Here is a 72089-nt window from a genome sequence, read left to right as displayed (position 1 = left end):
GGAGAAGGATATGAACAGACATTTTTCAAAAGAAGACATATATGAGACCAGCAAACATATGAAAAAATGCTCATCATCACTGACTATTAGAGAAATGCAAATCAAAACTACATGGAGATACCACCTCATGCCAGTTAGAATGGAGATCATTAAAAAATCTAGAGACAACAGATGCTGGAGAGGATGTGGAGAATTAGGAGCACTTTTACACTGTTGGTGGGAATGTAAATTAGTTCAACCATTGTGGAAGATAGTGTGGCGATTCCTCAAGGATCTAGAGATAGAAATTCCATTTGACCCAGCAATCCCATTAGTGGGTATATACCCAAAGGATTATAAATCATTCTATTATAAAGACACATGCACACATATGTTCATTGCGGCACTGTTTACAATAGCAAAGACCTGGAACCAACCCAAATGCCCATCAACGATAGACTGGACAAGGAAAATGTGGCACATTATACACCATGGAATATGATGCAGCCATAAAAACCAATGAGTTCCTGTCCTTTGTAGGGACGTGGATGAATCTGGAAACCATCATTGTCAGCAAACTGACACAAGAACAGAAAATCAAACACCACACGTTCTCTCTCATAGGGGGGTGTTGAACAATGAGAACACATGGACACAGAGAGGGGAGCATCACATACTGGGGTCTGTTGGGGGGAAATAGGGGAGGGACAGCGGGGGTTAGTTGGGGAGGTCAGGGAGAGACAACATGGGGAGAAATGCCAGATATAAGTGACGGGGGGATGGAGGCAGCAAACCACATTGCCATGTATGTACCCATGCAACAATCCTGCATGATCTGCACATGTACCTCAGAACCTAAAGTACAATTTAAAAAATAATAATAAAAATAATAATTTTAAGGCCAGGAATGGTGGCTCACACTTTTGGAGACCAAGGAGGGTGGATCACCGGAGGTCAGGAGTTCGAGACCACCTTGGCAACATGGCAAGATCCCATCTCTACTAAAAATACAAAAAAATTATCTGGGCATAGTGGCGTATGCCTGTACTCCCGGTTACTTGGGAGGCTGAGGCAAGAGAATCACTTGAATCTGGGAGGTTGGGTTTGCAGTTAGCCAGGGTTATGACGCTGCACTCCAGCCTGGGTGACAGAGCAGGACTCCATCTTAAAAAAAGAAAAAAAAAAGTGGCTGGGTGCAGTGGCTCATGTCTGTAATCTCAGCACTTTGGGAGGCTAAGGCAGGTGGATCACTAAATCAGGAGATGGAGACCATCCTGGTCAACATGGTAAAACTCCATCTCTACTCAAAATACAGAAAGTAGCTGGGCATGATAGCACATGCCTGTAGTCTCAGCTACTCAAGAGACTGAGGCAGGAGACTTGCTTGAATCAGAGAGTCTGAGGTTGCAGTGAGGTGAGATCTCACCCCGTTACACTCCGGCCTGATGACGGAGTGAGACTCCATCTCAAAAAAAGAAGAAAAGCAAAGAAAAATAATTTTAAAATAACAAATGCAAATTTCTAGGACCCTCCTAGAATCTTGAAAAAGGCTTGTGCAAGTAAAGAAACCTGAAGCTTAAGCTTCATCAGCTTCCTGGTGAATCCTCATTTACATAGCCCATAAGATAATGAGTTTGAGTTTCTTGCAAGACACCAAAGGAGAAGGTCATGTGGAGAGTTGCTGTGAGTCTGTGGGTTGTGAAAGATAGTCCTGGGAATCATTGGTCATGGTTGCAACCTTGAGAGAAGGTGAAATCTCCAAGTGAGAAAATATAAAGAAAGGAGAAAAGAGGGTCCCACGGGGAGCTCCGGGGTGACACAATAGTTTAGGATAGAACTGTTAAAGGTACAGTATGTTAGTTTCCTAGTGTTGCTGTTACAAATTACACAAATTAAGTGGCTAAAAATAAGTATCAACCAGGTATGGTGGCTCACACCTGTAATCCCAGCACTTTGGGAGGACAAAGTGGGTAGATTATCTGAGGTCAGGAGTTCAAGACCAACCTGGCCAACACAGTGAAACCCCATCTCTTCTGAAAATGCAAAAATTAGCCAGGGATGGTAGTGCACAACTGTAATCCCAGCTACTTACGAGGCTGAGGAAGGAGAATCACTTGAACCTGTGAGGCAGAGGTTACAGTGAGCCGAGATCACATCACTGCACTGCAGCCTGAGCAGAAGAGTAAGGCTTCATCTGAAAAATAAATAAATAATAATAAATAACAATAATAAATATTTATTATCTTACTGTTCTGTAGGTCAGAAGTCCAAAATGAGCATTAGTGGGCTAAAATCAAGGTACGGAAAGAGCCTGCTCCTTCTGGAGGTTTTGAAGAGATAGTCATTTCTTTGTCCTTTCCAGCTTCTAGTGGCTATACCTATATTCCTTAGTTTGAAGCCTCACCTTCAACTTCAAAACACCCACTCCAGTGTCTGCGTTTGCTGTCACATTGCCTTCTCCCGCTCCAACTCTGATTACTGCTGCAGCCTCCTTATAAAGACCACTGTGATTGCAACTTGTCTAATGGTTAATCCAAAATAATCCCCCTTCTGAAGATGGTTAATCTTATCTGCAAAGTTTCTTTTGTCATAGAAAGTAACATTCACAGGTTCTGGGGATTAGGACGTGAGTAAACCTGAGGGTCATTATCAGCTCACCACACAGAGCAACAAAGGAAACTGAAGTGGAGGGTAATAAATGAGAATCAGAGAAAAATGATAGACGCTATGGAAGGAAAAAGCTCAAGGATGTCTTACTCCACTATGTCAGATAAGTGAGTTAAAAAGAGATATAAGTGGAAAAGCCAGAAAAAGCCATTGTATTTGTTTATAAGAGAGCTTTGCCAGGTTGATTTCGAACAGAAATGATATTGCAGGAAATTGAAGAGCAAACAGGAGAGAAGGACCTAAAGCTGGCAAGGGCTGACTTAATTATTTTAAGAAGAAAAGGTAAAAGATTTGTTGAAGGAGGAAACAGAATCTAGAGAAGATTTTTGCTAGGGTTTTTTTGTTTGGTTGGTTTCAGTTTTATTAAGGGAAAAAAGACTTCAGCATACATCTATAATCTTAAGTTTAGTTATTTATGTATTTATATATGAGACAGAGTCTTGCTCTGTTGCCCAGGCTGGAGTGCCACCGTAAAATCACAAGTCACTGCAACCTCCACCTCCTGGGATCAAACAATTCTCCTGCCTCAGCCTCCTGAGTAATTAGGATTACAGTCATGTGCCACCACATCCAGCTATTCTTTGTATTTTTAGTAGAGTTGGGGTTTCGCCATGTTGCCCAGGCTGGTCTCAAACTCCTGGCCTGAAATGATCCACCTGCTTCAGCCTCCCAAAGTGCTGGGATTACAGGCATGAGCCACCACATCTGGCCTATTTTAAACTTTGTATCATAAAAATTTACAAATACAGAAAAGTTTAAAGAAAAGTACGTGGAGCACACACTTACCGAACAATTATATTTAACCATATTTTAACAATTTATCTTATTTCCTTTATCTCTGTATTTTTGGCTGGAACTTTTCAAAATAAGTTTTAGACATCATGGCATTCAACATGCATCTCCTGAGGATCAAAACATTCTCATACATATCTACAAAATCATCACCTGGCCAAATACCATCTACACCAAACGAGAAGTTTTTAATTGTCTCAATAAAAACTTTGTACCATCTAAAGCATTTAGATGGGCAAAAACATACAGCTAGATAGAAGAAATATGTTCTAATATTTGATAGCAGAATAGAGTGACTAAAATTAACAACAATTTAGTAGAAGTAAGAAGCAAGAACTTGCAATGTTCTCAACACATAGAAATGATACATGCTCATGGTGATAGATAGGCTGAGTGCCCTGACTTGATCTTGACACGTTCTATGTATGTAATAAAAGTTTTACATGTACCTCACAAATATGTACAAATATTATGTACCAATAAAAAAATTAAAATAAAGTAAATAAGTCCGTTAGTATCCCAAATCAAAGAAGACAGCTTTCAGTGACTCAGCTCTTCCTTTAAATTTTCTAGCAAGCCTGTTACAATACAAATCATTTTTTTAAAAAATTACTTTTGCGACTGGCAGTCTTATTCTCTCACTTCACAACACAGCTGCAGTGAAGAACAGTAGAACCAGGGAATTCTCCCTAGGTGGTGAGAAGCCCCACTCACCCTTGATCATCCTGTCTCTCTCTGTTCTAAATATTCCTCATAAAGTAATTCAAATGAACCCACAGCTAAACAGGAGGCACCTGGGAACAACTGCCTAAAAGGCTGTGGTGGAAGTTGTTAGCCTCATATAAACATGAGTAAACAGACCAAATAACAGCTTGAAATATTTAGTTTTACCCTCCATGAATCTACCGGATGTGCGAGTCATTTGTCTTGTAATTACCTCCCATCTCCTAGGCACAAATGTATCTACTTCAAACATTTCCCAGCAGAGCAGCTTTCCTTTTGATATATCTTCGTGTGGTACAAACAGAAAAAAAAAAAGAAAAAAAATGGTGTTCTCAGAACTTCTGTGCAACCAAATGTGTAATACAGACAAATCTGTCGTTTTTTCCAACCTTTTATCTCCACGCATTATTCCATCAGAAGAGAATTTTGTCTTTCAAATCCAAACCAAATGATGCAAAATAGAGGTTGCAAAATGTGTGCTCATCTAAACTCTTTCACTAGTGTGACTACTGAAATTTGGGGGAACCTCAAATATTTTATTTTTAAGTGTGACTTAGCACAGACTAGACTGGAAAACATTAAAAACTCTGCAGAGCTCAGCACCTGTTCAGTAATATTTAATGAAAAGCAGAAAGTTCTCCCTTGGGGCATGAATTTAAACAATTTAAAGTTATTACCAGTAATGGGACTGAACCCCATTATAAAAAGTGTGGGGTTTTGTGCCCTGGAATTTATATCATCAGCAAGTTGTTGGAACCAGGAGGTTTGGTTTTATCAGCAGAGAGAGAGGCAGGAGTCCACAATTGCCTTGCATTCAATGAGGCATTCATGACAGCCTAATACAGCCAGCCAGGAATGTTAAAGTACAATAGGAGGTGTAGGTGAGTGTATTCTCTTACATTCAACCACACTCTTTCCTTGCATTAAGACTTCTCCACATCTTACTGATTCATCAAAAAAGTAGGCTGGGTGCAGTGGCTTATGCCTCTAATCCCAGCCTTTTGGGAGGCTGAGGCAGGTGGAGGCCAGGAGTTCATAGACAAGCCTGGGCAACATAGCAAGACTCCATCTGTACAAAAAAAGTAAAACTTAGATGGATGTGGTGGCATGCAGCTGTAATCCTAGCTACTCAAGAGACTGAAGTGGGAGGATCGCTTGAGCCCAGGAGCTCAAGGCAACAGTAAGCTATGATGGTGTCATTGCACTCTAGTCTGGGTGATAGACTAGAGTTTCCAAAATATAATTTTTTAAGTTAAAAAAATAAAAAGATAAATGTAGGAACTAAGATGCTGCTTGCCGTTGCAAAGTCAAATCCCTGCTAAATGGTGAAGATAGACATTAAAAGCCATGACAGGGAAAATGTGGCACATATACACCATGGAATACTATGCAGCCATAAAAACAGATGGGTTCGTGTCCTTTGGACATGTTCCAGGGACGTGGATGAACCGGGAAACCATCATTCTCAGCAAACTGACACAAGAGCAGAAAATCAAACACCGCATGTTCTCACTCATAGGTGGGTGTTGAACAATGAGAACACATGGACACAGGGAGGGGAGCATCACACGCTGGGGTCTGTCGGGGGAAATAGAGGAGGGACAGCGGGGAGTGGGGAGTTGGGGAGAGATAGCATGGGGAGAAATGCCAGATACAGGTGATGGGGAGGAAGGCAGCAAATCACACTGCCATGTGTGTACCTATGCAACAATCTTGCATGTTCTTCACATGTACCCCAAAACCTAAAATGCAATTTAAAAAAAAGCCATCACTATGGGAAGCAGCAAGAGAACCTGAGTGTTTGTGATAACAAGATTGAGGAAACAGAAGTCACACTACTGAGTTTCAGAGAGGTTTCACTATTCTCTAACACACTGCATTTTTGGCACAGGACTAAAGTCAGGTCTCTCAAAGGTAATCATCAATACATAGAGTCAAAGTGCTAAGACTGTTAAGGACCCCACAAATCATGGAATGCTTAAAGGTACCCAATTCGATGTGTGATGCCATGCCTCTGTAACTTCTGCCACCAAATGAAATTCCCGTGTTTTGTTCCCTTTTCTTATAGTCAAATGTGTTCTTCCCTACACACCCTACTCCAGGACAGGTGAAGCAGGCAGCAGGAAATGAGATTAATGAGCCACGTTACCAATAATAAAGAAACTGGATATGCTGCAAGATTGCACTCCACTGAGTATGTCATTCACCAGCTATTGTTGTCTCAACCTGAATGCCACTCTAAGTGCAATCGGGCTGCCATTGATAATCAAAGCCATGTTGAGCTCACAGGCCCAGCGCCGAGTGCTTTACAAGCATTCTCATTCATTCCTCGCCCTTCTCCAATCAGACTTCATTCTCAGTTTCTGAGAAGAAATTAAAGGATGCAGTCAATAGGTAGTAGAGCTAAAATTTGCACTCAGATCTTTCTGATTCCAGAATATAGCGCTCTTAACTACTACATTATACTGTCTTTATTGAAATAAAATGAGAGGCCTAAAAATTAAAATAAATGAAAAGAGAGGGAAATCAAGAAGGAAAGAAATGCAAGAGGCGATGTTCTCCAAATTCCTTCAAACAGGCAAATTCCATTCCCATGTGAAACATGCGGATGATGATTCCTGTGACACACTCGAAATGTCACTGTAAATAACTCTAATAAAGCATTTTCTATACTGCATGCATGCCACGCAGTTGGCTAAATGGGGTGTCCGCCTGGGACCAGCTACCACAGATAGTTTGGAGAGGATAGTCTTTAGTGCTCTCCTCTGACCTGATATCCATGGTAAAATAAATATCCATCATGTCACTGCAAATTTCAGTGTTTTAATTCTTCTTGATTTAGTGGCAGGAGTTAAAATATGTAATGTACATAGAAGGAATAAAGAGGTTCAGGCTTCGCCCTCTTGGGAGAAAAGCAGTATATATTATTAGCCACATTCCAGAGTTGAAAAGTACTACTCTTTGAAGAATATTTATGGGGCATAAGAATCTTCCTTGGCAAAAATAATTTGATTCCATGGCAGAGAGAGAAAGAGAAGGTCATATTGTCTGCAAAAGCAAAAGTGGTTTTACGTCTAATCTTTAGTTTGACCACTACTATTGTGTAATTGGCTACTTCTAGATTCATTGATTGTCCATTTAATCAAATGGAAAAGTTTTGGAAATAAAATCACAGATGGATGGCTAAATCTGTTTGGATTATTCCGAGTCATGAAATGCTAATGCTTTTAGAAGAGTTGAGCTTCTTGAAAGCATCTGATGCCAAAACAGTGTTGGTGGCCTTAATAAGCATTTTTGTAATTAAGAGATGTATAAAGTGATTTGTTGGATTATTTTTAAAGTCAGGATGTTTGTTGGCTACTTTGTGACAATAGCTAAGTCTATTTCAAATGCTTTACTCAGTTTAACTAAAAGAGCCTTTTAAAAGAGACATTAGCTCAGGTGTGGTGGCTCATGCCTATAATCCCAGCACTTTGGGAGGCCGAGGTGGGTGGAAGGCTTGAGGTCAGGAGTTTGAGACCAGCCTCATCAACATGGCAAAACCCTGTCTCTACTAAAAATATAAAAGTTACCTGGGTGTGGTGGTGTGCATCTATAATCCCAGCTACTTGGAAGGCCGAAGCAGGAGAATTGCTTGAACCCAGGAGGCAGACATTGCAATGAGCCAAAATCACATCACTGCACTCCAGCCTGGCAGACAGAGTAAGACTCTGTCTCAAAAAAAAAAGAGAAAGAGAAAAATTATAAGTCTGTAAGTTTAAGTACAACCCATGAAAACACTGAAAAAGTCATAAGAGCATCAATATGAAAACACTTTTAAAAACAGATCTTTGCTTGATATGTAATTTTAACATTCTCTTGGGTGAATGACAAGGGGAATAAACTTCTCTTCTCCAATAAAGGTCTTGACTACTTCTCCTTCCCCACAGCAATCCAAGTGGTGATGGTGGAACCATTTCATTTCATTGTCATTTCCTTGTTCCTTAAATTACAGAAATGATACTGGTTCTTCTTCTTACATCTCTAGAAATCTATATTAGTCCTAAAAATAAGTACCTTATAATTTTTAAATTATCTAAATTATCAATTAACTCAATATTTCATATGTGAATTACATAGAGGGAAATGGCTTAAGGACGTGATGGTCAAAGAAAGAGGCCTACAATTCAAAGAAGTCTGAATTTTCCCCCTCCCATGCCGATTTACAGCACACAGACACACAATTCACACACACACACTCTCACATGCACACTCACACAAACTTACTCGTACGTACACACTCACACACACATCCATGCACACACACACACACTGCCTAAGCCCTCTTGATGTCCATTCTCACTGGGTACTCAACATATTCTGATAAGATCAGGGTCAAAATTTTTCTTTTAATAGGAATGAAACTAACACCAACAACACTGAAAGGCACTTACATTTATCTTAGGATATGATAGGACAAATAAAAATAGCAACGGCTTTGCAATTGAGCAAGACATGGAGCTAAATAAGGCAAATCTTGTAGACTCTTGTTTCACAATTTAAAATTTTATTCACAACTTCTGTTTTTATTTTTATTTTTTGATATGGAGTCTTGCTCTGTCGCCCAAGCTGGAGTGCAGTGGTGCAATCTCAGCTCACTACAACCTCCGCCTCCTGGGTTCCAGCAATTCTCTTGTCTCAGCCTCCAGAGTAGCTGGGATTACAGGCTCATACCACTATGCCAGGATAATTTTTCCATTTTTAGTAGAGAAAGGTTTTACCATGTTGGCCAGGATGGTCTCAAACTCTTGACTTCAGGTGATCCGCCCACTTCAGCCTCCCAAAATGCTGCGATTACAGGCATGAGCCACCGCACCCAACTGCAGCTTCCATTTTTACACACAAGTGAAAATTGGAAAAAATTTAACAAGGCAGGGTGTCGTGGCTCACGCCTATAATCCCAGCACTTTGGGAGGCCAAGGCAGGCGGATTACCTAAATCAGGAGTTCAAGACCAGCCTGGCCAACATGGTGAAACTCTGCCTCTACTAAAAATGCGAAAAAAAAAAAAAAAAAAAAATGCTGGACGTGGTGGCATGGGCCTGTAATTCCAGCTACTCAGGAGGCTGAGGCAGGGGAATTACTTAAAGCAGGGAGTTGGAGGTTGCAGTGAGCTGAGAATGTCCCTTCCCACTGCACTCCAGCCTGGGAGAACGAGTAAGATGCCATCTCAAAAAAAAAAAAGGAAGTTGAACACTGGTCCTCTATAATAAGTCTAAGTGCCACTTTTGATTAGCTGGAAACCATTAAATGTCTTTTCCTAATTCCTTTATCATGTAGTGTGCACAAAACCTGGATTACTTCCCAAAGCAAGTCCATTAATTAGGGGGAATATTTTTACCTTTCCCAAGTTTTTGTGTCTCTCTCTAGAGAGAAACATGACATGTTGCCCTAACATGGAGTACAAAATTTCATAGAAGAATATTTACTTTATAAATTACTTCTGACTGATAATTTAAAACAAGAGAAGCATCCAAAAACTAGGCACAATTTTTGAAGGCTGTTTATTATAGGACAAAAGTTAACCATACTAGCATTCTCATACCTGATACCATTCTAATGTATAAAATGATAGATTAACACATCAAGCATAAAGTATGTAGACAGGTATTTTATTAGAAAAGAAAGAGCAACATGAGGAGGAGAAGAATAGGAGAAATTTTTTTTTTTTTTTTGAGGCGGAGTTTCACTCTTGTTACCCAGGCTGGAGTGCAATGGCGCGATCTCAGCTCACCGCAACCTCCGCCTCCTGGGTTCAGGCAATTCTCCTGCCTCAGCCTCCTTAGTAGCTGGGATTACAGGCACATGCCACCATGCCCAGCTAATTTTTTGTATTTTTAGTAGAGACGGGGTTTCACCATGTTGACCAGGATGATCTCGATCTCTTGACCTTGTGATCCACCCGCCTCAGCCTCCCAAAGTGCTGGGATTACAGGCTTGAGCCACCGTGCCCAGCCAGGAGAAAATATTTTTAAAGAAGAGAAGGGATAGTCAAAAAATATAGTGGCTGTCTGTAAGTGGTGGGATTATGAGTCACTTTTTCTTCTTCCTCATACTTCTACCTTCTATGGGACTTAAATTTGGAGTAGGTGCAGAAAGATCTATGACTGGCTGGGTGTGGTGACTCACACCTGTAATCCCAGCACTTTAGAAAGCCAAGGCAGGCGAATCACTTGAGGCCAGGAGTTCAGGACCAACCTGGGAAACATAATGAAACCCCATATCTATAAAAATAAAAATAAAAGTTGTTGGACATGGTGTGCACACCTGTAGTTCCAGCTATTTTGGAGGCTCAGGTGGGAGGATCACTTGAGCCTGGGAGACAGAAGTTGCAGTGAGCCAAGATAGCATCACTGCACCCCAGCCTGGGCAACAGAGTGAGACCCTATCTTCAAAAAACAGAACGGAGGAAGGAAGGAAGGAAGGAAGGAAGGAAGGAAGGAAGGAAGGAAGGAAGGAAAGAAGGAGGAAAGGAAGGAGGGAGGGAGGGAGGGAATGAAGGGAAGGAAGGAAGAAAAGAAGGAAGGAAGAAAGGAAGGATCAATCTATGGTTTAAAATTTCCAAATCTAAAAGAATACTCAAATGATCTCGGTTGAGGGTGGTAGTGCCAAACTATTGAGGTAAATAAGTGTCATACATCACATATTTGACTATTCCTTTGGTTCTGGCAACTTATATGGAAGATAATATAGGCAGTTTTGCCAACATGACAAAACTATACAGTTGTCCCTTGGTCTCCATGGGGAATCAGTTCCAGGACCCCCATGGATACCAAAATCTGTGGATCCTCAAGTTTCCTATATAACATGAGGTAGTAAACTGGGCATGGTGGGTGAGGCTTATAGTTCCAGCTATTTGGACGGCTGGGAAGCCTGAAAAGAGAGGATTGCTGAGCCCGGGAGTTCAAGTCCAACCTGGGCAATATAGAAAAAAATGACGTAGTATTTTTATATAAACTATGCACATTCCCCTGAATGCTTTACATTATCTCTAGATTATTTATAATGCCTAATACAATGTAAATTCTATGTAAATTATTGTTACATTGTAGTTTTATTAGTATTATTTTTACTGTTATTTTGTAATTTTTTTTCAAATATTTCATTGGTTGAACTGGGGATTAAAACCCAGGGATTCTAAGGGCCACCCATAGTTGAATTAAACGACTTCCTCCTATTTAAGACTTCAAAGAAAATAAAAATAATGTGTAAGAGCTGGCCTTTTCAATATCCCTTCTATGAGTCTACTATCTTGAAAACCTAGATACAGTTTTCAAGTCAAAGTAATAATTGAAGTCTTCAGACCGATGTGTTTTAATATCTCAGGGTTTACAAAATCTCCAAAATAGATACTATTAATCTAATTTGTAAAGCACATAGATTGAAGCTTACACATTTGCATAAATTAAATCTATCAGTTATTAATCCAGAGGTGATCTTTGCCAGTTGGTGGTTGTTTTCTGATTCTCTGGACACAAAGCGAGCAGACAAGGCATTTGAATGTCTCCCTCCATGTGGCATTTTGTGATCCACCAGACAGGTCTGACCTGCCAGTCAGCCCTGGGTTGCATTTTCTGTTCTTTGTGAACGGTGACAGTACACTCGTGGAATGTAACTCTTAACTTTGTCTGGAGGCCGTGCAAATTAGATGATTTCATAAAATAAGAAAAATAACTTCCCAACTGCATTACAATATAAACACCCTTGAACTTAATGTAGTTGAGCCATAAAAATGGTTTGTAGCAGCTGGGCACAGTGGCTCATGCCTCTAATCCCAGCACTTTGGGAGGCCGAGGTGGATGGGTCACAAGGTCAGGAGATCAAGACCACCTGGCCATGGTGAAACTCTGTCTCTACTAAAATACAAACAATTAGCCAGGTATGGTGGCATGCATCTGTAGTTCCAGCTACTCAGGAGGCTGAGACAGGGGAATCGTTTGAACCTGGGAGATGAAGGTTGCCGTGAGCTGAGATTGTGCCACTGCCACTGCACTACAGCCTGGCAACACAAGACTCCATCTCAAAAAAAAAAAAATTGTTTATAGCATGGGTGGTCAAAATATAGAAGCATGTACATGTCAGATTGAAGTTATTCTGGAAAACATCATTTTCTAGTTTGGTAAAGGCTTCCAAACATTAGTTGTTTTTGCAGAAATGTTAAATTATCTTCCATTTGTTCTTTGTCCTTCATTTCTTTGCCTTATCACTACTAAAAGTTAGTGCCTTCACATGCATCTATAACTTCTTTATATTTTTTTATTTGGAGTTAGGTTTTTTGAACTTACAAAGGTATTTATGAGCAAAAGGTAAAGTATTATCATTCAATATTACAGCAAAATTAGAAGGGTTTCCTGCAGTGATAGCTAAGTCTTCAAAACCCATTTCTTCACACCTAGATGCATTTTGAAATCCTTGAGCTCATGCAGAGACTATCTTTACATTCATTCAATTATTCATCAACTATTTCTTGGCTGCTTGCTATGTATCAGGCACTCTTCTAGAGTCTATGGATAGAGTGATGAGCACAAGAGACAACATCTTCACTTTCTTGTTGAGATACAGTCCCACTTTTGTCACCCAGGCTGGAGTGCAATGTGTAATCTTGGCTCACTGCAACCTCTGCCTCCCAGGTTCAAGGGATTCTCCTGCCTCAGCCTCCTGAGCAGCTGTCCAACACCACGCCCGGCTAATTTTTGTATTTTTAGTAGAGACAGGGTTTCACCTTATTGGTCAGGCTAGTCTCGAACTCCTGACCTCAGGTGATCCACTTGCCTCGGCCTCCCAAAGTGCTGCGATTACAGGTGTGAGACACTGCACCCAGTTTCCACTAAAGTTTAAATCACAAAAACAATACCTGCTGTCTGCAGGTAATAGAAAAATCTCAAAGAAGAAATGGCACTTACAATTCTACTGTATAGAGATAACCACTGCTACTACAATAAAATGGTACATCTCTTTCCAATTTTTAAGAATATATTGGTGGGCCGGGCGTGGTAGCTCACTCCTGTAATCCCTGCACTTTGGAAAGGAGGTGGGTGGATCACCTAGGTCAGGAGTTCAAGACCAGCCTGACCAACATGGAGAAACCCCCATCTCTATTAAAAATACAAAATTAGTTGGGTGTGATGGCACATGCCTGTAATCCTAGCTACTCAGAAGGTTGAGGAAGGAGAATCTCTTGAACCTGGAAGGCGGAGGTTATGGTGAGCCGAGATCATGCCATTGCACTCCAGCCTGGGCAACAAGAACAAAACTCCATCTCAAAAAAAATAAAAAATAAAAAAAGAACATATAGGTCCAGGTGATGTCACTCTGTGTAGAAACAACAACAACAAGAATATATATATACACAAATACATAGAGAGAGATTTTGTCTGTTTCTTGTTTTTGTTACCAAATTGAATTCAGGCTGTATGTGCCATTTTTTCACTTTGCGTAGGCAATATTTAAGCCATTTTTTCCTTTATCCTTCCACCTCCTGAGGAATTCCCCATTTTATCTGAGCCCATGATAGATTTACTTTGAAACTTTGATGCATCTAATGTTTATTATTTGTGCATGTCTAGCATAGCAGAAGTGTGCTGAGAATGACATTCGTGTGGTAAGTCACGACATCGTTGGGAACTGCAGGCTAGTAGAGTGAGTAGCAACGAGGAATCCAGGTTCTAATTCTGACTCTGACTCTCATCCCTATGAGCACAGCCAAGTGATTAATCTCTCTGTGGCTCAGTTGCACTGCTCCTCCAGTAAAATGGAGCAGCAATAGTTTCTGCCTCCGAATGTGGTGGATATTGTACAAGAACGTATGCCCTCATGGTGCTGTCACATACCATAGACATGGTAAATAGTTGCCCTGTTTTAAATTAAAATGCTTGTTGCTGATGAAATGTATTTTCCGTACAAATAATATCTGGGACATTCATTAAACTGCCCAAAAAGCTGTGGCATCTTTGGTAAATGATTGTCTTAGAATCATATAGTTAGGATGGCACATTGGCTTGTTAAGCCCTTGGTTGCTGTCAGTCCATGATGTCATGTTCACATTCTTATTTATCAATCAATATATCCTATGAAATACCCCACTTGAAGAGCACCATTTACTAATAGTACATTGATGTTGAAAATAATAGGTCTTACTCTGCATTCAAGAGAGACGACTTGGTATTTGATCAATTCTCACTCCCAGATGGGGTATGGAAAGATCATTGATATGAAGGTAAAAAAGTTATCACCTTTCATTCATCAACAGTGTGGGCATTTGAGAGCAGGAAGAATCTTGCTAACATCGACCTAAATGAGAACTTGGGAAATAGTCATCTGGGCTGCGCCTAGCAATCATCTGAGCTTCACTCCTAACCTGAGACAATGCCCCATTCTTGGCACATTGCTAATTATATTAGCACAAATCCACTTCAATATATTTAGGAAAGGAATGCAGAACAGTGATTTTTGCAAAATGTGTTAGTAGTGGAAGTAGTCAGGAAACAGTTATTCATAAACTACTTAGTAGCTTTTTTCCCTTCCTACTTGATGGTGCAGGGGTCTACGGTAGTTCTTGTGCAAACTGGTTATCCTTGAGCTACTCTTTAAAACAAATACTTAAACTAGGCTGGAAGAGGTGGCTTATGCCTGGAATCCCAACACTTTGGGAGGTGCAAACAGGTGGATCACATGAGGTCAGAAGTTCGAGACGAGTCGGGCGAACATGGTGAAACCGTGTCTCTACTAAAAACACACAAAAAATTAGTCAGGCGTGGTGTCGGGCTCTGGTAATCTCAGCTACTTGGGAGGCTGAGGCAGGAGAATTGCTGAAACCCTGAAGACAGAGCTTGCAGTGGACTGAGACTGTGCCACTGCACTCCAGCCTGGGGAACAGAGTCTCAAAAAAAAAAAAAAAGATAAACTAAATTTATTAATAAAAGTCTTTACAAAAATTTTATTTTTATTTTTATTTTTATTTCTTTTTTGAGACGGAGTTTCGCTCTTGTTACCCAGGCTGGAGTGCAATGGCGCGATCTCGGCTCACCGCAACCTCCGCCTCCTGGGTTCAGGCAATTCTCCTGCCTCAGCCTCCTGAGCTGGGATTACAGGCACGTGCCACCATGCCCAGCTAATTTTTTGTATTTTTAGTAGAGACGGGGTTTCACCATGTTGACCAGGATGGTCTTGATCTCTCGACCTCGTGATCCACCCGCCTCGGCCTCCCAAAGTGCTGGGATTACAGGCTTGAGCCACTGAGCCCGGCTACAGAAATTTTAAAATCATCAGTATGAAAGTATTATCTTTGTTCATTGGTTAAATATTGACTAAATCAGAAACTGAAATTCTGATAGACTGATAAAAATTAAATTTGCTTTTAAATAATGTTAATTTAAATGTAATTAGAGTTACAATTGTAATAAAACGTTGAGTATTCATGATTCATTTAAGATCATGTTTTAGCTTTGTAAAAATCATAAATAAAAAAAGTATTTAGACCAGGTGCGGTAGCTCACGCCTGTAATCCCAGCACTTTGGGAGGCCAAGGTGGGCAGATCACAAGGTCAGGAGATCGAGACCATCCCAGCCAAAATGGTGAAATCCCATCTCTAGCTGGGACTATAAGCAGAAGGCACAACACCTGGCTATTATTTTTAAACTTTTTTTGCAGAGATGAGGTCTTTCTCCCTCCTTCTCTCCCTTTGTTTTTAATCTTATTTTAGTCTAAATAGAGATGAAATCTCAACATGTTGCCTAGGCTGGTCTCGACCTCTTGAACTCAGGTGATTCTCCCATCTCGACCTCCCAAAGTGTGAGATTACAGGCATGAGTGACTGCACCTGGTCAAAATTCTGTGGAGGCCAAAGGGGTGTTAAATGAAACATCAAGAACTATGTCTGGGCTGGGGATGGTGGCTTACGCCTGCAATTCCAGCACTTTGGGAGGCCGAGGTGGGTGGATCACTTGAGGTCAGTTGTTCAAGACCAGCCTGGCCAACATGGTGAAACCATCTCTACTAAAAATACAAGAATTAGTGAGGCATGGTGGCAGGTACCTGTCATCACAGCTATTTGAGAGACTGAGGCAGGACAATTGCTTGAATTCTGGAAATGGAGGTTGCAGTGAGCCAAGTTCATGCCACTGCACTTCAGCCTGGGCAACAGGCTGTCTCCATCTCAAAAAAAAAACCAATGATGTCTGACCCATGCCAAAAAAGAGATTAAGTTAGAAATACACTATGTGTACCTTACATTTAAATTTTTAAGGTAATAAAAGGTGAACACCTAGAATAAAAATGCCACCTTAGTGAATAACTTGGAAACAAATCAGCTCTTTCACTCTCATCAGAAGGGTAAGTCATGCATGGCTGGTCCTTAGCAAGCACTTTATTCTTCTAGTATCACTTGCTCAGAATTTAGGAAGAGATATTTTTTCCATAACAATGATAGACATGAAATCTTAAATTCAGGTAGACATGTAAATTTAGATACAGAAATAAAACACTCATCGAATGATGATGTAATTAAAATGCATTTATAAATTTGCCATCTTGGCTCAAGAGCTAGGATGAGCTCAAGCCACCCAAATCACAGGGTCTGTTTACTAGAACTATTATGAGGGTAAATACATTTCACAGGAAACAGTCAAGTGCTGAAAAGAAGCTTATGACTGTGGAAAGGATTTTATGCTTGAATTTTAAATATGTGTAATAGAACTACTTCCGTTAAATGCGGACTCTACTTACTAGACTTGCCTCTATAAAAGTAGATTGTCCTATTCCTGTAATCAAATGCATCCATTATGCTGTAGAACTTCCTGTAAGAATATATACAAACTAAGCACTTGTAGGTTACAGACAATCCGTGGGGATCATGTTACGATTTGCAGGTTTCAACTATAAAATTCTAGTGCTTGGTTAACTCGTAAAAGTGCTCCTCAGAGAGTATAAGTATGTGGTTCCCTCTGATCTTATTCTAGAGTACACATTCTTTTTCTCAGTTTGGGCACCTCCTCTCTGATTCCAATTATGTTGTTAGAGAGTTTCATTGCTAATTTAACCTTCAACCTGTAGATAGCACCGAAAACTCATCAAAAATCAAGGAATATTGTCTCCAAAAGGGTAGAGAATACAGCCATCTCCTTAGTAGCTTTGTGTTGAAGTTTTTCTTCCATTCTATTTTCTAATAGAAACTATGCTACATCAGATGAAAAAAATAAGTGAGACTAAAAAATAATCAGAAAGAGAGCAGAGATTCAATAGTAAACGTCAAGGGAAGACGTTGATGTCCTTTGTCAATTTTAAGGTGAGATTTAAAGAAAAATAACTCTCCATTGTCCTTTGCAATAATCATGAGGAAACACTGATATGCTAACTACCTTCTTTCACTCTCATGCTGAGGTGTGATGAAATGACTAGCAAAGTATTTTCAAAATTTCAATTGTTCCCATGAGATTGTCATTCTAGCATTACAACTTCCTGAAATGCATTTAAATTGGTATTACTTTAAGGCTCCATTTTACCAGAAGCAATTTTGTTGTGTGGGAATTAAATTTGCAAAACAGATCTTCCTAAAAGTAAACAAATAAAAGAAGTCATTGAAATTCCTTCACACCCAAGCTCCCTATTTATAGCTTTTCCCTTTGTCTTGCTGCCTCCACTTTTCATTTTCTTTCTACATCTTCCCATTTTTCCTTTTTTGCTTCCCACTCTATTCTTTTCCTTTTCAAATGAGTTGATTACCATAGACATTTTTGTTCACACACACACACACACACACACACACACACCATGCACCACTCACACCACTGCATCTGCTACTGATTGGCTTCTTCCAAAAGGACAAAGGGTCAGTTAGAGGATGAGAAGTAACTGTCATTAGAACTGAAGAAAATTGAGTAATTGGATCCATATGTGCTGGTTTACACACTTTTAAAAATGAAGTAATTTCAAAGTGTAGCTCTGATTTTAGTAAGGAAGGGTACAGAAGTAAAAGCACACACCTACGATTATTTATCTAATTTACTTCTTGGCAAGTTAGTACACCACTTTTTCTGCTTTTTTTTTTTTTTTTTTTTTTCAGTTTTTTCCTAGTTGGCATAGAAGTATACCAATCTTTAATGGAGATTTTGTATCCACAGATTTTTGTACCTTCATTATAGAGTAATTGCATGTTTTGAAGCTATTTACAAGAAAATAGTATTCTAACCTAGATAATTTTTGTTTAGTATATACATACATATTTTATAACTCTATAACTACCGTATTTCTGCAAAAAAGGATTTGACTAGGAGTTCAGCCGAGTCAGAAATCCAATGTGATGTGTATGTTAAAAGACAAAACTACGAACACAACCTAAAATTTAAATGTAGCTTCAATAAAAATATAAAATAATTTTCACTATAAATATGAAAGGAATGAACACCAGGTTTAAAGTATAATAAGGATCGTTTTATATCTGCAGCGGTGAAGAGGCAGCAAGCAACTAACAGCGAGAAGTCTAGGGTCTCACTGGTTTCAAATCCTAGCTCTGTTGTTTCCTAAATAGGGAAACTTGAAAAAATCTCTCTTCTTTCTATACTCCAGTTTCCTAATTTGTAAAACAGACACAAGAAGATGTTATGAGGATTAAATGAGTTAATTTGAATGAAGTCCACACAACAATTCCTGGTACATAATAGGTGATATAGAGATGATCTTTCATATTAAGGCTGCTTGTAACAAAATCCATTACTGGGGCACATTTTGTTCTATCATTAACTTGCTTTGGACTTCAACGAGTCACTTAATGCCATTTTCTCATTTGTAAAAAGATTGAACTTCCTCTTTTTTTTTTTTTTTTTTGTTTGTTTGAAACAATCTTGCTCTATTTCCCAAGCTGGAGTACAGTGGCGCAATCTATGCTCACTTCAGCCTTCACCTCCCGGAGTCAAGCTATTCTCCTGCTTCAGCCTCCCAAGTAGCTGGGATTGCAGGCATCCACCACCGTGCCCAACTAATTTTTTTTGTATTTTTAGTAGAGACAGGATTTCGTCATATTAGCCAGGCTGATTTCTAACTCCTGACCTCAAGTGCTTCACCTGCCTCGGTCTTCCAAAGTGCTAGGATTACAAGTGTGAGCCATCAGGCCCTGGACTTTATTTTTAGCATTCCTCCGAGAGAGAGAGAGAATACATGTGTAATATATACTATACACACGTATATACATACATAATATATACATATATAAAATATACATATGTATAATACATATTTTCTATGACCTTACTGGACTTCAAAAGTACATAAAATAGGCCGGGCGCGGTGGCTCAAGCCTGTAATCCCAGCACTTTGGGAGGCCGAGGCGGGTGGATCACGAGGTCAAGAGATCGAGACCATTCTGGTCAACATAGTGAAACCCCGTCTCTACTAAAAATACAAAAATTAGCTGGGCATGGTGGCCCGTGCCTGTAATCCCAGCTACTCAGGAGGCTGAGGCAGGAGAATTGCCTGAACCCAGGAGGCGGAGGTTACGGTGAGCCGAGATCGCGCCATTGCACTCCAGCCTGGGTAACAAGAGCGAAACTCCGTCTCAAAAAAAAAAAAAAGTACATAAAATAGTTTAAATATTGTTGTGGGCCAAGCACAGTGGCTCATGCCTGTAATCCCAGCACTTTGGGAGGCTGAGGCTGGTGGATCACGAGGTCAGGAGTTCAAGACCAGGCTGGTCAAGATAGTGAAACCCCATCTCTACTAAAAATACAAAAAAATTAGCCAGGTGTGGTAGTGGGTGCCAGTAATCCAAGCTACTTGGGAGGCTGAAGCAGAGAATTGCTTGCACCTGGGAGGCAGAGGTTGCAGTGAGCTGACATTGCCCTGTTGCACTGTAGCTTGGGCAACAGAGAGAGACTCCATTTCAAAAAAAAAAGAAAAAAATTGTTGTCTGTGGTATGTGGTATGGGCTCAACAAATCTAAAATCCTCATAGTCATTGAGTAACTGATCACAAACATTTCTTGTTCGGTTGGCAAGTTTGGGGAATGCAGAGGTAATAGTATAATGAATAATAATGAAGTACATCTTCTGGCCAGGTCAGGAGAAACAACAGAGAACTGTAACCGATATTCTTATAAAATAGCCTGTGTGGGTACTCACTGTAAAAAAAGGAGAGAGTTGTGGCTGGGTGTGGTGGCTCACACCTGTAAATCCCAGCACTTTGGGAGTCAGAGGCAGGCAGATCACAAGGTCAGGAGTTCAAGACCAGCCTGACCAACATGCTGAAACCCTGGCTTTACTTAAAAATACAAAAAGATTAGCCAGGTATGGTGGCACTTACTTGTAATCCAGAAGAATCTCTTGGACCTAGTAGGCGGAGGTTGCAGTGAGCTGAGATCGTGCCATTGCACTCCAGCCTGGGTGACAGAGCAAGACTCCATCTCAAAAAACAAAGGAGAGAGTTGGCAATCGTTCTTGGCTAATTATCGGGATGAAAGTCAAGCAAAGCATGGCAGTGCTTGACAACCAGGCTGAGTATATTGGGATAACATTAATTGGACTAGATTCTCCGGAAAAGAGAAATGATATTTTTGCAGAATGTCACTAGAGAGTGAAATTAGGATCCAAAAAGAAAGAACAAAAGTCCCAAATATTGATCAACAAGGTTTTCTGTACTTTGTTAACCATACATTAATTGGTATGCTATTACCCTTATGTGTTTGGGACATAATATTTTGGTATTGTATTTTTCTTTCTCATAAAGTACAATAAAATACCTGCATATACTATTTACTCATCTCATTTTGATTAAATGCATTTATGAGCCCTCTTAAATAGTCAGCCAAAGAAACTCTAAGTAGGCTCCAAAGTCAGAGTTTCATAGAACTTCAGCATCTGTAAAGTTGGCTGGGCATGGTGGCTCATGCTTGTCATCCCAGCACTTTGGGAGGCTAAGGTGGGCAAATAACTTGAGGTCAAAAGTTTGAGACCAGCCTGGCCAACGTGGTGAAAACCAGTCTCTACTATAAATACAAAATTAGGCATGGTGGTGGGCGCCTGTAATCCCAGCTACTCAGGAGACTAAGGCAGGAGAATCTCTTGAACCTGGGAGGCAGAGGATGCAATGAGCGGAGACCACACCACTGCACTCCAGCCTGGGCAACAGAGTAAGGGTCCATCTCAAAAAAAAAAAAAAAAAAGAAAGAAAGAAAAGAAAAAATATCTGTGAAGTTAAAGACTAAATACCTCACTTTTTAAATGAAGAATCTGATAAAATAATTTGACCAAAGCCAAATGATTTAGTGACAGAAACCAGGACTAAACACTCAAGTTGCCTGTCCCGGACCTATAAATTCATGCTATTTCCATTATGCTAAAGTACATTCACTTTTGTTCATGAACAAAACCACCAAATACGAAATTTCTGATTTATTTGTTTAATGCTAAACACTAGGCTATTCAAGAAGTGCAGTTCAAAAAAGATTCAAATTTTCATGTATTTCAAAGTCTTAAATACGCACTTAAAGAATTCCAGCCCAGAGTTTACTAGCAGTTTTATATTTTATAGAATTTATCCAATAAGCAATAATTGATGCTTAGGAGTCACTTGGGTTTATTATGAAAATTCCTGAGACTGTTTTTGATGAAATAAGCATGTAAACAAGGTTAAAAGTAGGGATGCAGAGGAGAAATCCAAATGTGTCTCACATTTTTTATTTAAAGAAAAGTATTACTAAATAGGATCTCTTTTATTAAATTGAATTATTTATACCTAGTTTTTTCTTCATTAGAAAACCATCTAAAGATCACCATTATCCTTTTAATTTATCACAATAACTGAAGATCTTCTTCATACCATTTGGTCAATCACTTTTTCAAGTAGCCTGGGTAAGAATCACCACTATATAGGGGGATGTCTGAATGTTCCACATATGTTGCTACCTCTGTTATTTTTGTGCACAATATAGAGAATCTATTACTCTTATTCCTGTGTTGTTTTTTTCAAGTTTGCCAGACATATGAGGGTTAGGAAGGTATTCATACTCTCAAAAGTGTATGCCTTTTTTGGACTTATGGGTTCTTGCAAAAATATATATTTTGGCTCAGATATTAGGCTGATGCAGCATTTATGATCAGTAATGTTTTTTCAACCAGCGCATGTGCCTAAGAAGATCCTGGGAAAATTTTTGAATGAGCATTGTACTGAATAAATGTTTTACCATACTCAATATTCTAATTTTATACATTTGATATCTCCAATACATATAATTCATCATTTCCTCTAAGCAAGGAGAATGCCGATTTTGTTCACACAAGTTTTCAAAACTAACAATTTTTTGATTTACTATGATTCTACTTTCTATAACTTTGTTAGCTTTCCACGTGGTGCTAGTTGGGACCCAAGAATGGCAGTAGATTAGGTAGGCCTAGGAGAACTAAGTAAGAATTAATTAGATAATAAGTTTACTTAATTAAAGTAAATTTTTAGTTAATTAATTGGAGAATTAAGGTAGGCCTAAAAGAACTAATGTAGGGGAGGCCCGGCTTGATGGCTTACGCCTATAACCCCAGCACTTTGGGAGGCCAAAGTGGGTGGATGGCCTGGAGGTCAGGAGTTCGAGACCAGGTTGACCACCATGGGGAAACTCCATCTCTACTAAAAATACAAAAAATTAGCTGGGTGTGCTGGTGTAATCCCAGCTGCTTGGGAGGTGGAGGCAGAAGAATTGCCTGATCCCGAGAGGCAGAGGTTGCAGTGAGCCGAAATCCTGCCATTGCACTCCAGCCTGGGCAACAGAGCGAGACCCTGTCTCAAAAAGAAAAAAAAAAAAAACTAATGTAGGGAATGAAAAGTAAAAAGCATTATATGGTCTATACCAGGAAGTGATCAAAATGGAACAAAGGATCAGAAGAAAAATGCGTATCAAACCCAGGTCAATCCAGGAAGTCAGAAAGCAGAGAAACGGAAGAAATGGGAAGCCCAAAAGAAAGAAGGCCACAGGCAGATACCTGAAGTTAAAACAAGGCATTGGGAAGGGGTCAGGAACACCATCCAAACAACCAGGAATCAAATAGGAAGCACACTTGAGAAGATACACTCTACATTGAGCCACATTCTGTCTCCACCAGGATTAGTTTTAAATGCTTCCATCTGTGGGCAGGAGCTAATCTGACCACAAATAGAGACAGGTATGCTAACCAGGAATCATGAGCGGATCCTGATAAGATTAAGATCTCTACTACCCTGGTGTAGTAGGCATGGAATTTTACTGATTTATCAAGCAGAATATTGAAAATAAACAGTGAAGAAAGCAGTTAAAACTTCCTACCTTCATGAAGTGTACATTCTGTAGTGTTAGATAAATCCCAGGTTAGAGAGCGCAGTTAAAGAACACAGCTTTTCAGACTTGAAAGGTAATCTAGTTTCTACCCTTACCTTAGGTCAAGTTCCATAAACTCCTGTCTTAGTACTTAGAGTAATTAATTCTTGAATTCATCTCTTTTTTTTCTTTTTCACTTTTTCCAGGTAAATATTTTTCACATATTCCTTTTCTTTATTACAATTTTCATTTCTGGAGTCATACTGGTTTTAAGTTCTCACCCATGCAGTCTTTTTCATATCTCATGATTTTCATACTCAATTGAATATGATTCAGTATTTCTAGATTCTGGAGAAGACAACAAAATGGGAAGAACAAGTCTGTTCATTCAAGGGGTTTTTATTTCTGCAGGATTCCACAGAAACTGTCAGACCAGAATGAATGCATTATGGCCCACAAGGGAGGCATTAAACCCTGTGGTGTTGAAAAGGCTATGATAACAGGGAAATTTCCAGATCCCTGAAACATAACTAAAATCACTTCAGTTGGTAAGAATCACGAAATGCTTATAGAGAAAATTCAATTTATAAGAAAACGTAATTAATTAAATTTAATGAATAAGCATTATATTCAAGAGTAGTGCCACGTCTGCTTCCTGATTTTTAGCCCTAGTATGCACAACAAAGCCTGGGACACAGAAGTAGTTTAAGTACTCAACAAATATTTGTTGAACTGATCTTGAATGATTGATTAAACCCTAAAGAACTAGTGGGACTTCAACTAAGGAAAACTGAGACAACACAGCAGATGTTTTTCTAAAGAAAGGAAACACGGCCGGGCGCAGTGGCTCAAGCCTGTAATCCCAGCACTTTGGGAGGCCGAGGTGGGTGGATCACGAGGTCGAGAGATCGAGACCATCCTGGTCAACATGGTGAAACCCCGTCTCTACTAAAAATACAAAAGATTAGCTGGGCATGGTGGCACGTGCCTGTAATCCCAGCTACTCAGGAGGCTGAGGCAAGAGAATTGCCTGAACCCAGGAGGCGGAGGTTGCGGTGAGCCGAGATCGCGCCATTGCACTCCAGCCTGGGTAACAAGAGCGACACTCCGTCTCAAAAAAAAAAAAGAAAAGAAAAGAAAAGAAACACAAGGCTGGCATTGAGGTGGCTCACACGTGTCATCCCAGCACTTTGGGAGGCTGAGGCGGGTGGATCACCTGAGCTCAGGAGTGTGAGGCCAGCCTGGTCAACATGGTGAAACCCTGTCTTTACTAAAAATACAAAAATTAGCTTGGCATGGTGGCACATGCCTCTAATCCCAGCTACTTGGGAGGCTGAGACAGGAGAATAGCTTGAACCCAGGAGGCGGAGGTTGCAGTGAGCCAAGATTGTGCCCCTGCACTCCTGCCTGGGTGACAGAGCAAGACTTTGTCTCAAAAAAAAAAAAAAAAAAAGAAAGAAAGAAAACAAGAAAAGAAACACAAAGCATGACAAAAAGAAGAAAAGAGAAAAATGTGAGCAGAGAGTAGCCTAATTTGGATGCTATGAAGTGTCCACAGAAAAAGCCATATTTGAAAGTTTCGGCCAGGGGCGGGGTGGCTCATGCCTATAATCTTAGCATTTTGGGAGGCCAAGGCAGGTGGATCGCCTAAGGACCGGGGGTGGAGACCAGCCTAGCCAACATGACGAAACCCCATCTCTACTAAAAATACTAAAATTAGCCAGGCGCCTACAGGGTCAGCTACTCAGCCGGCTGAGGCAGGAGAATCACTTGAACCTGGAGTGGGGTGTGGAGGTACAGTGAGCCGAGACTGTGCCACTTCACTCCAGCCTGGGTGAAAGAGTGAAACTCTGAGACATACTAATTTGAGTACAGTGGGGAAAGCTAGAGTCTTATATCAAGGAGAAGCTGGTGGGGGAGTAGGACAATCAGGTGGACTCCATTTCAGACATCTAGTTGAATGATAATGGGCAAAGGGAGAGAAAATTTAGGTTGGAAAGAGTGTTTTTACAGGGAGAGACGGACGCAGTAAACAAGGAAAGACTGAATATGAAAGCGGTAAAGATGACATCAACTGGGAGGAATCTCCTAAGAAAAGTTAGGGCACAAGATCCGAATCAAAGGGATAAGAGGCCCAGGCCTGAGAGATACAGACCTCATACTCACTTTGCTATGAGCTATTTTATTTGGGGCAAATCACTTAATCCTTTGAGTTTATTGCCTTCTCTGTAAAACAGAGATAGAACTTACATCATAAGATTATGATGTGTAAACAAAATAACACTGGTTAAGTACCTGGCATATATAGTATATCACTATAAAAATAAGTATATTTTTACGGGATGGCATCGAGAATATTTATATCCTTATAGCATATATGTAGGTACAGAAATGTATTGATTTCCTGGGCTGCTGTAACAAAGTGCCACAAACTGGGTGACTTAACATAAGTTTATTCTTCCAAATTCAGAAGGCCAGAAGTCCAAAATCAAGCTGTCAGTAGAGGTAATTCTTTCTTGGAGACACAAAGAATGATTTTGTTTCATGCCTCTTCCCTAACTTCTGGTGGTAGCTGGTGATCCTTGGCATTGCTTCCTTGGCCCAAGGCAGCATAGCTCTCATCCTTGCCTCTGTGTGTCTCTGTCTCCTCCCCTTCTTCTTCGTCTTTTTTTTTTTTTTTTTTTTTTTTAGACAGAGTCTCACTTTGTCGCAGGCGCCAGGCTGTTGTTCAGTGGCACAGTCTCGGCTCACTGCAACCTCCGCTTCCCGGGTTCAAGCAATTCTCCTGCCTCAGCCTCCCTAGTAGCTGGGACTATAGGTGAGTGCCACCAAGGCCCAGCTAATTTTTGTATTTTTAGTGGAGACGGGGTTTCACCATGTTGGCCAGGATGGTCTCGATCTCTTGACCTCGTGATCTGCCTGCCCTGGCCTCCCAAAGTGCTGGTACTACAGGCTTGAGCCACCGTGCCTGGCCTTTGTTTTTTGTTTGTTTGTTTTTTTTTTTTTTTTTTTGAGACAGAGTTTTGCTCTTGTTGCCCATGCTGGAGTGCAATGGCGCATCTCCACTCACCACAACCTTCACCACCCACCCACCCCGCCCTGTCCAAGTGACTCTCCTGCCTCAGCCTCCCAAGTAGCTGGGATTACAGGCATGTGCCATGATGCCTGGCTAATTTTTGTATTTTAGTAAATAAGGGGTTTCTCCATGGTGGCCAGACTGGTCTCGAATTCCTGACCTCAGGTGATCCTCCCACCTCAGCCTCCCAAAGTTCTGAGATTACAGGTGTGAGCCACCATGCCCGGCCCTCTTCCTTTTCCTATAAGGACAGTAGCTACCATATTGGATTTAGGACCCACCCTACTCCAGTACTATCTCAATCTTAACTCATTACATTTGCAGTGACCCTATTTCTTTTTTCTTCTTCTTTTTTTTTTTGTTTTGGAGACGGACTTTCACTCTTTTTGCCCAGGCTGGAGTGCAATTGCAAAATCTCTGTTTACTGCAACCTCTGCCTCCCGGGTTCAAGGGAATCTCCTGCCTGCCTCAGCCTCCCGAGTGGCTGGAATTACAGGCATGCCCGGCTAATTTTGTATTTTCAGCAGAGACAGGGTTTCTCCATGTTGGTTAGGCTGGTCTTGAACTCCCAACGTCAGGTGATCCACACACCTCAGCCTCCCAAAGTACTGTAATTACAAGCGTGAGCCACTGTGCCCCATGCAATGAACCTATTTGAAAATAAGACCATATCTTGAGTTCCAGATGGACATAAATTTTAGGGGGCAAAGTATTCAACCTCATACAAAGAATGTATTTCTAACGGCCGGGCGCAGTGGTTCATGCCTGTAATCCCAGCACTCTGGGAGGCCGAGGTAGACGGATCACCTGAGGTCAGGAGTATGAGACCTGCCTGGCCAACATCGTGAAAACCCTTCTCTACTAAAAAAAAAAAAAAAGAAGAAAAATACAAAAATTAGCCGGGCATGGTGTTGGGCGCCTGTAATTTCAGCTACTTGGGAGGCTAAGGCAGGAGAATCACTTGAACCCCAGAGGCAGATGTTGCAGTGAGCAGAGATTGCGCCAGTGCACTCCAACCTGGAGGACAGAGAGAGACTCCATCTCCAAACAAAACAAAACAAAGAAAACAAAAAAGAAATATATTGCCAACTTATCTTTTGTTTTATAATAGCTTCAATAGGCCTTTTTTTTTTTTTTCTTTTAGTAAGAACTAGAATTTGGACCTTAAAAGGGAGAATAGCAAAATGGTTGAAAACTGCCCTTGGAGGCTACACCTCTTTAGCTGTCAGTTTTATTATCTGGTAAACAGGGAGGCATACTTCAGAGTGTTTTGGGGAGGATTATGCGAAGCAATGAATGCAACACATTTAACATAGGATTTGGCCCAGAGGCACAGTGCTGGCCTCTCTCACAAAGGCTGTCACTTGGGTGGAAGTCTAGGTTTGTGTTCATGTAAACAAAGAAGATTCCTTGTTCTCCTATAGTTGCAGGCTGAGAGTGCTGTTTGCAGAGCCAGTGGCATTGTCCTGACACTTTCTTACCAAGATTTCTCCACATCTAGTTATTCAGTACTAAGACGAATAATTTATTCCTATTTTTTACTCCATTCCACAGAAATGCTGCATTACTTATCATTGTCCCTCCTGTCCAGGCTTTCAGTTTGCCCATTAACTGTATAATCACTTTATTACTATATTCCAGAGGTCGACTATTTAAACACCTTTTTCTTTTTCTTTCTTTTTTTTGAAACAATTTAAAAATATGTAAATAAATCATGTCTACATTTTCATGAGTTTAATACATATGCACTCTTTCAGGTAGAAAACCAAGTATTTTGGGCCGGGCGCGGTGGCTCAAGCCTGTAATCCCAGCACTTTGGGAGGCCGAGAAGGGTGGATCACGAGGTCGAGAGATTGAGACCATCCTGGTCAACATGGTGAAACCCCATCTCTACTAAAAATACAAAAAATTAGCTGGGCATGGTGGCGCGTGCCTGTAATCCCAGCTACTCAGGAGGCTGAGGCAGGAGAATTGCCTGAACCCAGGAGGTGGAGGTTGCGATGAGCCGAGATCGCGCGGTTGCACTCCAGCCTGGGTAACAAGAGCGAAACTACGTCTCAAAAAAAAAAAAAGAAAACCAAGTATTTTATCACTTTTTTTTTTTTTAATGAGAAAAAGTATGTCCTACGTGGTTACATAACTTAAACATAACAGTTTACTCAGTCCTGATCAGTGGAGACATGTATCTTCCACAGCACTGGTGTGTATTAGCGATATTCTAGGAATTCATTGTTGACTACCTGGTAATGAAATATAAAAATTTCAGTCAATATTTGCTGTCTGTGGTAGGTCTCTATCTTACCTATAAGGAAGACTCAGTACTGTAAGAATACACTTAAAACTTGGCATGAAGTTTTAGTGCCAAAATCTATATTGATCTCTTATTGATTTAACATTCAACTCTGTTCGAATGTAACTCTTTGCCATCCGTAGGTCACTTTTATATCACAAGTTCAAACTCTATTGTATCCCATTGATTTTATGAAGCAATGTACGGCATGGTAAAGTAGTATCCTTTAACACTATGCTTCAAGTCCCGAAATAGGTCAACATAGTCTCAATACTTTAATAAAGTGATTTTAAAAATTCCTGTATGCCATTGCCTGTTATAAACTGCATGCCTAACTAGACAGGTAGGGAAATTTACAGATTGACTTATTGTACATCAAGACAAATTGGGCATTAAATTCAAACCTCAGGAAGCCCAAGGTAATGGACCAGCTTCCTGAGTCTAAAGAAACCAAATACAACGAAAACTCCTAACAATTCAAAACAAATTTCATACGCTTTTGAGTATTTTAGCTGTATTCTGTTTCAGAATATATCTACACTATTCTTTTGGTATTTTGCATTTTACCTAAAATATGTTAGTTATAGCTGTCCTAAATGGAATTTATTATACTTACATAATAAGTATAGTCGTGTCCATTTATAACAGCTATATCTGACGTATAAGGGAACACTTGAAACAAAAAGAGATCTTGGTGTATGTGTGAGAAGGCCAAGACTAGACTGTTTCCGTGTCTTCTGAATTCATTGGGAGATAAACTAAGATGTTTTTTCTGCATCTCCAATTTCTGTGACTGTGGTGTGTTAGCCTGGTATTCCACCACGTATACATTTTTAACACAACATAGATTTCATGAGTTTGTGGCTTGCCTGAACTTCCTTTTTAAAATCCCGGACATTTGCAGATGAAAATAATCTTCGTTACTTTTAACATTGCATTTTACCAAATATTAAAAGAAATGTAAATGTTTTGCCGATTTATTTCAAGACATTCTAACTTTCCAAAATCTTTACCAATACAAACCCACATGAGTTAGGTCATTTGGAGAGTTAGTGCAAACAGGCACCTCTTTGTAGTAAGCTTGGTGAAGATAAAGCATTTCGGCATATGTTCTGCCACAAAGCATTTGGGGGTCTTATGTTAGAGCTTCAGAATTCCTTCTGAAAAGGACAAAAGAGAGACTTCCTGTCATTTCCACTGGTTTCTGCATGTGGGACCAAAATGAGCAAATTTAAACAGATGCAAATAGTAAGGGGAGGAGACAGTGTCACATAACGTTTTACATATTTCTTCGTATCCAGGTTGAATTGAAGTCAGTCTCTTTTTGGAGCTTTCAGAGTATACTTCCACTGAAATTACAGCATGCTTGAATGGTTTATTTCACCAATATTTGCTTATGGAAATAAAGGGGAGTGCCAGAGGAGAAAGGAGAGGAGGAGTGGAGGAGGGGTTTGAGGTTGAGGGAGGCTCTAACCACAGCACAGAGCACGGCAACCTTGTCTGATGTGATCATTAACCTTCCTGGAAAACGCAGCTGGCAGTTCTCTGAGCTTTGTCATTAGAATGTGAAGACAGCCACAAAGATATTGCACAGACTATTTACAGATCGGTTTGGTTTACACTGAGAGCCATTGCTCCACTTTTGTGCGGTAGGAAAATGAGATTTCAGAAATTCCTTTTTGCATTTTTTATTTTTCTTATGAGTCTTCTCCTTATCAGCGGACAGAGACCAGGTAGGCCTTTGATAACATTTGTACAAGTAACTTGTTTTGCCTGTTTGCATCCCTGGGTCTCTGGGCATGATTGTGCTTATCTGAAATCCGCTTAGGTGTGCTTGTGGTTAGTAGTATTGGGGATAAATGCGTAGGACTTTGAAAGTATGCTATCCATCCTGTTGGGTCTATTATTTCAATATTTTAAAAATAGCTGGACTTTGAAATGATAAGTATTTTACCACTTTTTTTCTAAATGCAAAGAAAATAGATCTCTGAGCTGTTGTAGATATGTTGTCTTTACAAGTAAAATGAAACAGAAATGTTGGTCTATTCATTATAGAGGTAAAGAAATCTATAAATTTTTAGGTAAAATGGAAACTCCAAAGAATTTTATTTATAAGTATGTTGCTGGCCGGTGTAGGGACTGAATTAACATACAAAAAGCATAATGTGACAAAATGCAGATGAAATTTTAAAACAAGTCAATAGCTGTTATTTCTAGTTATATAACTAGGCATGTCACTTAAAACAATTAAGTACAGTTGTTGTTATGCTTATAGAGCCAAAAAGTGTCAAAAATACATATGATAAAGATATATTAATTTACTTGACATGTTTTCAAAGATGATATTTAACAGAAATTTAGTACACAAAATTATTCTAATGTACTTTTACTTCAAAACCAAATAGCTAAGATTTCAAAGAACTGGTAAGTTAAAAAAAAAAGGAAAGAATGAAGAAAAAAAAAGAAAAAAGGAAAAGAAATTAGAAAGTTAAAAGTTTTCTGACTCAGGAAAATCACAAACCCAACTTTAAATAAAAAGGTGGCAATATTTACATCCAAATATGTTAGATTATTCACTTGCTAATATACTTCACCAGTTAGAATAGAAAATGACGCATTACTTGTTAAAAATTCAGACTTCGCTTTTTAGTTAATTAGAAGTTTGACCACTGTGAGTTTATTTTAAATTATGTCCCCTGGTCTGTTCTTTTACATAAATTTAAAAAAATGTTCCAAGACAGCAACTTTGAGAAAGCAGCTTGATCCCTTCTTATTGTTTACAGCAGTCACTATTCAAACCATTTATACTTTTCGGAAACACGGAATAGCTTGGACAATGTTCTCACAAAATATTTGTGATTAATTTACTACATAAAATAAAAGGTCTAGGAGCATTTAGGAAAAAAATCATGTAAAAGGAGGAGGATATTACTCTTTAGACTTGGTATATTGCTTAACGATAGGGATTAAATAAATGAATAAATGTAAAAGAAGATCTCGTTAATAACATGAACTGTTAGGAATGCCCCTTGTGTATACGCATCACATTCGTTCTTAATTTCAGAATCACATCTGAAGAAATAGCAAGTAACCACAGTCTAGTTTGGTTCCAAAATATATGTTTACATTGTCCAGATTAAACAATAATTAAACTTCTGAAAATTGCTCCTAATGTTTCTTTTTCCTTCAGTCAATTTGGCCATGAGAAGAAAATTGCGCAAACACAATTGCCTTCAGAGGAGATGCGTGCCTCTCCATTCACGAGTACCCTTCCCCTGAGGTATTTCTGACAGAAAATGGTTGTGCTACGTTTATGCAATGTTCCAAGACAGATATAACAGAGAATGTTTATTCACAGTTTGTAATATGTGATAATGGCTTGTGGTGATGTCAAGGCTTATGAGATACATACCAATAAATGAAAGAGTGAAATGAATGACATGACTTTTGAGAATTGCTTTAACAGTTAAGGAAGAAAATTAGACATACGAGGTCAATGTAAGAAAATCTTGAAACTGTTGAATCTGAGTAACAGCTATATTATTGTGGATGTTATGCCAAATAAGCTGATTTCCCATTAAGACCACTGTGCATGAAAGCATTTGGATGTATTCACCCAACACCAATGATGAACTACCATCAATCCTTTAGGGTTTCTTTTTCTCTCTTCTCCTGTCATCTCCTCTCCTTTCCTTTCTTCTCCTCTCCTCTCCCTCTCCTCTTTTCTACTCTTTACTTTGAGATGGGGTCTTGCTTTGTCATCCGGGCTGGAGTACAGAGATGTGATCTCAGCTCATTGCAGCCTCAACCTCCTAGGCTCAAGTGAACCTCCCACCTCAGCCTCCCAAGTAGTTGGGACTACTGGCGTGTGCCACCACTTGGGTAATTTTTGTATTTTTTGTAGAGATGAGGGTTCTCCATGTTGTGCAGGTTGGTCTCGAACTCCTGGCCTCAAGTGATCCACCTGCTTTGGTCTCCCAAGTGCTGGGATTTCAGACGAGAGCCACCACATCCAACCCTCAGGATTTATTTTTTTCCAAAAGTATTTTTTTTAATAGAAAAGGTACACTTAATATTAATGAAATGGCAGCTTTCCAGCCTCATCAATAGTAGTAATCTTGATAGTCGCATCTTAAGGATAAATTCTGGTAGAGTTTTGCTCCTTCCTTTTTTGTTTTTATACACGCTAAATAATTTTACACTATCACAATTACCAGTAATACTGTTTGAATCAGTTAACTTCAAACACTGTCCAAGTTTAAGTCACTGCATACTAAAAAATGCACATTTAAGATACATATTCCTTTAAAAATGCCACAGAAATATTTCCCTTCTGGTTAACATACACAGGCAGTGGCTAAATTAGCTTATTCAATTGGCCTATAGAGTAACCTTTATGGTTCCATTCATTCAGTGGAAAGAACGGTTGCTATGTGTATTGTTTAATGTATGCCTTTCAAACCTGGTGAAAGCCCTGTAGTAGAAAATTAAATGAAGGAAGAGCAACTCAGTAATACGCATTTATCAAAAAGCCTGAGACAAAAAAAGTCAAGTTCTCTTCGCCAATATCTATAACAAATTAATTTTTGTTATCAAAACATGAAAAACAGCTTTGGTGGAGGAATTCAGAAAGATACAATAAGAAGTTTCTGAGAAGCCAATTAATGGTGATTGAAACACACTTTTAAAAGATTTTCTATGTTAAAGTATCTCTTGGTGTGTGTTAATAATGCTTCCAGCACAGCACTGTAGTCTCACGCATAAAATAATGGTAAAAATACGTGCTTAAGAGGACTGGAGACACCCCAGATTTTTCCAGCATTCCTTCATAAATAACAAAGAGGACAGGACAGATTTCACAATAACAAGAGAATTCCTGCATATACAAAGAAAGGTACCTTGCAAAATATAAACACGAGTCTTTAGATAGCCACAGATTATCCTCCAATCACATACCATAGAAACTAGTGTTAGAAGTAAACAAGTGTAGTGAAATTGAATTTTTAAAGTTGAGGGAAATTTTGACCTATAAATCAAGTTTGTAAACCAAAGGGAAATTTACATAAAAACTATGCAAACTACTTAATAATAGCAACCCTTTACAAAAGTTGGCTGATAGTTTATAAAACTGCTTGGGTTACAGCATTCGTCTTCTCAGTTTTAGGCTAGTTCTACAATACAGCTACAATTCTTTGATGAGTGTTTTAAAAAGTCACCTGTTGGAATCTACTGTAAGAGCTAATATAAAATAAACATTAAGGGCCAGGCGCTGTGGTTCATGCCTATAATCCTAGCACTTTGGGAGGCCGAGGTGGGTGGATCACCTGAAGTCAGGAGTTCAAGACCAGCCTGGCCATCATGGTGAAACCCCATCTTTAAAAAATAAAAATAAACATTAAGATAATTTTCCAAGACCTTGCTCAACCAGCACTATAATAACAAATGCTACCTTCAGATCTGATAACAGAATTCTCACTGTGCCAAATACTTTCACATTTTTTATATGTTTGGCAACAAAAGCACTTTGATAATTGGGTAAATGTACTGTAAAGCTAGGTAGTAGACTCTAAGGCAAAAACACTCCTTTCATTTATCTTCCTCTATTTTTTCGGATGCTTTAGATAAAATCACAAGGGGTTATCTGATTCAGTTAGGATCAAGTAAGACTTTGTAAAAGGATAGGTAAGGTAAACAATTGACTTTGGAAGCTTTCCAGATTAACCTTCTAGAGTGTTTAGACCTTTAGTTCATTTATTAGGAATGTCATATTATCTTTACTCTGTCAATTTTTCCACCTCCTAGGGTCATCCTCAGTGATCCCAGCCTATGCAACTGAATTCATTAGACAGAAAAATCTGGGCATAGGTACGCAGTTGCAGTTCATTTCCTTGATTTCTTTTCTCAGAAACATTTTGGCATCACCTTCAGTCCTAAGTGATTTAGAGTGAAGGAGAACAAGAGAAAGGGTGTCAGGAAATGGAAGTCTGCAGGTTATTGTGAGGACCCTAGAGTAGGAAATGAGGTAGGGACTTAAGACTGGAAGGACTTCTTGTTTCCGATAGTAAAATCTCACCGCATTAGTGCTTTTATTTATAAGAATGTACTCTAAGGCCAGGTGCAGTGGCTCATGCCTGTAATCTCAGCACTTTAGGAGGCGGAGGTAGGTGGATCGCTTGAGTACAAGACTTCAAGACCAGCCTGGGCAACATGATGAAACCTTGTTCCTACAAAAAAAAAAAAAAAAAAAAAAAAAAAAAAAAAAAAAAATTAGCAAGGCATGGTGGCGCGTGCCTGTAGTCGTAGCTATTCGGGAGACTGTGGCCTCCAGAGAGGATCATTTGAGCTCAGGAGTTTGAGGCTGCAATGAGCTATGATTGTGCCATTGCACTCCAGCCTGGGTGACAAAGCAATACTCTGTCTCTTAAAAAGTACTTAATTAATATGTTCTCTAGTAAACTGCATACCCTGTCAATAGATACTCTAGCTAGCTTTTAATAACAATAGTAATACTTGTTCATGGCATAGAATGTATTTCTAACAGTATAGAAGAATGTAAAGTCAAAAGTAAAAGTTCCCCACTCTATCCTATTGCCCATTTCATGTTCTGAAGTAATGACTATGAGCAGATTTTTGCAAAAAGTATCTTTTAATACATTATTTTTAATTGAGTCCAGCTAATACCCTTTTGTCATTCTCAATTGCTATTCAAACAGTGCTTCTAGTTTCCTGTTTTTCAATTTATTCTGACCCCCTTGCAGTCATTGACATCTGACCCCCTTAACCAAACCTGCCCTGCTTCCCAACTTTTCCTGTGATTGTCCTCGCATCTGGATCCTTCTCACTCCATTATCTCTACCTCTTGGGTTTCACTGCATAGAATCTCTACTTTTGCGGAGCATTTCATCTCTAGCTTTAGCTGGGCTCTCTGGGAATAACTCTTCTGCAATTCATATTCCTATTCAACTATTATTTCAAACTAATCACTTCTAATTTCCTTATACTTCTTAGTCTCCTTTTCCAACTCACAGCAAAAGATAAATCCTCTTCGTGGTGAAAAAGGAGGTCACTGGTTGGGCACGATGGCTCACGTCTGTCATCTCAGCGCTTTGGGAGATCAAGGCGGGTGGCTCACAAGGTCAGGAGTTCAAGACCAGCCTGGCCAATACGGTGAAACCCCGTCTCTACTAAAATATGTAGCCAGACATGGTGGCGGGCGCCTGTAGTCCCAGCTACTTGGAAGACTGAGGCAGGAGCATTTCTTGAACCCAGGAGGTGGAGGTCGTAGTGAGCCAAGATCACGCCATTGCACTCCAGCATGAGTGCAACAGAGCAAGATTCCATCTCAAAAAAATAAAAAATAAAGGAGGCTATGAAGCCTCAAAATCCAACCTTGCCCTCAAACTACAGACATCTACAACTACAATGCTTATTTTATGTTCCCTTCTAGTCTTTCTTTCTCTCTCTCTTTTTTTTTTTTTTTTTTTTTTTTTGAGACTGGATCTTATTCTGTCACCCAGGCTGGGTGCCATGGCATGACCATAGCTCACTGTAGCCTCAAAGTCTTGTGCTCAAGTTATCCTCCTGCCTCAGCCTTCCAAGTATCTGAAACTACAGGTGTGTGCCACCATGCTTGGCTAATTTGAAGATTTTTTTGTAGAGACAGGGTCTAACTTTGTCACCAGGCTGGTCTTGACCTTCTGGGCTGAAGCAATCTTCCTACCTTGGCCTCCCAAAGTGCTGGGATTACAGGCATGAGCCGCTGTGTGTGGCCCCTAGTCTTTCAATAAAAGGCACTTCTCTTGGGCATGGGTAATCTCCCTACACATCAAGGACGTTGATCCAGCAATTATACTCCCTTGCTCCCCCAGAATGTTCAATATGTCAACACTGACCTATTTCATCTAAAATTAAAAAACATAAAAAATAAAAAGATGAAAAAACAAAAGAGAGAAAGAAAGAGAAAAAAGAAAGAAAAAAAGACAGAAAGAGAGAAAGAAAGAGCAGGGAAGAAAAAAGGAAAGAGAAACAAGGAAAGAAGGAAAGAAAGAAAAAGAAAGAGAAGAATAAAAAAGAAACAAAAGAGGGAGGAAGAGAAGAAAGACGAGTTCCACCTGTGAGCCCACAGTGCTCTCTAGTGACCAGCCCATGTTCTCTTCATCTCTTCACAGACACACTTTTTGAAAAGGCAGCATTTTCTTTTTCCTCCCAACTATTTTCGACACATGGCTCCCCTTTTCATTCTGGGGAAGGTTCATCATGACTTCCTTCTTCTGAATCCAGTGAATGTATTTCAGTCCTAATCTCAGTTCTTTTGCTGTAGATCAAATGATACGCAAAATAATAATGATTTGACAAACAACACGTTACAACATGTACTTTTCCAGTCTTATCTGTTACCTCGTTCTTTCCCCTTTGCCTGTCCCAGAGGGGATAAAAGTGAAGTCTGTGTTTGGACCAACTGGATTCAAGCTCTGGCCACACAGCTCACTCTCTGGTGATCATTGGTGAGTCATTTATTCTCTCTAAGCTTCCCGCCACTGCCAGATCTGTAAGATGAAACCTGTCACGGCACTTACCGTATCATAACAATACTTTGCACATAGTAAGTGCTAAATGAATAGTAGTTAGCCTCATTATAACTTTAAAATCAGTCCATTCTTCACATCTTAACTGTTCTTCAAGATACTCTTTTACCTCAAATGCATATTTTTTCACTTTTTTGCTCAATATCATTCATCTTTTAGAAAACCTTCCCTGATTTTAAAACCCCTATCGGCCGGGCGCGGTGGCTCAAGCCTGTAATTCCAGCACTTTGGGAGGCCGAGGCGGGTGGATCACAAGGTCAAGAGATCGAGACCATCCTGGTCAACATGGTGAAACCCCGTCTCTACTAAAAATACAAAAAATTAGCTGGGCATGGTGGCACGTGCCTGTAATCCCAGCTACTCAGGAGGCTGAGGCAGGAGAATTGCCTGAACCCAGAAGGCGGAGGTTGCGGTGAGCCGAGATCGCGCCATTGCACTCCAGCCTGGGTAACAAGAGCGAAACTCTGTCTCAAAAATAAAAAATAAAAATAAAAATAAAAATAAAACCCCTATCAATTACAATAGATAGATATGCCCAGTTTTGCTCTCAGATCACTATTTACATACTTCTGTTGAAGTCCTTAACCCCATGCATTAGAATGTGTTTACTGACTGTGTAGTTCTCCCTCTTCCCTCCGCATGCTGTAAATTCCATGAAGCCTGAGAGTGAGTTTTATTCGTCTTTGTATCTTCTGTCAAAAAAAGTGTCTGCAATACAGCAGGCACTGCATTAGTCGTTTTTTCATTTGTTTGTTTGTTTTGGTTTGGGTTTTGGTTTTGGTTTTGACAGAGCCTTGCTCTGTTGCCCAAGCTGGAGTGCAGTGGTGTAATCTCGGCTCACTGCAACCTCTGCCTTGAGGCTGAAGGGATTCTCCTGCCTCACCCTCCCAAATAGCTGGCATTAGTGAGGTGCAACACCACACCTAATTAATTATTGTATTTTTAGTAGACACAGGGTTTGACCATGTTGGCCAGGTTGGTTTCGAACTCCTAACTTCAAGTGATCTGCCTGCCTCTGCCTCCCAGACTGCTGGGATTGCAGGCACGTGGCATCATGCCCAGCCTCATAAATGTTTCTAAAAGAAACGAAATGGCCGGGCTCGGTGGCTCAAGCCTGTAATCCCAGCACTTTGGGAGGCCGAGGCGGGTGGATCACAAGGTCGAGAGATCGAGATCATCCTGGTCAACATGGTGAAACCCCATCTCTACTAAAAATACAAAAAAATTAGCTGGGCATGGTGGCACGTGCCTGTAATCCCAGCTACTCAGGAGGCTGAGGCAGGAGAACTGCCTGAACCCAGGAGGCGGAGGTTGCGGTGAGCCGAGATCGCGCCATTGCACTCCAGCCTGGGTAACAAGAGCGAAACTCCGTCTCAAAAAAAAAAAAAAAAAAAAAAAAAAAAAAAAGAAACGAAATGGGCCTGGTGCAGTGGCTCACGCCTGTAATCCCAGCAATTTGGGAGGACAAGGCAGGTGGATTGCTTGAGATCCGGAGTTCGAGACCAGCCTGACCAACATGGTACAGCCCCATCTCTAATAAAAATACAAAAATTACCCAGATGTGGTGTCAGACACCTGTAACCCCAGTTGCTCAGGAGTCTGAGGCAGGAGAATCACTTGAACCCAGGAGGGGGAGGTTGCAGTGAGCTGAGATCACACCACTGCACTTCAGCCTGGGTGACAGAGTGAGATCCTGTCTCAAAAAAAAAAAAAAAGAAAAAATGGAAAAAGAAAAAAAAAAAAGAAAGAAATGAAATGAAGCTTTTACTTATTATCTTTTAATTTAAGATAATAAATTTAAGCCTTGTTCTCACTAGACACACACATGCATTTTCAGATTTATTTTCTAATATTTCTAGAATGGAACTCTGATTTTCTATCTCTGTGGTGGAGATATTTCCTCTTCTAGGAATTCCTTCTCTCTTCAAGTCCAAACAGTCTCCCTCCCCGAGAGTCATTGTAAAGCTCATTTTCCTCATGAGGCCCACCCTATTCAGTTAGTTTACAATAACCTTCATCCTTGTAACAATCACAGCCCTTTTATTAGTAGGCCTTTAAAGCCATTTATCACATTCTACTTTGTTTCTTTAGATTTTTATCAGTATTAAGATGTGAGCTCCTTGAAGACAAGATTTAGCCCCTACAGCTTAGGGTACAAGCCTTTGCTTAATGTGAATGGCCTGAGAACTGCCTTAAATATGGGCATTCCTGTGTGGACTGAAATATCTGCAAGACATATTGCATAAAACTAAAGGAAATACAGAAAATTACTGTTTTCTAAATTAATCACAGTCCAGTGTCCAAAGGTCATGCTTGGGAGACAAACCTAATGCCCCTAATTTAATTATTAAATAAAACTTTCCTGTAAAGATTAGGATGCCAGCTGGCCACAGTGGCTCACACTTGTAAACCCAGCACTTTGGGAGGCTAAGGTGGGAGGATCACTTAAGAACAGGAGTTTGAGACTAGCCTGGGCAGCATAGCAAGACACTGTCTCTACGAAAAATACATTAGCTGGCATGGTGGTGCATACCTGTAGTTCCAGCTGCTCAGGAAGCGGCGGTGGGAGGACTGTTTGAGCCCACGGGGTTGAGACTGCAGTGAGCATTGATCACACCACTGCACTCCAGCCTGAGAGACAGAGTGAGATTCCATCTAAAAAAAAAAAAAGAAGAAAAAGATTATAATGCCTTAATAATAAATATATTTACTTATATACTTATATATCAAATACATAAATATGGTGATGTTTATATAATAAACATGTATTATAATAATTGCATATTCCCATAAACATGTATACAATGTTCTAAAGTTTCAAAGTTTTCTTTTTAATTTTTCTTTGAGGTAGAGTTTCGCTCTTGTTGCCCAGGTTAGAGTGCAGTGCAGTGGCATGATCTCAGCTCACTGCAACCTGCACCTCCCGGGTTCAAGTGATTCTCCTGCCACAGCCTCCCGAGTACCTGAGATTACAGGCTCATGCCACCACACCTACCTAATATTTTTGTATTTTTAGTAAACACAGTTTTTCACCACGTTGGCCAGGCTGGTCTCAAACTCCTGTTCTCTGGTGACCCACTCGCCTGGGCCTCCTAAAGTGCTGGGATTACAGGCGTGAGCCACCACGCCCGACCAGTTCTCCGTTTTAGAAACTCCTTACAAAATGTGTAACAATTCTTTCCATAGATAGCTAAACTAGCTGCTCTCTACCATGATGTTCAGGAATCTAAAATTTATTTTAGCATAAATCCCATCTACTTCATTTCCCCACCTTAGCCACCATGGAAGGCATGGTGGTTCCTTCGTTGTGCTGAGGGTCCCCTTCTCCCACTAAGGTTTCTTAGGAATTTCAAGCTGCCACTTATGCCTTTACTTCATCTTCCCTCTCTGGATCATCATGTCAACCTGGAGGTTTAAATGGTGATAAGCCGATAGGCTAAAACAAACAATACACACATGTACATCCAAGTACCCCTTAGTCAATGCTTTCATGATTTTTCTGTACTCACTGTCTCCGATTCATCATTTTGCATTCACATCTAAATCCACTTTAATCTGTCTTACACCTCTTTTACAATGATCCTTATCTTTGTAATTTTTTTTTTTTTTTAATTTTTGCTCTTGTCACCCAGGCTGGTGTGCAATGGTGCCATCTCGGCTCACTGCAACCTCTACCTCCCAGGTTCAAGTGATTCTCCTGCCTCAGCCTTGCAGTAGCTGGAATTGCAGGCATGTGCCACCATGCCCAGCTAATTTTTGTACTTTTAGTAGAGACGGAGTTTCACCATACTGGCCAGGCTGGTCTCCAAGGCTTGACTTCACGTGATCCATCCGACTTGGCCTCCCAAATTACTGGGATTGCAGGCCTGAGCAACTGCACCTGGTCTGATCTTTCTAAATTAATTGACAAATTATAGTCTTCTTCCTGATTTCACATCAGAACTTAGCAACTGGGTACTCAGCCTGTAAAATTCCCTTCCCTTCCATTCCAGGGCACCATACTCACTAAATTCTCACCTGATCCTCTGCCTCTCAGGCAGGCTGTTCTACCTTGCAAGGTATAATAGAATGTATCTCTACTCTCTCCTGCCCTGTTTCATCCTATCCTGTAGACTCAATTACCTCATTACACTTAATTATCATACTCCTGAGACAAAAGAAAAAGAAGATGATCACTCAGATGAGATCAAGCCAGGGCTATTTATTCCGAGTTACATAGCAAGGGAGTCAGCCAGCATCACTTGGGTTTGGCAGAGGACCAAGACAGGCAGAGAAGCAGGAAAGCTTCCTTGTGAGAAAAAGGGAAGGCTTTAGGTATGATGTGACTAAGGAGATCGTTGGTGTGGGAAAGCTGGACCCAGGCTATCCAGAAGCAGGATATCCCATTTAATTTGCAGAATATATGTGGTTTTCTCCAGTTAGTCCTAAGTTAGAATCCAGGGAGGAGGGATGAAAAGAAAGCTCGTGGTTATTGACGGAATCTCGACCACCTGGGACCAGCTGCTGCAGAGGTTGTGATTTGGCTTCCTGGGCTGGTAGCTGCAGATTGTGGGTCAAGCATTAATATGGGATCTGGCCATTGTACACTTGTACATGTTCAGTCTGCCAGTTCCCAATTTGTCACCAGTTCATGTCACACAAGCTCAACTACTGTTTACCTTGCAGCAACCTCCTCACATCCTCTTCTGCTTCTCTTTTATCCATTCTTCGTATCATGGCTTCTATACTGCTTCAGCTCCTTTAGTGATGGCTCATTACTTTACAATTGAAATAAAATTCTGACTAAACCACAAAAGTGTTTCTTTGTGAGTTTGTCAAATATGTCATGTTCCTTACCACTTCAAGGTTTTTACACATTATTTTCTCTGCCCAGACATGCTTTTTTCCTACTCTTCACCTTTCTACTCAATCAAAATTTTGATTAAATGTCACTTCACTTGAGTGTGTATGTGTCTCTGTGTGTATGTATATATAACTTCTTTTTTTTTTTTTTTTTTGAGATGGAGTTTCGATCTTGTTGCCCAGGCTGGAGTGCAATGGCAAGATCTCAGTTCACTGGAACCACCATCTCCTGGGTTTAAGCGATCCTCCTGCTTCAGTTTCCCGAGTAGCTGGGAATACAGGCATGTACCACCACCCCCAGCTAATTTTGTATTTTTAGTAGATATAGGGTTTCACCATGTTGGTCCAGCTGGTCTCAAACTCCCAAGCTCAGGTGATCCACCAGCCTCAACCTCCCAAAGTGCTGGGATTACAGATCAGCATGCCTGGCCAGGGTTTTGCTGTTGTTGTCCAGGCTGGAGTGCAATGACGAGATCTTGGCTCACTGCAACCTTCGCCTCCAGGGTTCAAGTGATTCTCTTGCCTCAGTAACCTTGTTGGGTGGGATGGGAGTGGGGGTGAGGTGGGGGACATGGAGGGGTTGGAGTTCTTTAGGTATCACATTTCACTTACATCAAAATTGTGCTGGAGTTTAGTTCAATTTTTTACTTAGTCTTCATGTTTTTTTCTAATGGCAACATTTTTATTTACACAAAATTATATATGTATAAATATGACATGTATACACATTATTAAAGTACATCTGAAATCCATGTACTGCTCTGTCTTTTACTTAGATGTATTTATTTGTACGTATGGAGACAGGAAGTTATTTTTATTTTTATTTTTATTTTACTTTAAGTTCCAGGACACATGTGTTAAAACACAAGTTTGGGGCCGGGCGCGGTGGCTCAAGCCTGTAATCCCAGCACTTTGGGAGGCCGAGGCGGGTGGATCACTAGGTCGAGAGATCGAGACCATCCTGGTCAACATGGTGAAACCCCGTCTCTACTAAAAATACAAAAAATTAGTTGGCCATGGTGGCACGTGCCTGTAATCCCAGCTACTCAGGAGGCTGAGGCAGGAGAATTGCCTGAACCCAGGAGGCAGAGGTTGCAGTGAGCCGAGATTGCGCCATTGCACTCCAGCCTGGGTAACAAGAGTGAAACTCCATCTCAAAAAAAAAAAAGAAAACACAAGTTTGTTACATAAATGTGTGCCATGGTGGTTTGCCACACCTATCAACCCTTCACCTAGGTATTAAGAGACAGTCATTTTGAATGACACTGTAGTCCAGTCAGCCCTCTATATTCATGGGTTCTTTATTAATTCAGCCAATGGCATATTGCAAATATTTGTGGGGGGGGTAAGAATGGCGGTATCTGTACTGAAGATGTTCAAACTTTTTTCCTTGTCATTATTCCCTAAACAATACAGTATAACAACTATTTACATATTGTTTATATTGCATTAGCTATTATAAGTAATCGGGAAACAATGTAAAGTACATGGAAGGCTGGGTGTAATTTATATGCAGATACGACACCATTTTATATAAGTGACTTCAGCATCCATGAATTTTCTTATCCAAGGGAAGTCTTAGTTCTCATGGATACTGAGGGATGAGTGCATTTCACTGTATGGAGAGCCTTAATTTATTTACCTTGACTTTACTGATCAATATTTATGTTTCATAGTATTTATGCTGTTTTGAACAATGTTGCAGTGAACAGGCATGCATAAATATTTAAACATATGTACACTTTTTTCTTACAAAATGTTCCTAGAAGTGGAATTTTAGAATATGCATATTTAATTTTTTTTCCAGGTATCATTTACACACCAAACGATTTACCCATTTAAGGTGTACAATTTAATGGCTTTTACTATACTCCTAAGTTGTGCAACCATCACCATGATCAATTTTAGAACATTTCATCATCCCGTAAAGAAACCCCATACTCATTAGCAGGTACTCCCTATTTCTCCTCAGCTCTCCAGTCAGTCCTAAGCAAACACTAACCTACTTTCTGTCCCTAGAGATTTCCCTACACTGGATGTTCCATGTAAATGAAATCCTGTGATATGTGGTCTTTAGGATTAGCTTCTTTCACTTAATGTTTTTAGGGCCTATCCATGTAGTAGCATGTCTCGGTACTCCACACCAATTTATGGCTGAATACAAATCCATGATGTGGAAAAATCACATTTTGTTTTTCCAGTCATGTTGATGAATATTTGGGTTATTTCCACTCTTTGGCAAATATGAATACTTCTGTTGTGACTATTAGTGTATAAGTTTTTGTAGGAGCACATGTTTTCAGTTCTCTGGGAATAAAAGAGAATAATTGTTGGGTCGTATGAGGAACTGCCAAGATGCTTTCCATGGCAGTGGCATCGTTTCCCATTCCCACCAGCAGTAGATACGGGTTCTAATTTCTCCACATACTTGCCAACACCTGTTATTATAGCTATCCCAGAGGGTGTGAAGGACAACTGATTGTGGTTTTAATTTGCATTTCCATAATGACTAAAAATGCTGAGCGTCTTTTCCTGTGCTTATGGGATATTTGTGTCTCTTTGAAGAAATGGCTATTTAAATCCTTTGCCCATTTTTCATTTGGATTATTTGTCTTTATATTGTTGAGCTGTAAGATATATATATATATTCTGAATATAAGACCATATATATATATATATATATATATATATATATATATATATATTCTGAATACAAGGCCCTTATCTGAAATGTAATGTGCAAATATTTTCTTCCATTCTGTGGATGTCTTTTCCTAGTGGCCTTGGAGCAAAAAATGTTTTTAATTTTATTGAAGTCAAATTAGTCTATGTTTTCTTTGGTAGCTTGTTCTTTAAGTATTATATATTTTTTCAAAAGAAATTAATTGAAAGTCACAAAGATTTACATCTACTTTTCTCTTTCTTTTTTCTTTTTTTTGAGGTGGAGTCTCACTCTGTCACCCAGGCTGGAGTGTAATGTTGTGGTCTCGGCTCACTGCAACCTCTGCCCCCTCCGGGTGCAAATAATTCTCCCACCTCAGCCTCCCGAGTAGCTGGGACTATAGGTGTGTATCCACACCCGGCTAATTTTTGTATTTTTAGTAGAGAAGGGTTTTCACCATTTTGGCCAGGCTGTTCTCGAACTCCTGACCTCATGATCTGCTTGCCTTGGCCTCCCAAACTGCTGGGATTTCAGGCATGAGCCACTGTGCCCATCATTTTTTCTTGTTATAAATCTATTTCCGATTGTTAGTTCTTCTCAAGTCAGTTTTGGTAATTTTTGTCTTTCTAGAAATTTGTCTGTTTTATCTAAGTTATCAACTTTCTTGGCACACAGTTGCTTATAGTATTTTCTTAAAATTATTTTTTTTTCTGTAAAGTTAGTAGCGATGTCCCTTCTTTCATTCAGAGTAGTAGTTTGAGTCTTTTCTCTTTTATTCTTGGTCAGCCTAAATAAAGTTCATCAACGTTGTTGCTATTTCCAAAGGGACAACTTTGGTTTTGTTGATTTTTGCTATGGATTTTCCACTCTCCAGTTTTTTCGTTTCTGCTGTAATCATTATTATTTCCTTGCTTCTGCTTGATTTAGGTTTTGTATGCTCTTCTATTTTTAGTGTCTTAAGTGAAATGTTAGGTATTCAACTGAGATCTTTTTTCTCTTTTACTATAGATGTTTGTAGGTATAAATTTCTCTCCAAGTGCTACTTTAGCTGTATTCCCTAAGTATTCATTGTCTATTATCTCCAAGTACTCTCTTTTTCTCTTTTAGGAGTTGTTTAGGAGTGTGTTGTTAATTTCCATATATTCGAGAAGTTCTCAGATGTCTTTTGTTATTGATTTCTAATTTGATTCCATTGTTGAATCATCTATTTCTCATTTCAATTCTGCCAGATTTTGCTTCGTGTATTTTAGGGCTCTGTTTTTTAGTATATACATCTTCATAATTGTTCTGCCTTCCTCAACTGACCCTTTTAGTATTATAAATGTCCTTCTTTGTCTCTAGTAACCATTTTTGGTTAATTTTTAAAATTAACCAAATTGTGTTAATTTTTATAACTGACATTATTAGTATATCCACTTCTGCTCTCTCACAGTTGCTGCTTGCGTGATATCTCTTTTTCCGTCCTTTGACTTTCAATCTATTTTTGGCTTTGAATCAGAAATATACCTTTGCAAAGAACATACGATTCGATCATGTTTGTTTGTTTGTTTTATCCAGTCTGACACTCTTTGCCTTTTGAATGGATTATTTTGTAAGTTTATGTTAAATTTTATTATTTACATGGTTGAACTTACATATGCAATTTTCTTCTTCTTTTCTACATGTCTGTGTCTTTTTTTGTTCCTCTCTTCCTCTTCTGCTTTCTTTGCATTAAATCAATATTTCCTTGGGTCTATTTTTTGTTTGGTCACCAAAAAAAAAAAAAGAATATTTTGCAGTGTAATATTTAATTTATTTGACAATTTTTTAGCTGGGAATGGTGGTTCATGCCTATAATCTCAGAACTTTGAGAGGTTGGGGCAGGTGAAACACTGCAGATCAGGAGTTTGAGACTAGTCTGGCCAACATGGCAAAACCCCGTTTCTTCTAAAAATACAGAAAAATTAGCTGGGTGTCATGGAGCACACCTGTAATCAAAGCTACTCAGGAGGCTGAGGCAGGAGAATAGCTTGAAGCCAGGATGCAGAGCTTGTGGTGAGCCAAGATCATGCCACTAGTCTGGGTGACAAATATGTATATATTGCAAGTTTGATAAGCAAAAAACTCCATCTCATTTTCATTTATTCATTTATTTTTTACACAACACACATACACACATGTATATATATATTTTTTATTTCTTTTTTTTTTTTTTTTTTGAGAAAGAGTCTTGCTCTGTTGCCTAGGCTGGAGTGCAGTGGCATGATCTGGGGTCACTGCAACCTCTTTCTCCCGGGTTTGAGAAATTCTCGTGCCTCAGCCTCCTGAGTAGCTGGGAATATAGGTGTGCGCCACCATGCCCAGCTAAATTTTGTATTTTTGTTAAAGATGGGGTTTCACCATGTTGGCCGGGCTGGTCTTGAACCCCTGGGCTCAAGCAATCCACCCGCCTTAGCCTCCCAAAGTGCTGGGATTACTGACATAAGCCACCATGCCCAGACACACATACACGTTTTTTCGAGTTGAGTTCTTGCCATGTTTTCCAGGCTGGTCTTACTTAAACTTCTGTGCTGAAGCCTTCCTCTCACTTCAGCCCCCCCAGTATGTGCGAGCCATCATGCCTGGCCCATTTCATTCTTATGTTCCAATTTAGGCAGTCTGAGTTGAGAGACATAATTCCAGAAGAGGCATCTGCATATTTGTATTGCTAAATTAATCACAGTTAACACCCCACCATGACTGTGAGATGTGAAATGAAAGGGAGGTGGAAGCTTCCAGAAATGAAGCAAGAAGCTGCCTTCATGTCTTTAGGAGGAGGCCAAAAAAACTACCTAGGGAAATAGTGACACCAATAGTTCTCCTCCCATAAAAGATCACTTTTACTCTTATTTATTTATTTTTATTTAAAAAAAAAATTATCTTTAGAGATGAGGTCCTACTATACGTTGCTGTTGCCCAGGCTGGTCTCAAACTCCTGGGCTCAAGTGGTCCTCCTGCCTTGTCCTTCCAAAGTGCTGGGATTGCAGGAGTGAGCCACCGCACCTGGCCACCCTTTACTGTTTTTTGTTGCTGTTGTTGTTTTGTTTTTGTTTTTTCAAGACGAAGTCTTGCTCTGTCACCTAGGCTTGAGTGCAGTGGCGGGATCTTGGCTCACTGCAACCTCTGCCTACCAAGATTAAGCAGGTCTTACATCTCAGCCTCCCAAGTAGCTGAGGTTACAGACATGTACCACCACGCTCAGCTAATTTTTGTATTTTTAGCAGAGACATGGTTTCACCTTGTTGATCAGGCTGGTCTCAAACTCTGTCCTCAGGTGATTCGCCTGCCTTGGCCTCCCAAAGGTCTGGAATTACAGGCATAAACCACCATGCCTGGCCTACCTTTTACTCTTAAATGAAAATTAGATAATTATATTTTGCCACTAATATATATTTAAAACTTTCTGCTAAACACTAATTATTAAATAGTCTAACAGCATTAAAAGGTACCTAGGAAACATTTATCTCTTTAATAAAATACTTAATATTTTGGTTCTGATATCTTTTTGTTGGTGTGCTTCATGTAACTTTTGTAGTTGGTACAAATATCAAGAATAAAAATCCTGCCAGGCGCAGTGGCTCAAGCCTGTAATCCCAGCACTTCGGGAAGCCGAGGAGGGTGGATCATGAGGTCAAGAGATCGAGACCATCCTGTTCAACATGGTGAAACCCCGTCTCTACTAAAAATACAAAAAATTAGCTGGCCATGGCGGCGCATGCCTGTAATCCCAGCTACTCAGGAGGCTGAGGCAGGAGAATTTCTTGAACCCAGGAGGTGGAGGTTTCAGTGAGCCGAGATGCGCCATTGCACTCCAGCCTGGGTAACAAGAGTGAAACTCAGTCTCAAAAAAAAAAAAAAAAAAAAAAGGAATAAAAATCCCAAATATAAAGAGAAATGATTGAGATTGCTAATGTGGGTCACTGAGCAAATAAAGTTTATTAAGTAAAAAACAATTTAATGTAAAAGTCTCTTTAAAAGCCCAGAGGTCAGGCTCTGTCTCAAAATAAATAAATAAGATAAAATTAAAGCTTAAATTCAGCCCCTTGAAGACACATAGGTGCTGCATTTCTATTGAAAGGTAAGAATGTATAAAGTGCTTTCAGCACTGAAAAACACTGGTAAACTTCCATAGCATTATTTTAAAAAAATTAAGGCATGTGTTCATTGTTGCTCTGGATAGTATTTCTTTGATGTATTTGTTTCTCCCTTGCCTCCCAAATACAGATCTCTCTAGCTAACTTTACCGGATCTATCAGAAGAAGAAGAGGAGTGAAGCAAAGATACCCAACCACCCAAAAGCACTTCATGATGGCAACAGTGTGATTGCTTAGAAGTTCCTATATAAACAGGGAGCATTTGAAGGCATCTGGGATGGTTTATTAGTTTCACAGAATTTTATTCTTCTTGGTTTCTCTTGAGAGGGAAAATAACAAAAATTCAAAGGGATTCCAATCTGAAGCCCAAATTATTGGCCTACCTACCAAAAACATCTCATCTTTTCCTGCACATTATTATTCTCTTATGGATTAAAAGGCAAAAACCTTTTAGTGTCTTAGAATTCTTTCATGATAAAAAGTGCAAGAATTTAAAATGTTCCTTTTATACTCCTATAATTCTCCCAAAGTATTAACTTTGTATATGTTTCAGTAATTTTCTAAAAACTGCTCAATCTGAAAATGATTTCATTGACCATTTGGCTTTGTACAATAAGGAGAAAATGATTGATTCATTGATTACATATAGAGAAAGACTAAGAAAAGCCATTAATTGCTACCAATTTTATGATAGGCTTTAATGTTTATGAAAATATGCTTCTTTGATTTAATGAGTAATGTTGTTCATTTGTAGTTAAAAGAAAGCATGAAATCCTACTTGTAGTTCATTTTATGTTAAAATAAAACCATTTTTTGTTTTCGTTTTTGTCTGAGACAGAGTTTCACTCTGTTTTTTGCCCAGACTGGAGTGAAGTGGCACTCTCTTGGCCCACCGTAACCTGCACCTCCCGGGTTCAAGAGATTCTCATGTATCAACCTCCCAAATACAGGCTGAGATTGCAAGTGTGCACCACCACATCCAGCTAATTTTTGTATTTTTTGTAGAGATGGGGTTTCACCCTCTTGCCCAGGCTGGTCTTGAACTCATATCGGAACCATTCATTTTTGAACCTTTCTCATCATGTAATTATAAGGAGCCAATGTTTGATTTTTCTTTTAAGTTTTGCTGTATCTTTTATTATTTTGTATAGATAATTCCTTAAAAAGGCTTACTTAAAGTTGACATCTAAAATACAGTTATGCCAATGAAGTCCAATTCAGGGTGATATCTGTATCTAAAAGATGCGAGCTCATCATCCTAACAGGTTTTGTCTTGATGCTGTTCATCCTGAGATGCTGAGTTGTGGAAATACAACATCAGAAGGAATTAGGGATGTAATTACTCAAAAAGGAAACTATCCTGTCTAAATTTGAATTTTGTTGATAACTAGGTGTTCCCAGATGTAAAGCAAGCTCTTAATCTGTATTTATTGAAGGATTTTTTTTTTTTTTTTTTTTTTTTTTTTTTGAGACAAGATCTGGCTCTATTGCCCAGGCTAAAGTGTAGTGACATATTCTAGGCCAGGTGTCCCCAAACTTTTTACACAGGGGGCCAGTTCACTGTCCCTCAGACCGTTGCAGGGCCGCCACATACTGTGCTCCTCTCACTGACCACCAATGAAAGAGGTGCCCCTTCCTGAAGTGCGGCGGGGGGCCGGATAAATGGCCTCAGGGGGCCACATGCAGCCCGCAGGGCCCGTAGTTTGGGGACGCCTGTTCTAGGCTAAGTGCAACCCCCACCTCCCTGGCTCAACCAATCCTTCCACCGCAGCCTCCCGAGTACCTGGGACTAAGGCACTCACAACCACACCTGGCTAATTTTTGTATTTTTTGTAGAGACAAGGTTTTGCCATGTTGACAGGCTGGTCTTGAACTCAGGCTGGTGAGCTCAAGTGATCTGCCTCCTTGGCCTCCCAAAATGTTGGGATTACAGGCATGTGCCACAAGTTCATCTCTTGAATAGAAGTTTTACTTTGTAAACATTATAGAGTAGAAGAAACCATAAACTGTTAACCCTCATTTTCCTAAAATAAAAGGTTGGGGTTAATACAGATGTAATTTTAAATAGGAAATCTGACAACACTGTGCAGTTTGTCTCCCTTTCAAAGCTTATTAAAAGCATCTTTGCGGATGAATGGTACTTTCCACAAGTGCATTTGACTAGAAACATGGGCTATTCTCAATTATATTTATGTTTAAAATATGTACTTGCTTGTATATTTTGTACTAAAAAAGCCTTTATACGGTCAAGATATATCTCGTTCAATAGAAGTCTAAACTCTTTCAAGTGCAAATGTGCACATTCACTTAAAAGTTACAAATCAGTTTTACCATTGTAAAGTAATGAAATGGTTATACATTTCTTAATTGTGCAATAAAGCACTCAGTGATTTGAATGTCTATTGTCCTTACTTTGCATAAGAAATGTTCAGTGTTGAGTATAACCCAGTAGAAACGCTCCTGATACCTGTCTCTTTCTCCAGTGTTTATTGCTATTAATTGAGGCATTTAAGAAGGAATAGCCTTGATCCATCCCTTACCACTGCAGATCTTTTACATAATTCAACGTTATCATGACAAGGGCAAAGTTTCTCCCAACCAACGTCTACCAAACTCAATAACCAGCGCACATATGCTTGTTGACATACCGGAACAGATCCTTGACAAAGAGCTAACTTTTATTCACTGAGAGGCAAATGAGACCAGAGGGGGGCCCAATCTGTGTTCTTTAAACATTTTGAGCCAGTATTTTAAAAATACTTTTTCTTTTCTTTCTTCTTCTTTTTTTTTTTTTTTTTTTTTTGAGAGAGAGTCTCACTCTGTCACCCAGGCTGGAGTGCAGTGGCATGCTTCCAGCTCACTGCAACCTCCACCTCCCAGGTTCAAGCAATTCTGGTGCCTCAACTTCCTCAGTAGCTGGGAATACAGGTGCCTGCCACCAACGCCCAGCTAACTTTTGTATTTTTAGTAGAGACAGGGTTTCACCACATTGGCCACGCTGGTCTCAAATTTCTAACCTTAGGTGATCTGCCTGCCTCGGCCTTCCAAAATGCTAGGATTACAGGCCTGAGCAACAGCACTCAGCTTAATTACTTTTATATTAAAAGTTCTTTGTAATTTCCAACATTTTCAAAACACAAAGGCAGATACTTTTTACATAGCTTAGTCATGATAGTTAAGGGGATCAGTAGTAATGGTGCCACCCCAATTCGGATCCCAGAGGTGAGTCAGTGAGCAGACCAGCTGGAGGGTGGTGGACCAAAGAAAATTGTAAAGGCTGGTCCCTTTTTTCATGTTTTGACCCTCTCCTCCCCTCCCTTTTTTTGTTGTTGAGATGGAGTCTCACTCTATTGCCAGGCTGGAGTGCAGTGGAGCGATCCTGGCTCAATGTAACCTCGGTTTTCTGGTTTCAAGCAATTCTGCCGCAGCTTCCCATTTAGCTGGGACTACAGGCACACACCGCTACGTCTGGCTAATTTTTTTTTTTCACTTTTAGTAGAGATGGGGTTTCACCATGTTGGCCAGAATGGTCTCAATCTCTTCCCCTCGTGATTTGTTCACCTCGGTCTCACAACGTGCTGGGATTACAGGCGTGAGCCACTGCGCCTGGCCATTTTGGCCTCCTTACAGCTTCCTTTGAAGAACAGAAATTATTTTTTTGCCGTACATTTGATCTGAAGGAAAAGGAAGTGAAGTAAGTGAAGTGTTTGGTCCCATCCTGAATCATTTTCTCCCCCTTTCTCAGGGACAATACTAGAACAAGTGAGCACAAAACTGAAGACCATGCCAAAAATCTCAGCAACCAAGATAATATTTTAACTCCATTTTTGAAAACAATAAAAATTAACACCCACAAAAATACATGATGGAAAAAATATCAAAATTATAAAGACAGATGTCAGCAGTGAGTGTGGCGGCTCACAACCAGTAATCCCAGCACTTTGGTAATCTAAGGCAAAAGGATTGCTTAAAGCCAGTAATTGGAGCCCAGCCTCTGCAACATAGCAAGTCTTCGTCTCTAAATCAAAAAAATTAGCCAGGCATGGTGGTGCATAACTGTCATCTAAACTACTGAGGAGGCTGAAGTGGGAGAATCACTGGAGCCTAGGAGTTGAAGGCTGGAGTCAGTTATTACATTCTAGCCTGGGCAATAGAAAGACCCTGTTGAAAGAAAGAGAAAGGGTCGGGCACTGTGGCTCATGCCTGGAATCCCAGCACTTTCGGAGGCCGAGGTGGGTAGATTACTTGAGGTCAGGAGTTCAAGACCAGACTGGCCAACATGGTGAAATGCCATTTCTACTAAAAATACAAAAATTAGCCAGGCGTAGTGGCCCATACCTGCAGTTCCAGCTACTCGGGAGGCTGAGGCAGGAGAATCTCTTGAACCCAGGAGGATGATGTTGTAGTGAGCCAAGATCGTGCCACTGCACTCTGACCTGGGCAACAGAGCAAGACTGTCTCAAAAAAAAAAAAAAAAAAAAAAAAAAAAAGGAAGAGAAAGGCAAGGCGAGGCAGCAGGAAGAAAGAAAGGAAATTAGTTTAACTATGTTAGAGCCTTTGGCAAAAGGAAAAAGGAAAAATCACTAATTCAAATCCCATCAGTAACAAGAGCCTTGTCTAGGCATATTGGGGCCTGAACTTCAGCCCTGTTTCCTCCTTTCATTCTCACTTCCCAAAATGACCTCACTCCCCAAACTCCACGTCTATAGCCCATTTCCCATTCTTGGCTTCCACTTGCCAAAGTGTTCATGGAAAGAATACCAGGTTCTAGCCCTGGCTTCTTTAACATCTAAGCTCTCAATTCACTATAAATCATATTATTGGATTTCAAGGAGTAAGACGGATCAAGTGAGGTTGCTGATTTGAGGCTCTGGCCCCTGTCAACTGCTCTGCAGAAAAGTGCCATTAACACCATCTAGAAGTCAGCCATCTGATTGTACAATAAGAATTCACAAGGAGTATCCACACCATCTCCTGATTCTGAACACTTGGAATTACTACAACACTCACTGTTTTTGTAAGTGTTCTCTTAATACCTCATGTCAACTTGGTTTTGTGGAACTTGCCATGTAAGTGACTTTATAATAGTCTTCAGGCGGCATGCAGTGGCTCGTGCCTGTAATCCGGCACTTTGGGAGGCTGAGACAGGAAGATAGCTTGAGTCCAGGAGTTTGAGACAAGCTTGGGCAACACAGCAAGACCTTATCTCTTCAAAAAAACAGAAAAAATTAGCCAGGTGTGGTGACACACACCTGTGGTCCCAAACTACTGGGAGTTCAAGGCTGCAGTGAGCCATAATTGTGCCACTGCACTCCAGCCTGAGAGACAGAGCAACATCCTGTCTCAAAAAAAAAAAAAAAAGTCTTCAAAAGGTGAGAGTAGAAGAGTATTGTGGGTCATGCTGATGTGGGAGTGACTAAGCATGGGAGGGACGTGAGAGGCGGTGGTGCCATCTTGAGAGTGGCAAAGGTGAGGTCCCCATGTTGATGTGGTCCAGTGGGCCCTGGGCATGGGCACAGCTTCTTTTGGGGTTCTTAGAACTCATAGTGAACATAGAGGACCTACATCCTGGGGTGGGTGAATGAATGGTAGGTATCTTGGCCATGGGGCATCTCAGCAGGCCCTGAGCTGCCTTGAGATGGGACTTGTGGGCAGGGCTATATTGGCAGACATTTTAGGAAGGTTGAAAATTTTGACCTCTGGCCACTCTGTTGGAAAATGTTCCTCTTTCCACACCCCAGGAGTAAGTATAAGTCTTGTTGAATCCAGTTCAGAGAGGCTTTATGGCCAGTAAGGAGCCCTAGAAGCTGCTATTGGGCTTAGGGAGTGGAATTAAGGATGAGTGAACTTCCTGGGATAAAAGAGGAGGTCTTGTCAAGGCTGGGGATGGCACTCCCCAGGAAAAGGGAACGGGCAGTCCTGCCCTAGGAGTCTTGAGCACCCATCTGCCTTCCTGACTAGCTGCATTCTTGCTCTGATTTCCTTGGTTAGTCGCTCCTTCCACCAAGATTGTTCTTCTTGGGTGTTAGACTAATTTTGGTGATGTCTCAAATGACAGTCACACCAAGCAGAGGCACGATAGCCTACACTTGGTTGTTGATGGGCGTGTGTCCAAGGAGGCACACCCAGAGGCAAGCCAGTGTGTTGCTCTGGTCACGTGACAGCTCTGCAGTCCTGGGGCTGTGATTTGAGGGTTGTTGAGAGTGGGTAAAATTTGACGCTGCTGCTACTGCCTTGGCCCTACATGGCACAGGTGGCCAACTGAGCAGTTCTGGGCTCTCCCGCTGACTCTGTGGCTTTGGCCTGTTAACCTCATCAAGGCCCAGTTTCCTCCTCTTTAAAATGGGATATGAACAGTTTGTAAAGTGTGTAGAGGCCAGGTGCAGTGGCTCACACTTGTAATCCCAGCATTTTGGGAGGCCGAGGTGGGTGGATCATCTGATGTCAGGAGTTTGAGATCAGCCTGGCCAACATGCAGTGAAACCCCATCTCTACTAAAAATATAAAATTAGCTGAGTGTGGTGGCTCAGACCTATAATCTCAGCCACTTGAGAGGCTGAGGCAGGAGAATTGCTTGAACCCGGAAGGCGGAGGTTGCAGTGAGAGCCATTGCACTCCAGTCCAGGCAACAAGAGTGAAACTTTGTCTCAAAAAAAAAGGCATGTCGAGCCTCAGCAAATGTTAGCCGCCTTAGATGACAGGTATGCACAGGGGTTTTCTAAGCTATAACTACAGTTATTATGACTTCTGCCTTGCAGCTTCTGCTCCTTAGGAGTCCTCTGAAGTCCCTGCCCCTCAAGACTTCCCTCACTGTGCCTCAGTGCAGCCCCCACCCCTGATCCCACAGCAGCCCTGGTCCCTCCTGGCTCCCAGGACAATGAACAATCTCAGACCCTGCTAAGCCTCTCTCTCTACTCCATGCCTTGAGTCTTCAGGCAGTGTACAGGTGGAAAAACTTCTTGGCCAGGCTGAGAGTTTCCTTCTTAATCTTAACTCTTTATGTACAGAGTTGGCAGCTTTAGATCTTGTGCTTCTGAAGAAGGAGAGCAGGGGAGGTTGTGGATAATGGGGACCCAGGATGTTCTTAGTTCCTCGTCCCCCAAATGAGGCAGGTGAAGATGGAGTGAAAAGATTTGGAAGCAGGAGGGGCCTCCTGCAAATGGTGATGTCCTGCGTGCATTGTCCTGAATCCAGGCTCCATCCAAGCTTCATCCACAGAAACCAGCAAGTGGATCACTTGGCTTGTTGGGGATGCCACAACTGATGCCCCACCTCAGGACGTCCACCTGGATTCAAACCTCAGCTCAAATCTTGGGCAAGGCACAGAGCCTCCATTTCAGTGTTTTTATCTATCAACAAGGTCAGACAGATGGAACCTACGGGGCATTAGGGAGCATTAGTGAGCTGATGCATGAAGAGTACTCACACATTGCCCTGGCTCAGCGATGGATCATGTCAGCCTCAGCTCTCAGAGATCACCTAGACCCAGTGTGAGTCCTTGCCCCCAGAGTGGGTCTCTGCACACCCTACAGTGCTGCCCACTTGATCCGTTGGCTGCAGGAGGTGACAGCAGACCATAGAGTTATTTAGTGAAATGGTATCTGCTGCAGTGGGAACAGGGTCAGGAGGGATTTTTGGGGAGCGGGGCCACTCACTGCCCTTAGTCTGAGGTCACCAGCTGCCCTTGGAATTGTGATCTCATGAGGTCCAGGTGCTCCCTTCTAAAGGGCCGTGACAAGAAATGGGAGTGTCAAGTGGTGGCGGAGTGAATGGGCCAGCTGTCCCTGCTTCTCTGTACCGGACAGACCTCGTCCTGTGTCCTGTCCCTCCACTGCCTCATCCTCCCAACTTTGCCACAAGGACCCTTTCCCAGCCTCACAGAGTGGTGTTAGGGGCTCTGACTGACAGGCTTTCTGTTGGTCTACTTTTTAATCTTACTATTGATTAATAAATAGTAATTATCAATGAGCACCAGTTGTTAATGTCATCAATGTGTTTCTTATTTGTAGAGTGGTTCATGACTATTTTCATGTCCAGAAGGGAAGTGACGTAATTCAGTGATAGAAGTATGGAGTCCATTGCCCAGGTTCAAATCCAGCTCCATTTCTCGGTTTTCCATTTATTTTTATTTTTATTTATTTATTTATTTTGAGACAGAGTTTTACTCTTGTTGCCTAGGCTGTAGTGTAATGGTGCAATCTTGGCTCACTGCAACCTCCTCCTCCTGGGTTCAAGGGATTCTCCTGCCTCAGCCTCCCAAGTAGCTGGGACCACCAGTGCATGCCACCAGTTCAAATGAATTTCTGTATTTTTAGTATAGACGGGGTCTCACTGTCCAGCCTGGTCCCAGACTCCTGACCTCAGGAGATCCACCTGCCTCGGCCTACCAAAGTGCTGAGATTAGAGGCATGAGCCACCATGCCCAGCCAAAAACCTTTTTAAAAAAAAAAAAATGTTCTCTACTGTAGCTACCTCTGAAGATTAACTTGCAATTTAACAGAAGATAAAGATATTTTGTGTTAAGGCTGAGCACTGTGGCATATACCTGGAATTCCAGCACTGTGGGTGGCCACAGTGGGTAGATTGCTTGAACGCAAGACTTTGAGACCAGCCTGAGCAACATGACAAAAGCCTGTCTCTACAAAAATAAAATAAAATAAAAGAAAAAAGAAAAAAAGGAAGAAAAATTTCGAGGCATGGTGACACATTCCTGTGGTCCCAGCTACTTGGGGAGGCAGAGATGGGAGAATCACTTGAGCCTGGGAGGTCAAAGCTGCAGTGTGCTGAGATCACACCACTACACTGCAGCCTCGGCAACATAGCAAGACCCTCTTTCTCATAAAAAAAAAAAAAAAAAAAAAGAAAGAAAAAAAGAGAAAAGATGTTTTCTGTTAAGAAGCTCTTCCAGATGATGGGATTATAGAAGATAGATGTTTATTCTCTGTATTAGAACTTTTGGAGTTATGTTTTTAGAGTCCCTAAGCCCCCTAGGAAAATTGTTTAGATATTTTGTTTAATTTAAAAAGTCATTGCACTTGTTAGGAAGAAAAAATAAAGGAAGGAGGAAGGAAGGGCTTCGGTCTCTGCAAAGCTGCTTCCCAATAACTGTTAGATTAAGTATTATTTTGCTCATTTCAGATGAGGAAATAAAAACTTATAAAACAAAAGTGGCAAGGCACAGTGGCTTATACCTGTATTCCCAGAAATTTAGGAGGTGAAGGTGAGCAGATTGCTTGAGGTCGGGAGTTCAAAACCAGTCTAGGCAACATAGCGAGATGCCTCTCATCTCTACAAAAAATAAAAATAGGCCAGGTGTGGTGGCTCACACCTGTAATCTCAGCACCTTGGCAACGCCAAGGCAGGCAGATCACCTGAAGTCAGGAGTTGGAGACCAGCCTGGCCAACATGGTGAAACCCCATTTCTACAAAAATACAAAAAACTTAGCTGGGCATGATGGTGGATGCCTGCAATCCCAGCTACTCAGGATGCTAAAGCAAGAGAATCATTTAAACCTGGGAGGCGGAGGTTGCAGTGAACCAAGATTGCACCACTGCACTCCAGCCTGGATGAACAGAGCTTTAAAAAAAAAAAAAAAAATTAGCCAAGAATGGAAGCCCATGTCTATAGTCTTAGTGGCCTGGGAGGCTAAGGCAGGAAGATGATCTGAGCCTAGTTATTCAGGCTACAGTGAGCTATGACTGTGGTACTGCATCCTCCCAGCCTGGGCAAGAGAATGAGAGCCTGTCTCTTAACCAAAAAAAAAAATAGAGAGAGAGAGAGAGAGAGAGAGAGAGAGAGAGAGAGAGAAGTATCCTAAAATCACACGTTACTATACTGGTAGAATTGGAATAACAATCGAAGCGTAAAAAAATGGAAGCTATTTTTGGGATACAGACTTAATCCCTTCTCTGGGAGGCAGATCAGTGTAGTGATCACTATAGTTTAGCCAGAGACTTGTGTATCTCTCTGTGTATGGCTCAATTCAACAGAGCTTGGATTCATTCCCCTTCAACTTTCCTTCTCTCCCTTTTTTTTTTTTTTCTTTCTTTTTTTTTTTTGAGACGGAGTTTCGCTCTTGTGACCCAGGCTGGAGTGCAATGGCGCGATCTTGGCTCACCGCAACCTCCGCCTCCTGGGTTCAGGCAATTTTCCTGCCTCAGCCTCCTGAGTAGCTGGGATTACAGGCACATGACACCATGCCCAGTTAATTTTTGTATTTTTAGTAGAGACGGGGTTTCACCATGTTGACAAGGATGGTCTCGATCTCTTGACCTCGTGATCCACCCGCCTCGGCCTCCCGAAGTGCTGGGATTACAGGCTTGAGCCACCGCGCCTGGCCTCCTTCTCTCCCTTTTAAGGAAACTTAAACATTATTACGTTGTTTTAGCAATTTAAAAAAAAATTGTTTATTTAAATATATAGTTAAATAAACTCTCTCTCTCTCTCTCTCTCTCTCTCTCTCTCTCTCTCTATATATATATATATATATATATATATATATATATATGGGTTTGTTTGCTCTTTTTCTTGTAAATCTGTTTTAGTTCTTTGTGGATTCTGGATATTAGCCCTTTGTCAGATGGGCAAATTGCAAAAATTTTTTTCCCATTCTGTTGGATGCTGGTTCATTCTAATGATTGTGTCTTTTGCTGTGCAGAAGCTGTGGAGTTTGATTAGGTCCCATTTGTCTATTTTGGCTTTTGTTACCAATGCTTTTAGTGTTTTAGTCATAAAGTCCTTGCCTATGCCTGTGTCCTGAATGGTTTTGTCTAGGTTTTCTTCTCGGGTTTTTATGGTGTTAGGTCTTATGTTTAAGTCTTTAATCCATCTGGAGTTAATTTTAGTTTAAGGTGTTAGGAAGGGGTCCAGTTTCTGCTTTCTGCACATAGCTAACCAGTTTCCCCAACACTATTTGTTAAACAGGGAATCCATTCTCCTTTGCCTGTTTTTGTCAGGTTTATCAAAGAGCAGATGGGCGTAGATGTGTGGTGTTGCCTCCGAGGCCTCTGTTCTGTTCCATTGATCTATATCTCTATTTTGGTACCAGTACCATGCTGTTTTGATTACTGCAGCCTTGTAGTATAAAGTCAGGTAGCATGATGCCTCCAGCTTTGTTTTTTTGTTTGTTTGTTTTTTGTTGTTGTTGGTTTTTTGTTTTGTTTTGTTTTGTTTTGCTTAGAATTGACTTCATTATGTGGGCTTGTGGGCTCTCTTTTGGTTCCATATTAGTTTAAGGTGTTTTTTTCCAGTTCTATGAAGAGGGTCATAGGTAGCTTGATGGGGATAGCATTGAATCTATAAATTACTTTGGGCAGTATGGCCATTTTCACAGTATTGATTCTTCCTAACCATGAGCATGGAACGTTTTTCTGTTTGTGTCCTCTCATTTCCTTGAGCAGTGGTTTGTAGTTGTCCTGGAAGAGGTCCTTTACATCCTTTGTTAGTTGTATTCCTAGATATTTTATTCTCTTTGAAGCAATTGTGAATGGTGGTTCCTTCTTGATTTGGCTCTCTTTAAGTCTGTTATTGGTGTGTAGGAATGTTTGTGATTTCTGCACATTGATTTTGTATCCTGAGACTTTGCTGAAGCTGCTTATCAGTTTCAGAAGATTTTGGGCTGAGACAATGGGGTCTTTTAAACATATAATCCTGTCATCTGCAGATAGAGACAATTTGACTTCCTCTTTTCCTAATTGAATATCCATTATTTCTTTTTCTTGCCTGATTGCTCTGGCTAGAACTTCCAATACTATATTGAATAGGAGTGGTGAGAGAGGGCATCCTTGTCTAGTGCCAGATTTCAAAGGGAGTGCTTCCAGGTTTTGCCCATTCAGTATAATATTGGCTGTTGGTTTGTTGTAAATAGCTTTTATTATTTTGAGATATGTTCTGTCGATACTTAGCTTACTGAGAGTTTTTAGCATAAAGAGCTGTTGAATTTTGTCAAAGACCTTCTCTGCATCTATTGAGATAATCATGTGGTTTTTGTCTTTGGCTCTGTTTATGTGGTGGATTATGTTTATAGACTTGCATATGTTGAACCAGCCTTGCATCCCCAGGATGAAGCCTACTTGATCATAATGGATAAGCTTTTTGATGTGCTGTGCAATCAGTTTGCCAGTATTTTATTGAAGATTTTTGCATTTATGTTCATCATGGATATCGGCCTGAAGTTTTCTTTTCTTGTTGAGTCTCTGCTGAGTGTTGGTATCAGGATGAAGCTGGTCTCATAAAATGATTTGGGAAGGATTCCCTCTTTTTGGATTGTTTGGAATAGTTTCAAAAGGAGTGGTACCCGCTCCTCTTTGTATATCTGGTAGAATTCAGCTGTGAACCCATCTGCACCTGGGCTTTTCTTGGTTGGTAGGCTATTAGTTGCTGGCTGAACTTCAGCCCTTGTTATTGGTCTGTTCAGTATTTTGACTTCTTTCTGGTTTAGACTTGGGAGGGTGCAAGTATCCAGGAATTTATCCATTTCTTTTAGATTTACTAGTTTATGTGCACAGAGCTGTTTGTAGTAATCTCTGATGGTAGTTTGTATTTCTGTGGACTCTGTGGTGATATACACTTTATTGTTTTTTATTGCATCTATTTGATTATTCTCTCTTTTCATTTTTATTAACCTGGCTAGTGGTCTATTTTGTTCATCTTTTCAAAAAAAACAGCTCCTAGATTTATTGATTTCTTGAAGGATTTTTTTTGTATCTCTATCTCCTTCAGTTCTGCTCTGATCTTAGTTATTTCTTGTCTTCTGCTAGCTTTTGAGTTTTTTTGATCTTGCACCTCTAGATCTTTCAATTTTGATGATAGAGTGTTGATTTTAGATCTTTCCTTCCTTCTCATGTGGGCATTTATTGCTATAAATTTTCCTCTAGACACTGTTTTAAATGTATCCCTGAGATTCTGGTACACAGAGATTCTTGTGTCTTCCTTCTCACTGGTTTCAAAGAACCTCTTTATTTCTGCCTTCATTTCATTGTTTATCCAGTTGACATTCAGGAGCCAGTTGTTCCATTGCCATGAGGTTGTGTGGTTCTGAGTTAGTTTCTTAGTCCTGAGTTCTAATTTGATTGCACTGTGGTCTGAGAGACTGTTTGTTATGATTTCTGTTCTTTTGCGTTTGCTGAGGAGTGATTTACTTCCAATTGTGTGGTCAGTTTTAGAATAGGTGTGATGTGGTGCTGAGAAGAATGTATATTCTGTGGATTTGGGATGGAGAATTTTGTAAATGTCTGTTAGGTTTGCTTTGATCCAGATCTGAGTTCAAGTCCTAGATATCCTTGTTAACTTTCTTTTTTATTTTTATTTTAATTTTTATTTTTAATTTTTTATTATTTTTTTTTCCTTGTTAACTTTCTGTCTTGTTGATCTGTCTAATATTGACCGTGGAGTGTTAATGTCTCCCACTATTATTGTGTGGGAATCTAAGTCTCTTTGTAGGTCATTAAGAACTTGCTTTATGTATCTGAGTGCGTATGTATTTAGGATCATTAGCTCTTTTTGTTTCATTGATCCTTTTACCATTATGTCTTTGTCTCTTTTGATCTTTGTTGGTTTAAAGTCTATTTTATCAGAGAATACGATTGAAACTCCTGCTTTTTTCTTGCTCTCCATTTGCTTGGTAAATCTTCCTCCATCCCTTTATTTTAAGATGATGTGTATCCCTGCATGTGAGATGGGTTTCCTGGATATAGCACACTGATGGGTTTTGACTTTGTATCCAACTTGCCAGTCTGTGTCTTTTGATTGAGATATTTAGCCCATTTCCTTTTTTTTTTTTTTTTTTTTTTTTTTTGAGACGGAGTTTCGCTCTTGTTACCCAGGCTGGAGTTCAATGGCGTGATCTTGGCTCACCGCAACCTCCGCCTCCTGGGTTCAAGCAATTCTCCTGCCTCAGCCTCCTGAGTAGCTGGGATTACAGGCACGTGCCACCATGCCCAGCTAATTTTTTGTATTTTTAGTAGAGACGGGGTTTCACCATGTTGACCAGAATCATCTCGATCTCTCGACCTCGTGATCCACCCGCCTCGGCCTCCCGAAGTGCTGGGATTACAGGCATGAGCCACCGCACCTGGCCATTTACATTTAAGGTTAATATTGTTATGTGTGAATTTGATCCTGCCATTTTGATGCTAGCTGGTTGTTTTGCCCATTAGTTGATGCAGTTTCTTCATTGTGTCGATGGTCTTTATCATTTGGTATGTTTTTGGAGTGGTTGGTACTTTCTGTGCTTATTGCTTCTTTCAGGAGCTCTTGTAAGGCAGACCTGGTGGTGATGAAATCTCTGAGCAATTGCTTGTTCATAAAGGATTTTATTTCTCCTTCTTTTATGAAACTTAGTTTGGCTGGATATGAAATTCTAGGTTGAAAGTTCTTTTCTTTAAGGATGTTTAATATTGGCCCCCACTCTCTTCTGGCTTGTAGGGTTTCTGCTGAGAGATCTGCTGTGAGTCTGATGGGCTTCCCTTTGTGGGTAACCCGACCTTTCTCTCTGGCTACTCTTAGCATTTTTTCCTTCATTTCAACCCTGGTGAATCTGACTATTATGTGCCTTGGGGTTGCTCTTCTTGAGGAATATCTTTGTGGTGTTATCTGTATTTTCTGGACTTGAATATTGGCCTGCCTTGCTAGGTTGGGGAAATTCTCCTGGATAATATCCTAAAGAGAGTTTTCCAGCTTGGAATCATTCTCTCTGTCACATTCAGGTACACCTATCAAACGTAGATTAGGTCTTTTCACATAATCCCATATTTCATGGAGCGTTTGCTCATTTCTTTTTACTCTTTTTTCTTTATTCTTGCCTTCTCATTTTATTTCATTGATTTGATCTTCAATCTCTGATATATATATATTTTTTCTGCTTGGTTGATTCAGCTATTGAAACATATATGCTTCAGAAAGTTATGTTGTGGTTTTTAGCTCCATCAACTCATTTATATTCTTCTCTAAGCTGTTTATTCTCATTAGCATTTTTTTAAACCTTTTTTCAAGGTTCTTTGTTTCTTTGCATTGGGGCAGAACATGTTCTTTTAGCTCAGAGAATTTCTTTATTATCCACTTTCTGAAGTCTGTTTCTGTCAATTCATCCAACTCATTCTCCATCCAGCTTTGTTCCCTTGCTGGTGAGGAGTTGTGGTCCCTTGGAGGAGGAGAGGCATTCCAGTTTTGGGTGTTTTCATCCTTTTTGCTCTGGTTTCTTCCCATCTTTGTGGATTTAACTACCTGTGGTCTTTGTAGTTGGTGACTTTTGGATGGAGTCTCCATGTGGACATCCTTTTTGTTGATGGTGAAGTTATTTTTTTCTGTTTTTCAATTTTCTTTCTAACAGGCTTCTCTGCGGTAGGACTGCTGGAGGTCAACTCCAGACTCTGCTTGCCTGGGGATCACCTCTGGCAGCTGCAGAGCAGTAAGGGTTGCTGCTGGTTTCTTCTTCTCTTATCTTTGTCCCAGAAGGATACCCACCAGGTGTCAGCCTGAGCTCTCCTTTATGAGGTGTCTCTTTGGACATACAGGAGTCATGGAGATGCTTGAGGAGACAGTCTGTCCCTTATAGGATCTCAAGTGCTGAGCTGTGAGCTCCATTCTGTTCAGAGCTGCTAGGCAGGTATGTTTAAGTCTGCTGCAGCAGAACTCATAACTGTCTTTTTTTTCCCCACTTGCTCTGTCCTGGGAAGGTGGGGCTTTAGTTATAATTTCCTGACATGCTGCTGCCTGTTTTCAGAGATGCCCTGCCCAGCAAGGAGGTAGCCTAGTCACAGTCTGCCTGCAGAGTCATTGCTGAACTGCTGTGGGCTCTGCCCTACTGCTGTGTGAACTTCCTTGCAGTTTTGTTTATAGAGGTATAGTTAGAACTTCCTAGGCACCCCACCACAAGGTGCCACAGACAGACCAGCTAAGATTCGGATGGGTGGGAAAGGCATCCCCCAGATTAACAGCTATGGCTATGGAGACCACTACATCCAGATCAAGATATGAGTTCCAAAGAGGCTAACAAGCCAGCAGCATAGCCTGATCCTGAGCTAGGCCAAGGACGAGACAGTTGTGGAGGGGTTGGTGAACAGCATCACTCTCACCAGCTCTGGAAAAAGATCCACTGGAAACTAGGCCGGAAAGCAGCAGCCCCTCTCTGTGGCCAGGGTAATGGCAGTCTGCCTCAGTAATGGCAGACTGCCTCAGTACTGGTCGACTGCCTCAGTAGTGGTGGATGCCCTTCCCCCCACAGAATTGGACCATCCCAGGTCCAGCTGTGCTTGCTGCAAAACTCTCAGTCCAGAGCATTTCAGATTGCTGGTCTTTGTCGGGGTGGTACCCGCCAAGCCAGATCACCTGGCTCCCTGTTTCAGCCCTCTTTTTTTTCAGTTGAATGGGCAACTCTGTCTCTCAGGTGTTCCAGGCACCAGTTGAAATGTCCATCCTGATTTGTATGAGTTTTTATGTGGAGACCTGCTGCAACGGCTGAAACAGCTATGCTGGAAACTCACGGTGCTTTTCTGTCCAGGAATCTCCTGGTCTGTGAGCAATAAAAAACTCATTTGGAAATGCAGTGATCACCCACCCTCTGTGTTCTCACTGGGAACTGCACTCCAGAGCTGTTCCTATTTGACCATCTTGGATCTATACCTCTAAAGATTGTTAATTCAAATGATAGAATTTGGTTTCTTTTTATGTGCAGGATATTCATGATGTTCTCTCTGCTATTATGGTCGTATGAAATACTCTACAATTTAAAACTTTCTTTCTTGGCTGGGTGGAAGCTCACACCTGGCATCCCAGCACTTTGGTAGGCTGAGGTGGACAGATCACATGAATACTGGAGGTTGAAAACAGCTAGGTCAACATGGTGAAACCCCATCTCTACAAAAAATTCAAAAAATTAGCTGGACATGGTGCGCCACCCCTGTAGTCTCAGCTACTCCAGAGTCTTAGTTGGGAGAATTGCTCGAACCTGTGGAGCAGAGGTTGCAACCCCAGCCTGGATGACAGAATGAGACTCTGTCACAAGAAGGATTAAATAAACGAAAGTTTCCTTTCAAAAGGCTAATCAGTTTTTAGCATATCAGTGCTTCATTTCTGGCAAGCTAATTTCTCTTACTTTTTTTTTTTTTTAAATGTACTAAGATTTAATCATCCATAAAAGCTGTAATTTAATCTGACAGTAAAACACAAAAAGCAATATTAGAGTTGGTTTTGTATATTATATACTTTAGCTTTGAAAGCCATAGAAATCAGTTATCACAATTTTTTTTCTTTATAGGAAAATCGACCTATTTTCCAAAGCATTATGCAGAATTTTAATTAGAATATAACAGACGATATTCCGTATTTTTAAAATATAAAATAAAGTCAATGATTCAAGAAAGTATCTAGGCCGGGCGCGATGGCTCAAGCCTGTAATCCCAGCACTTTGGGAGGCCGAGGCGGGTGGATCACGAGGTCAAGAGATCAAGACCATCCTGGTCAACAAGGTGAAACCCCGTCTCCACTGAAAATACAAAAAGTTAGCGGGGCATGGTGGTGCGTGCCTGTAATCCCAGCTACTCAGGAGGCTGAGACAGGAGAATTGCCTGAACCCAGGAGGTGGAGGTTGCGGTGAGCCGAGATCGCGCCATTGCACTCCAGCCTGGGTAACAAGAGCGAAACTCTGTCTCAAAAAAAAAAAAAAAGAAAAGAAAGTATTTACTGCAATGAGTTTGAGAGAACATTACATAATATCATTACAGATAAAAGTACAATGGTTCAACTTTTTAGTGCTTCACAGGGAAGAATCATGATAAAAAGCTCAATATGAAATCATTTGATTATGGTAACAATATCTAACATTTGAAATGCATCCATGCTCTTTTGTATAATCATAAGAGAGTCAAGTATATTTTCACACCTGTTATAACTGCTATTGCAAAGCAGAAATACTATTGTCTTATTTTCCAAGAGATACACACAGAGGAATTTTTTTTTTCTTCCAGGGAACTTGTGCAAACCAACATAAAACCTAAATTCTTTACATAATATATAAAACAGGAGAAGCATCTTCAAATTTATTTTTTGAGTCTGAAATGCTGGCGCTTTCGAATCAGGCAGCAGTTCTTCATTCCTGTAATCTGGCTCAGAGCTGCTGTTGACTACAGGCTTAGAGTAGCAGACCTAATTTCTTTTTAGGATTCTTCTTTTCCACTGGTGTTTTTCTATTTATCTGTCTGACCAGGTCATAAAACATCTCATTAACATTGATCTTTGACTTTGCAGAAGTTTCTACAAAGGCACAGTTACACCACTGTCTTGCCTAATTCCAGCCCTGTTCTTTGCCAACTACTCGCTCATCTTCAGGGTCACATTTATTGCCAACCAAAATCATTACAACATCTTCTGTGCCCTTAACCTGTAAAATGTGTTCCCTCAGGTCCTATAAGTCGTTAAATGTGGATTGAGCTATAATAGAATATGCCAGTGTAAAACCTTGGCCATTCTTCATATACAAATCACCCATTGCTGCAGATTGCTCTATCCCTGCAGTATGCAGGATTTCGAGCATACATTCTTGGCAATTAAATTCAACTTGCTTTCTGTAGGAAAACTCTGTCATTGTGTCATATTTTTCAAAAAAAATTTCCTGAACAAACTGAACTGTCAGAGCAGACTTCCCAATACCTCCTAACTAAGGACCACTAGCTTGTACTCACACAGGATGTGTTCTGTTTAAATACTGATGATCCCTTCCTTTTTCTTGGAGCTGCTGCTCCCCCTTTCAATCCATCTCAGGGCTCTTAGATCCTGATTCCTTTTCTCTTCTCCCTCAGAATTTTCCCTAATCTTAATGGACTTTCCTTCCTCCACCAATACTCTATCCTTTCCTGTCGCCACTCTTTTTAATCTCATAAAACTTCCAGATTAGTTTGAATAGGGATTGAGGAAAGAGGAAGGCCAGTCATTGTGGTTCCGTCTGGGTGTGTGACCTGTGTGTGGATCCCAGGCCTGCTCTCAGATTACCTGAGTCGTCTGGGGCTGGTTTCTTGATTCCCCCCTTCACCCTTTCATGGTCACATGAAAACAAAAAAAATCAACCTCAATTTCTCTTTATGTTTTGTGTAACAATAAACACCAATAAAGATAGATCTTCTGGAAAACTACTTTTTTTGGGGGGAAAGGGGATTGAGTTTCTGTGACGCCAGGCTGGAATGCAGTGGCACAATCATAGCTCGCTGTAGCCACAAACTCCGGACCTCAAGCAGTCTTCCTGCCTAAACCTCCCACACTGCTGGGATTACAGTCTTGAGCTATGGAGCTCAGTCTGGAAAACATTTTCTAAACTATAGAATTTGGTGTGGCACAGAACTCAAGATAATCCAAGAATGCTTTCTGTTTCTCATACTTCTGTTGGCTGTTTAATGGTAGATATGCTGATTATGCACAACACCTCAGACATAATACGATGAAACTGGGGCAAAACCAGCACGAATCCCCTTATGAGAAGTCCAAATCTATGATTCTCATACAACATACAAAAGAACTTTCTCATGTAAGATGTCAGAGTAAAGAGTGAACCACATATGTGTGTGTGTGTGTGTGTGTGTGTGTGTGTGTGTGTGTGTATATATATATATATATATATATATATATATATATATATATATCTGGTTCCCACTTCTTGCTCAACAATACGTGACCTCAGAACAATTCAGTCTTATACCTGTAGGGAGTTTTCTTTCTTTATACAATCAGCATAAGGAAAGTGACAGGTCTTAGAGGGCAATTGTTTCTTGTTCTCTGATTGATTCTTCAGGGTCCAGTTTGATGAAGAGGACAGGGGTAGGGACCTGAAGATTGGTCATGATGGGGTGAGAGCTGCAGCAGTAACCCATCATGCACTGAGTGGAGCATGAGGGCAAATGCTGGGTTTTAACATTTTTTTTGGTGGGGGGCACAGGATGTTCCTCATGATTCTCTGTAACCTGGAAGTCCTGGGCTCAAGAGATCCTCCAGCCTCAAACTTCCAAATATCTAGGACTGCAGACACACGTTACCAGGGCCAGTTAATTTTTTAAATTATTCTTTTTGTAGAAATGGTGTCTTGTGTCTCACTGTAGAGTCCAGGTTTGTTTGAAACTCCTGGTTTTATCCTCCTTCTTTGACCTCCCAAAGTGCTGGGATGGCAGCCATGGCTCCCAGCCAGTCTTTTGTTATTTATAATGAGCCCCTTTGGAGCCACTGGATGTATGTTAATGAGGTGGGTTAAGTTGGGGCCCTGGGGTAGCCTGAGGATAGGGCTGCTCAGCAGAAGACCAAGTGATTAGTACTTGCAGCAGAATGGTGGGGGCACCTGGAAAATAAACTTTATACAAACTCGTGAAGAATGTCATAGGAGGAGCTGGAGATTCACAAACACCTTGAGATGACCGGAGAGTGGACCACCCAGAGAGGGAATGGAACTAAATTTAAATATTCAATGTGATACTTACACTGTACTTACACTTTTAAAATGGTTCTTTTAGTGATTTATTTTAAGACAGATAAAATGATGATGTATGATTACTGCATTAAAATGATTTGGGAAAAGTAGAAAGAGCATGATCTTGATAAAATAAAATTGACCATAATAATTATTGAAGCTGTGTAATGGATCTATGGGGGTTACAGGAATCTATTACACAATTATGTCTCTCTTTCTGCATGTTGAGACTCTTCCATAATATCTCAAAAATTAAACTGAGATCATACAGCATCCTATGTATTATTGTGTCAATCCCGCATGGGAAAAATTGAACACTGATAAAATTTAGTCCAGATATGAAGACTGATGATGCCGCACACCCATACACACACTAGAATGATAGAGACAGGTGTGTTTCTCACATGCTCAGGTGTTGCAAGAGAGCACCGAGGCCTATCTGTGGTCTCAAAATGGGCTATGGGAGCAGAGAAAGAGGACAGGCTAGGTGTTTTCTTGAGGTTAAGCTGTGGTCAGCGTGAAGAATCACTTGCTAAGGATGAAATTGTGTGGTTTGAATTACCTTCCTGCACTGAAGGAGAGAGTACCTGGGCTTTCTCAGCAGATTGCCCACATGTGCGGCCAAAGAAAAGAATGAAGGAGTGAGAATTAAAAGTTATCAAGAGTGAAAAACTATACACATAGATTTCACTATGTTTTAGGATCCTCCCCACCCCAATGTTTAACAGTCGATTAGGTGCACCATGTTTTATTTTATTTTATTCGAACTTCTTTGAATAAGCCTTTATGGTGCCCAGTGAACCTGACAGCTTAATCTAGTAAGGGAAGTATAGTCCCATTGAATGCCTTCTTTAGAAACCCAGCATTGCGTGTTCTGTGAAGTGAAATGAGTCCTTGGTCCCTCTCAATAATGGCTGGAACTACAAACGAATTCCAAATTCTGCTGCAGCTTTGTATTGTGGCCTTAGTGTATATGAAGATATAAATAACCTTGAGTTAGATTTTGGATATTTGTGAGGCAAGAAGTATTCACTCTGAAGCAGGTCACTGAGGTCATGGCCCCATAGTTAGTAAAACTGTGCATATTGGGCAGACTGTTGGTCAGGGGCTCCGGTTCTGAGAAGTTTCATCCTTTGACTGACCCTGGAGTCCTGTTGCTTATTACGGATGTCCTGATTAGTTAATAAAAACTCGTAAATCCCTACTGAGCTCATCACACGTGACAATGGTTATGTCATCCTTACAGTGTATAAACTCCCACTGCTGTTTCTCATTTCATCCTGTTGTGTGGAGGAGGCATAGGAAGGAGGTTCTTTCGGTAGCTGACAGGCCTAAGAGAGCAGTGATCTCCTAAACCCATGGCATAAAGCAGGGACTAAGAACAAGGTAGGCAGGCTACCCCTTCCTGCAAAAGAAATATGGCAGAGAGCCCTCATCTGGCTCCATGATGTCACAAGGATTCCTCCTACACCTGTGCTGAGCTAGCGGGGTGCTGCTTCTAGAATCCAAGGCATGCTGAGCAACTGAGTACGGACAGTCACAGGCTCAGTGCCTGTGAGAGCCTGATGTACTGCAAGTTAGAGCCTGTAAGCCTTTTGTGGAGGGGGCACCACTGAAGATGGGTTGATTTGGAACTAACAGCGTAAGTGACCTTAAGCAAAATTTATAAATGATCAATATGTTTCCTCCAAAATCCAAAAAGGGTTAAAGATTTTGGCTTGTTTTCACATTGTGGGCATTGAGAGGTTTAATAGCTGTTTCTCCACAGTGTCAGAGAGGGAGTCGCTTTCATTTAAAAATAATTTTCAGCCATTTAATCAAATAAGGGGCTTGCACTATGTGGAGGTAATGACACATTCCCTTTGTGCAAACTACTTTGTGAGTATTTTCATGGCCTGCCTGAATGAGTGTTTCAAATGGATTACCACGGAGGAGAATGTCATCAGTGTAAATCATACCTGCAGTTCTGGAAGATGTTGAATGAAGTTGAGATCCCTACAAAGTTTGTGTGCAAAGGCAAGACTGCTGAGGTGCCCACGGTTGGTGGGTTGAGGTGCATAAAATTCCTTTGAGGTAAAGGGAAAACATGGACAGGAAGCTGTTGAAATAAGCTTGAAAAAACCTAACCAAATCTGTAGAAGCCTGATATTTACCATTTGCTGATTGGGTGGAGTAAGCCACGTCAGTAACATTGCGAGAGATCACCCCATTAAAGCTGGCATCAGTTCACTCTGAGATGTCCTACTTTTTTCAAAGTGGGAGAGCACAGAAAATTGGGGTTGAATTCAGAAACAGTGGGATAATCACTCCTAGGTCTTGCATCATGGGTTTCAATACTTGAGTATCCCATTTTAACTAATATTTAGTCATATTATCATTTTTCACTTGGGGTCAGGAACATCCATTGAATCCCATTTTGTGAAGCTATTAATAAATGCAAAAGGCTTAATTTAATTGCATATTACTTATTGTATCTCTTTGTTTTCTCTTTACGTATCATCCCAGTGTGTGCTCTCTCCATGGAAAATTTAAGGAAATCAGTGATTCTCATGATTTAGACAAAGAATATCTCTTTTATCTCCATTTTATGTTTAGTAACATCATTAAG

The 72089-nt window shown here is 40.5% G+C and overlaps 1 protein-coding gene and 1 pseudogene across 2 annotated transcripts; one reads left to right on the top strand and one right to left on the bottom strand.

Moving 5' to 3' along the window:
* Window positions 1-30328: 30328 nt before the first annotated feature.
* On the top strand, window positions 30329-51537 carry APELA (apelin receptor early endogenous ligand). Of its 2 annotated transcripts, XR_012516959.1 has the most exons (4): window positions 30329-30569; window positions 32027-32116; window positions 42422-42544; window positions 49168-51537. XR_012516959.1 is itself a non-coding variant. In XM_010330568.3 (3 exons), exons 1-2 carry the CDS (start codon window positions 30494-30496, stop codon window positions 32113-32115), a joined length of 165 nt encoding a protein of 54 aa, XP_010328870.3. In that variant the 5' UTR covers window positions 30329-30493; the 3' UTR covers window position 32116; window positions 49168-51535. The 2 variants fall into 2 exon arrangements, 1 of the variants encoding a protein (XP_010328870.3); XM_010330568.3 differs by lacking the exon at window positions 42422-42544 and having other exon boundaries at window positions 49168-51535.
* Window positions 51538-67126: 15589 nt separating this feature from the next.
* On the bottom strand, window positions 67127-70695 carry LOC141583877 (ras-related protein Rap-1A pseudogene; annotated as a pseudogene).
* Between the last annotated feature and the right edge of the window lie 1394 nt (window positions 70696-72089).

Source organism: Saimiri boliviensis, chromosome 3 (assembly GCF_048565385.1).
Source record: "Saimiri boliviensis isolate mSaiBol1 chromosome 3, mSaiBol1.pri, whole genome shotgun sequence".
Classification (NCBI taxonomy): domain Eukaryota; kingdom Metazoa; phylum Chordata; class Mammalia; order Primates; family Cebidae; genus Saimiri; species Saimiri boliviensis.
This window is presented reverse-complemented; position numbering and strand designations above follow the sequence as displayed.

Coding starts and splice junctions, on each gene's coding strand:
- APELA (XM_010330568.3), top strand. CDS start 30,494: ATGAGATTTCAGAAATTCCTTTTTGCATTTTTTATTTTTCTTATGAGT. Junction 30,570..32,026: donor TATCAGCGGACAGAGACCAG/GTAGGCCTTTGA, acceptor TTTTTCCTTCAG/TCAATTTGGCCATGAGAAGA.